At 45.6% G+C, this 72089-nt stretch overlaps 1 protein-coding gene across 2 annotated transcripts; it reads right to left on the bottom strand.

The window, feature by feature from the left end:
* Positions 1-12048: 12048 nt before the first annotated feature.
* On the bottom strand, positions 12049-47849 carry VSTM2A (V-set and transmembrane domain containing 2A). Of its 2 annotated transcripts, none has more exons than XM_066631229.1 (5): positions 47774-47849; positions 45351-45517; positions 37486-37536; positions 28423-28756; positions 12049-12137 (listed from the first exon to the last, which is right to left on the bottom strand). In XM_066631229.1, exons 1-5 carry the CDS (start codon positions 47847-47849, stop codon positions 12049-12051), a joined length of 717 nt encoding a protein of 238 aa, XP_066487326.1. The 2 variants fall into 2 exon arrangements, with proteins under 2 accessions (XP_066487326.1, XP_066487327.1); XM_066631230.1 differs by lacking the exon at positions 12049-12137 and adding an exon at positions 12184-12260.
* Between the last annotated feature and the right edge of the window lie 24240 nt (positions 47850-72089).

A 72089-nucleotide genomic window follows, 5' to 3' on the forward strand; every position in this document is an offset into this window, starting at 1 on the left:
CCGAGGAGAAGCATACTGGCTGTTGTGCTCTGTCACTGAATGGCAGGCAGCCCTTGCTGATGAGCATCTCCTCATGTGTATGCAAAGAGAACAGCTCTAGGGTTCTCTGTTCCCTAGGCTTTAGGAGCCTCTGATACTTCAGAAGATGTGTACATTGAAAAACTGTAAGTAGGGTATTCTGACACATTAACTGCTTCTACTCCTGTGTGTTTAGTGATAACTGCAAACTAGCTGGGGGGTGGAATTAACCACAGGAAAAGGGGTCTTTTGCTGATTGCTGGAATCCCACAGCCCCCTTTTCCAGCAGCCCACACTAAAGGGGAAGTAGTCTTCAATAGGTATTATATTGGCAACCTTCAGTCTCGAAAGACTATGGTATCGCGCTCTGAAAGGTGGTTCTGGCACAGTGTCTAGTGTGGCTGAAAAGGCCAATCCTGGAGTGACAATCCCTTCCACACCAGGAGCAAGTGCAGTCTGTCCCTGGTCTGTCTCCCTGGCTATGGGCCTTCCTTCTTTGCCTCTTAGCCTCAGACTGTTGGCAAAGTGTCTGTTTTCTGTTGCATGGTGCAGAGTTGTCGATCCGCTTGTCGGTTTTCACCCTAAACCCCACGCACCCCATGAGGTTAACGGACCGTGGTGAGGCAACACCTTACTGGCTGGGGACTGCCCAGCTTAAGTCAATAGGTAGGACTTGCTGCATGTTGGTCAGTTAATGTCATTTACAACCTAATCCTATGAAGTGCATTGTGTCAGATACTTCTGCTGTTGTAGAAATGGCTGTCAAAAGAGTGCACAGTGCTTGGTTGGTGGCCATTTTGGGAGCACTGCTACAAAAGGTGAGAACAACCCTGGATATTGCCAGACTTCATTACGCCCACCGGAGCACGTATGGGAGTGGCAGGGGCAGGGAGGAAAAAACTGGGCAGGAAGGGGGGAATGGATCTAGTACGAGGAATCTAGCAAGGGAATGCAGGAGGGGGTGGATCTAGCACTGATGGTGTATACTGGATCCTATACCCTCTATCAGCATCCTACCCGCCCCCTTTCTGTCCCTCAGTTTGAACCAGCTACAGAGCTGAGGCAGGTCCAAGGAGTCCCATTGCAGAGCAGGAGTCTTATGGAGTGGTGAGGGGATTTATATCTTTCCCCTCCAAAGCTTCCCCATCTACCCTCCCCCCCCCCCACTGAGTACAGCAAGTTCCTTTTTGGCATCGCTACATCAGTGGAAGAGGGGAGGATAGGATTGGGCTCTTAAATAATAAATATGGCCCATTTTACCTTATAATAATCTTGTCTCATGTCATTTGTGGGGGATGCTAGGGTGTTTATATGCGTGTATGTGCATTTTTGTTGCAGTGTTGATTAATGAAAATGGATGCACTCCTCCAAGCCAGGGGAATTTGATAGAATAGAACTGGAATAAATTTTTATTCCACCTTTTTTGAATCCTCCACATACTTCTTCAAGCCAGAGTTTGGATAGGTTCATCCATATTTTGTGTTTATAATGCTCAAAAAGGCTGCCACAAGTGATAGTTTGGATCTGCTTTCTGTTAATAGGCATGATTATAGTTATTCAATAAACCCAGAAGGTGTATGAATAGTTCAGAAGATTTATACCAATAGGCATTACCTTGCATTTTTGCAGACTGGGCGCTGTCCTCCATAGTGCATTCCAATCACCTACTTTTTGCCGTCTCCTTCCATATATTGTGCAAACGTTTCTGCTTTTTAATATATTCACTGCCTTGTGACTTACCATCCTTTTTATAGTCTCTAGAAGTATGTTCACTTGGATCTTTGCAGCGAGCATTAGAAAATCCTCTTCTTCTGTCACAGATTTCTCCATCAAGGACATGTTTGAAATATGTGCCTAATCTAAAGCAGTGAATTATGTTGGCTTATTTCATATTGAAGGAGGAACAGAACTAACATCACAGAATAAATACCAATACTTGCTAGCATATTATCGTTTTTCTTTCATTCCTATTATACATTTTATGCTTATCCTGTGTATATTTGCTGGTAGTTGACTTATGTTTGCTTGTACTTGTGTAGAAAGGCTGGCACATCTTGTGACTCATCAAGCCAAAGCCCAAAGGAGATTCAGTAAGCTTAATTTCACTGCCTGCCTGGATAAGAAAAAAAGCAGGAGAGTGTGCAATGGTGGGTCATGTTATGATGTAAGCCATTACAAAGGGTCAGTTCAGCTTAGTTGTTTCAGAGTGTTGCATTCTGTTTAACCAGTGGTTCCTAACCTATAGGAGCCTGGGGATCACTGAGACAAAAATTGGAATTGCTGTGGACCACTTGCAACCAGGACCTCCAAGAGGAGTTTATCAAGGGGTGCAAAGTTTCTTTTGGGCCCCATCTCAAAGGGGGAGGGGAGGGGTGAGACAGAGTGGGGGAGGGTGGTGACAGGGGTGGGCTGCAGTTTTAACTGTAGGAGGAGCCTTTGGAGCCCTTGTCTACTGTGCTTCCCAATGTGGAGCCTGGGCACTGACATAATGTTAGCAGCTAGATTCAGGAATACAGAACACCAAACACACTCGTAACAGCCCAGTCCTATCCAACTTTCTAGCACTGGTGCAACCATAACGCAGCCTTGAGGTAAGGGAACAATTGTATCTTGAGGATGCCTCTCTGATTGCTTCCCCACCACAGGATGCAGTGCATGCTCCATTGGCATGGCTGCACCAGCACTGGAAAATTGGATAGGCTTGGGCCCTAAGTCTCTAAAAAATAGAAAATCATTGCAGAAAATCATCATATTTAGGCTCACACTAGAATGGAAAGTGTCCTGTGTGAACCAAAACACTTCTGCAGCATCTGTAGTCCCACAGCCATGTCCATGATACACTCCATGGTAAGCAGATCCACAAGCCAAAGAGCAGGCCAATTTCTTCCCAGATTTGACACTGTGTTCAGGAGTGTCATGTATGCATTCCTTGGCCCAGCACATATAGTTTGCAGTAGCCGCCGTACACCCCACAATCCATGTGGGCAGCAAATTGAGGTGAGATTGGAAAATACAAGATCCTAGGAAATTTCCTTCGCCCCCTCCTTTGGCTCCTGTGTTCCCTTTTTTGGCTCTGGGTCCAGGTACAAATTATCCCCTGCACCCTCTCTCATGGGCCCTTCATGCAATCCCCACCCTTTCACACAAAAAATACAATTAAATTTGTAATAATTTGGAATTTATTAGATGTAGTTTTTATAGTGAAGATTTGTAGGTTGCTGCTTTTGTTGCTGGCTGTGGGCGGTTCATTCACCACACTCTCATGGGGGAGCAGGCTGGAAGTGATCAAAGGCAATCTTCCCCCCCCCCCCCCGAGACTTTACAAACCACTTCTCAGAGTCTTGTGGACCACAGGCTGGGAACCAGTGTGCTAAACATATGAATTGGCCTTATTCTGAGTCAGCCCATTGGGTCCATTCACTGGTGTAGCTCGAGGGGAGGGTGGCGCACTAAGTTTTGCAAGCGGTTCCTCCCTCTTCCCTTGAGAACCATTCACTTCCATTCCCCCCCCCCGCCCACATGGCTCCAAAGGGGAGGGGAGGAGCCGCTTACACGCTGCAGTGAGGCTAAACAGAGGCGAATGTGGGGGGGAGGTGTGACACCACAAGTGACCAAATTCACGAAAATTACAGTTTGTAAGAATAATACCATCATGTATACCATATCAATCAATGCATAATTTCATGCAGAATGCAATAAAACAAACCGCATTGAAATAGCTTTGTTCTATCAAAAGGTACAGCCAAAAACCAGTGGGGGCAGGGCAATGGTACATCACCATGCCCACCACCTGAGGTGTTGCCCTGCCTACTGCATGGAGTGATGCTCTGGTCTCCCGCACTGGGTGTCACAAACCCTAGTGATGCCGCTGCTGGGCTGCTCAGATTTGCACCAGCGATTTTGCTGGTGCAGATCTGAGTGGCCCCATTGAGGTGGCTGAAGCGCGACATGGGGTAGGGGGATAAATATCTCCTTACTCTGAAATGTACCAGAGCCAACTCCTAACCTGCTCTGGATACAGTGTGAACCATTAGGTGTTTTTTTTTTTACTGCTTTTTCCTAGCAACACGGAATGTGTTTGTAAGGAGAGATGTTGATTAGCCAAGCTTGATTGTTAGTTTGCTTAGCAGAAATCATACTTCAATCATTAGGAAATTCTCCTCCTCCCCCCATTTTTGGGGGGAGAGGTTTATAAGCAATTTTTTTTCCACCCTTTTCTGTTGCTTCAGTGACTTAACTTTAGCAACTAGGTAAATTCTTTTCTGTCTCCCCCCTTCTTTTTCCAGTTCTGCAAATGTGTTTATTGCCTGCCATTAGATGCTTCACACCTCTTTGATATCTGATGAAGGCTGAGATAAAGAGGTATTCAAGCCTCATGGAATGTGCAGCACAATCCTGTATGGCAAGATAGGCTCCAAAGTGGCTCAGCCAGAGGCAAGGCGAAACTCTTTCCCTTAACCCCTGGTAAGCCACTGCAGCCCCAATGTGTCTCCTCCAACGTGCACCACCTCCAGAAGTGGTATAAGTCTGAGGAGAGCGGAGCAGCTTGAAGCCACTCCACACTACTCAGGAATGAGGGTTGGGATCCAACGCCACCCGCTGCTGCTTCCAATTGGCTTCCAATGGGTCACTTTGAAGCAGCTCATGCCCACCGCTGCTTCCAATTGACATGAAATTGGTGCCATGCAAGCAGCCGTATGCGTGGCTTGCTCTTTCCCTGCCCTCACAGCTCCCAGTGCCATCCTCTCCCCCATCTTGCCCTGGAGCAGGCTGCTTCGGACAGGGCAGCAATGGGTGAGAGCTGGGGAGCACAGCAGGCTGGGTGCGCACTCCCTTCTCCCTCCAATTGACCTCCCAGGCACCTATTCTGCACAGCCACAAAAGGTACAGGAGTCCTATCCACTTGAATAGAAGCAACAGATGTTTTTTCTTGGTCTGGCTCCATTCAAGCTAAGAGCTAAAAAAAAAAAAAAATTGGTAGAGAGGGCCCTGCAAAATTGGAGGGAGCCCTGCAGCTCCTAAGGCTGACCCTGCCTGTCAACATGAACAAGTTGATGATGATTGGTTACCATGTAAGTTGCAGTGGCTCTTTGGGTCACAAATTGTGCTGCTTTAAATCAAGAAGCTGCTTCTTGAAGAAAATCAACTAAATGCATATTGCTTTCTCTCCAGGCAGTGATGAATAAAGTGGCACATATGCAGTGTTCAGATACAGGAAATAAAATCGAGCAAATTTCCATTAAAGAAATATTGGACCAGATGGCTTATGCAATTTGTAATGATTCATGCTAAACAATTTATGTGCTTAGTATTGTTTGGCTAAGCTAATCATGATAGATTAACCTTTGAAATGTGTACATTGATCTTATTCCTTGATCATCATGCTTTCAGCTCTGTAAACAATAGATGACATTTGCAGCCAAATGCAAATATTCCTCTACATTTGATTTAACAAAAACATTCCACTTGGGAGGGAGAATAGAAAGAAGTGGCTTTCTAATAGGTAAACTTGGGTTCATGTGATTGCAGAACTATGTAGGTTCTAAAGTTTGCATCACTTTGTCCAGAGCAACAGTAGTTTGTTGCAGCTGGGATCTGGCTTGTCTCTCAGTGGATCCCATAGAATTTTCTGTGACAAAGTGAGCGGACTGAAATCTGAGACATCGCTGAGACAGGGAAAAACTCTCCAGATCTGCTGGGGCAGAAATGCTTTATGGGTAGGCCAATCCTAACCTATGCTAGAATAGGCAGGTTAACTGGCCTGCACCATATACAGTGCAGGTTAGGAGGTGAAAGGAGCACAACTTGGAGTAAGGGAACTTATGGCTCAGCCACCTCAATGCGGCTACTCAGATCTGTACCAGCAAAATTGCTAGTGCAGATCTAAGCATTCCAGTGTAATGCTAGGCTGCTTGGGAGGTGGGTTAGGATTTGGCCCAAGTTCTGGAGGCCAATCCAACCCCCCTCCTAAGCCTGGTCCACCCACAAGCATGCCCCCCCACACAGCCTCCTGTTCCCCAAATGCCCCCACCCTCCCAGCCTCCCCTTGTTGGCCACCCTCGGCCAGTGCAAACTCACTGGGTCTGGGCAGTGCAGAGGCTGGATGTGGCCTCTGTGTGCTGGCACACGTCCTTGTGCAAGTCTCTCTTGGAGTCACAAATGTACCTTACGGCATGTTTGCAACACTCCTGGGCCAATGCAAGGGTTTGCATCCAAACATTCTTATGTATTTCTCTGTAACAAATAGGCCCCTCCTCCATACACACTTTGCTAATGATTAATGCTTCAAATTGCAAAAGCCCTATTAATTCCCACAGGTGTTCCAGCCCTTATCAGTAACAAATACTTAGCGGGAGCTATATTTTGAAGTTCCAATGGGCCAGAAACATTGTCTCACCTACAGCTCCCTTTTTAGACCCCCCCCCCCAAAATCTGGTGTGAATAGCAACAGAGGTTATGCAAGGAGCTATTCACTCCCATTTGTCTGTGTCTTAGCTCACTTAGGAGAATCTATTGTTAAGATGCATAGTTGAAGAACTCTGCTAAAGCTCTGCTGTTGTTCACACTGGTGTTTACATGTGCGTTAAAGAGCCCTTTGCCATAGTTTTGCAGTGAGAGGGGAGGCACGCAAGTGAAGATCTCTGCCAAAACCCCTTGAGATATATATATATACCCGGGCGTGGGGAGCCACCTTGTCATGGTGCCCTGGCTCAAGGGGCTTCCGAGGAAGCCGAGGGCTATGCTGACGCCAGTGTATACTGACAGCAGGGTCTCCCAAGCCAGACAGGCGTCGGTGGAGGGGGTTACCTGAACTAAGAGCTCTCCAACACCATCCTTTATGATGAGTACGAAAAAGAAATGTATACTGGAGGGCAGGAGGCCTGGTCTAGAGGGTTGAGCCTCCATTTGCCTGAAGATAACATCCGAAGGTCGCCAGTTCGAGGCCACCGGCACCGTGCGACCTTGAAGCAGCTGACAAGCTGAGCCGAGCTATTCCATCTGCTCTGAGCTTGGGAGGAAGGAGGCCAGAATGTGCGACCAGATCAAGAAAGAAACTTCTGAATGTTGTGGTTTCTTGAAAGATAGAAACCTTCTTTCAAATTGTAAAAATCCCTACGGGGATTTAAATTTGCCTGCCTATGTAAACCGCCTTGAATAAAGTCCAAGGAGAAATCTGAGGACCAAGAAAGGTAGTATAGAAATACCTGTATTATTATTATTATTATTATTATTATTACTGGCTCAGTTGTTGCCCAGGATAAAAAGGTCCATGTCCTCTGTGAGGTTACTTGTGCAGGCGTCGACAAGTGCGCTGCAGGAACCAGCTGTACTGGCAGGTGACCAAATTAAGCCCGGCCAGTATCTGCAGAATAATTCACTCTGCACAAATGCTAGGATTAGACCAAGGCTATTCCAAGGACTTTGTAGATTAACGGAAAATCTGTAAGCAAGCTGCATAGACTCTCACAGTGTAGTCCTAAAGAGCAAGACTAGGAAATATTTCTATTTCATTTCAGCCCAACACAGAGGTTCTCAAGTCTGTGCCTGCAAAATCACTGGTGCAGACTTGAAAAGCCCCATTGTGGGGCCTGAGGCTTTCCCTAGGGGAAGGGTATGAAAGTCATCTTCCCCCAAGAAGACCTATGGCAGCCTTGTTGGTGTCCCTAAGATTGGAAAGTGGGAGAGTACAAGATTGAAGGTTGGAGAGTGGGAGGCGCTAAGGCTGGCTCATCATTACACAAGGGGTAGTATTTGGTATGCTACTTCAGGCATCAGGAGGTCTTGGGCCAGACCTGCTCCAGCTAGATGTTTTTGGAAGACGGGAAACAAAACCTCTTTAAGGACTACCTGACATATACTTAGGGCTAAAGAGCTTGGGATAGTGATAAGGGGAGGACTCCTTCAAGATACCTGAGAAGTGGTGGCTAGGAAATGCCAAGTTTAGGGCTTGCTCAGTACTGCATCAGAGTGGAGTTACCCTACAGAATTTGGTTGCAGGACATAATTTTATTTAATATTTCCCTTCAAATATTTCCTTTATGGGAGGGTTGAAATGTAGCATTGATTAAAAGGAATTATCCTACAGGATAAAAAACCCTTCAGAGTTTCTTATCTCTTTCTTCCTGGGTATGGGAGCAAGAACTAGCATCAAAATTGTCAAACAGAAAAGTGATATTGAAAAGGTGTGAGGAACAACAACTAGACACTCAGTTTCGGCCACATAAAATTGGCAGTGGAGCAAACCCCTTAGGGTTGTCACCCAAAATGGAATTTTCACCTCCAGCTGTAACATTTAAAATCTTTTATGGTTCACTTCTCCCAAAACACGCTGGACACCATTACTCCAGATTTGTTTGGGTCATAGGTGTGGGTGAAGCTATTCACTAATTTTCACAATGAACACTGGGATGGGCAGAAATGCCCTAATTCTGCTAGGAATCTCACAAACTGATCAAAACTCTTTCTGTGTCATTCAATGTTCATCAAATGTTTAGCCCAAGCAGAAATATCCAAATTTACCTCAAAATATTATTTTATGTGAACAATATTTAGGCTGCAATCCTGTATGCACTTACCTCGGAGTATGTCCCATTGAAATTAATGGGACTTAAATCTGAGTGGACATGCATAGGCTTGCACTCAAAGCTTCCTTATATGAGGTCAGAAGAGCAGTCAAGCTCAGCACTCTCTTATAGAGCTGGCATTGGTTCTTTAGTGTAGAGCGGGTAGAACAGGATCTCTTCTACTATGTGGTTCCTGAGTTCTTTTCAGAGGGAGGCATGACAGGTTGAATCTGAGACATTCTATATGCAAAACATGTATTCAGCACCACTGAGGCACATCCACTCCCCAGGGAAAAAAATCCAAAATCAATCTTAGGTACATTGATTCAGAAAACCTTGGGGGCATGCATTATACCTATAAGGAATTCCATATGTGTGATGAATTGCTTGAAAACTGTGATCTCTCTCGATCTGTGTGTGTGTGTGTGTGTGTGTGGTTGCATGGACGTATTAACATTCTACTATTTGTCATAACTCAAGTCTGCAGCAGGCCTTAATCTAGTTATGACAGGCAGCACTTCAGCCTGTGCCCCACCATCTACTTCTGGCAAAGGAAAAAGATTGCAGAGAAATCATACATCAACAAAGTAGTCTCTAGGTAAAACTTGCTGGCAATTTAGAGAGGAGTAAAGTCCTCCTTCACTGAGAAATTTCGCTAGTCTCATTTTCCCCCCTTCAAAATTTCTCAGAGGATTCATCCCAGTAGAACTCCCACATTAAGCTCCACATGTTTTTTTGAACAGAAGTCAGTCACAGCTCTTGTAATGAAAGTGATCTGGTTTAACTTGTCTATCTAGACCAGCATTTTTCAACTACTGTGCCACAGCACATATGCCATGAATGGTCTGCAGGAGTTTGGGGGATGGTCATTTTTTACTAGGTATTTCAGTATTCTGTGACCTTTCCTAGAAAAAGAACACACACAAGTTTTGACTGTGCAACTTCTTTGCCTCCCTGTGTTATTTTCAAGCCTGCATGACACTCTGGGTGGCTCATAAGTGCTAAGTTTCTCATTCAAACAGGGAGAGGTGGGGCTATTTAACATACACCAACCAAAGTCAGGAAATAAGAACATAAGAAGAGCCCTGCTGGATCAGGCCATCTAGTCCGACTTCCTGTATCTCACAGAGGCCCACCAAGTGCTTCAGGGAGAAACTTTAGGGAAATGCATGAGTGGCAGCCAAGCAGACCAATCAAAAACCCAAAAGAGGCACAGTTGTGGCTTTTTGGAAGCAGTTAGTCACACTGGGAACCCAGGAAAACAAATCTTGTCAATTTAGAACCCAATCCTGCAGCTGGGAAGTGCCAATCTTCCATGTGCTACTCTGGCAATGATTGTGGCAAACATGTCATAAGACACATCGCAGCGGATGGGAGAGGAAGGTGCTGGCAGGGAGGCCAGCACCTGTTGGCATGGGGCCGTCATGCTGGGACCCAGCAGCAGTAAGTACCCCTCCAAGCAGCAGGGAGGCGTTCCAGGGCATGAGGAGGGTGGTAGGGATTCTCAGTGGGGGAGGGCAGATCCGGCGTGGTTTAGTCCCAGGTTTAGCTGCTGCTGCATCCTATCTCCACTCCTGGGCCTCTGAGCCCTACACAAGTCTCCTTGGTTCTGCACCAGCTATTGAACTGGCACAAATTCGAGTAGACCCATAGAGGCTACTGGGGCCCAACAAGGAGATCTCTGGTTGCTTCCCTGGCCATGTGGGATACAGCAGATGCCGTACTGTTCCTATACCTCAGGGTGACAGCCTGAATAGGATTGGGCTGTTAATTATACGAAGTTTGTCACTGCTGAGTAAAAACATTGTATTTTCAACATTGACATTGCTTGTTGTATCTTCTTAGGACTGGGTGAGAGATTTGTTTGTGTTAAGTATTGTGTTGGCAGAAGCAGATGGCCAATAGAAATCAGAAATAACTGAAACGGAAACACTTATCAATACAATGATTAAAATTTTAGTTATTGAATTTCAAACAGTCTTAACACTCTGTTCTAAATAATTAAGTATATTCTTAAAAAAAAGGATGGTATGTCATGGCAATTTTTGCACCCTGACAACATGCTTTGAGATGAAAAAGGTTGAAAATTGCTGGTTTAGATTCTAGACGCCGTTATCAAATTGTACTGACCCCCCTTTAGGTTCACTACGAATAATTACTTACAGAAAAATCACATTGGAAGCTCAATACATATAGGGTGAAGTAAGTAACTTCCAAGTTTCTAAGTGAATACAGTGAGATTATTTAGTAAATTTTCTTTCCTAATTCTCATAATTGAAAGAAAATCCACCCAACTAGAGTCCATTTTTCTTTTGCCCTTTTTCATGCAGCGATATGTTTATAGAATTACATTTTTCAGGTAATAAAATCATCTTATATCTAACAAAAATCATAAATTCAACAAATAATTCCAACACGACATATTCACAACTCAAATAATTCCTCCACTGGAGACCATAACAAATTTTAATGTGCATTTTTACAGAGTAAACAGAGGGTCGCATTGCCATCTGCAAGGGCTTGGACCAGTGAAAAGTGAATGCATGAATTACAAAATCTCACACATTACTGAATTACAAATTAAAATGAATGTTTTGTTGAAAAGGAAACAGATGTCAGATGGTGGCACTACATTTAGATTCAAAACTGGCTTGCATGAAGGACCATAGAATGTCTATTCTGAAGTTATATCACACATACTGTAAGCAATTTACAGAATTTAAGTAAGGTTTGCATATATAGGAGTTGCAAAATTAGAGAAAACACATCAAAATAGAGAACACATACAAATAAAAGATGTATTTATAGAAACCTTCAAGTGCTCCACAGGGGTTGGCCAGAGCCAGCAATTGCCACCGTCAAACAGGGAAAAAAGCACGGAACAATAATGGGAAAGTAAAATCAAATGAGAGTAGAATGCCCAAGAGAGGTGCCAACACTTCCTTGCATGTCTTCCTCTTGTGCAATTAGCAGCTTTGAATTCTTAAAATAGTTTCCACTTAGAAAGGAAAAAAGTAGTTTCAATCATAACTGTTTCCATTTGTTGTATGGGAGATCTTTTTATTTTATTTCTCCTGTGCTGGACAAGTTTTACATTGGGATTTTGAGGGCAGTTTGGGCTCTGCTTGCCTTCTGCTTAGAGTAGGTGCTTTTCCAAGGATGAGAGCAAATGTCCAGTTTGATACTACCAAAAATTTGCAACCAACCCCTCAACAGTCAAAGGAGTCCAACACTTCTTTGCTGACTACCAAAGAAAAGAAAATGTGGTTGTCCAGTTGAGCAATGGTCTATTAATGATACCATGCCAGTTCTCCTCAAAGAAAAGACCAGTGATACGTTCCAAAGAAAGTAACAAATGAAGAAACTACAGTATGTGTTAGCCTCTTCTCTCCTTTTAAAAATTTTCTTAATGTTTGACTTTATTTTTTGTGTGTATCCTGAAGAAGATGCTCCTTTGTGTAGAGAGTTAGAGTACATTGGGTGCAGGGTGGTGGTTGGAAGTTAGGGTCAACTTTGCTGTCCGCTCCGTAGGTTTTACAGGCGATTTGCTCTTTGCTTTAAGAAGAGAAAGTGATATTGGAAAAAGTCAGCACTTTTTAGATTAAAGCAAAGCACCCTTCACAAAGCCACAAACAAGAAGCAGGACAGAAAGTCCATGGCTTGTAGCTATCCTCGCACCTGCGGAAGAAGTTATAAGATATTCGCTCATCTTGCAGATTTCCAATGCTCCTTTATAAGGCTGATTAAACATATACATTTATATACTTAATTAGCTCGCCAGCTCAGCTCTTGTGCCCATGACTGTCTTGGCATGCACTGCAAATAACAACACATATAAAGTATTTCAGTCCCATGGAGTTTCTTTGCTTTGTGTTCTTGAATGTCTCTTTTTTCAACAATGTAATCCAATCACTACACAGCAAATGGAACACACTGAAATGCCTTCCACCTTAAAGCATTTGTTACAAAAGAATCTGTATAGTCATTTTGTAAAAACAAGGTCAGCTCTTGACAAAGAATCCCTTCTCAGTAACTTCTGTCAGAAATTAAGGAATTGCTAAGGACAACTCATGACATCTTACACTGAACATACAAGAGAGCAGTCAAGATTTGTGTCTTGCTTTGTCCTTGATAAACTCCTTCCACCACCACCCGTTCAGGAGCCCCAAGCAAGCTGCAAAAACAGGTTTGTTATACAGCCCTCATACCCACCGTGATGAGCTTGTGGGCTACACTGGATGGATGGGATATAAGGAATGCAGGTCTACACTAAAATGTCTGTCATAGAATCATAGATTTGTAAGGGGCCTAATATGTCAGTTCAGCCCCCTGCCTTAGGCAGGAGATCCTCTTAGAGCATCTCCAACAGGGGTAAACCAAGATGGCAGTGTAATGGACTAAAAGGGTATGTGTGAACGCACATATTTATTGTAGATTTGTTCTTACATTTATTACAAATTACAATGCCTTTCAATGCCATTTTTCTTCCATGTGCGCATGCACGCACACACACACACACACACACACACACACACACAGAGCCTTTGTAAAGCTGGCCCGGGGCTCAGCTGGCTCCAGCTTCTCAGTGACGAGAGTACCTGGCTCTGCATGCAGAAGTGAAAGGGAACCCAAGTATCTAAATGAGGGATGACCTCTATCCACCCAAAACCAATATTCCCTCTGAGGTGCCTGCACTGCTGTGTAGACCCCTTTGGCTGGGTGGCAGTCTGGAGGTGTTTCTGGACACATGGTGATGATGCTGTGTGGAGCTCAGCATCCTGGAGCTTTGAGCTGTGTGTCTTTGCAGCCACACAGCTTAAAGGGAACAGTGTCCAAAACCTCAAAGAGCCACTGTAGCCAGAGCAGCTAACACTGGGCCAAATGGTCTGACTCTGAATAAGGTAGATGCAAATACAGTGAGCCCACCATATCCACAAGAGTTTGGTTCCGTAAATCCACGCAGATAGTAAAAGCCCACTTATTTAAAATTGCCTAAATTTGTGTAAATTACGTAAACTGCCTAAACTTGTGTAAACTGCTTAAACTTGAGAGAGCAGTGAAATGGGGTGGGGGGTGGGGGGAGGTTTGAGGCAAGTGCTGCAGAGACAGCTGTGAAATAGCTGGACGGTATATGAAATTCTTTTCTGAATACATTTTCAATCCATGGTTGGCTAAATTTGTGGATGCAGAGCTGAAAGATATGGCAGGCCCACTGTATTTATAAAACAAAATGATGTGTACACCAGGGATCAACTTCTACTTTTGAGTTACACATCATGCAGGCCTTCAGGAGTTCAATAAATCTCTTGGTTTTTCTGCCTGCTTGGGATTGCAAAAGTAAGGTGGGGATTGTCTAGCACCTGGTTGGATAACATAAGGAGCTGGTGAGCTGAAACCGGCTGAGTTCAAAGCAGAAGTGCAATTATGCTCCATGAAATCAATGAGCTTCAAAGTGTCCTCCTCTTTGGCAGGCTGTGTTACTAGTAAACCAGGGATGCCTAAACTTTTTGGCAGGAGGGCCACATCTCTGACACTGGTTGGGGGCCGGGGAAAAAAAGAATTAATTTACATTTCAAATTTGAATAAATTTACATAAATGAATACATTAGAGATGGAACTTATGAATGAATTTTACTGAGGCAATGATGCACACGGACAATCAGGGATGTGCTTTTATCAAACATACAGACCAAGCCAGAAAAGGGGGGGGGGTAACCTGACCACACACCTCTTGCACAGAAATAAAACACATGGAGACATAAATTGTTTATTGTTGATCCTTCAACTGAGATCAGAATGCATAAGACTGTAGCCTTCTACATTATAATTTTCAAGAAATTTCAAATATATACCAGAATTCGGTCCTTTTATGCAGGGTTTTAATGTATTTTTTTTATTTTTGTGTGTGTGGTGTAGTGGTTAGACTTTACCAAGGGTGATCTGGATTTAAATTTCTGCTCAGCATGTTCACTAGGGACTCAATTCGAACTAAATCCCCTGACGCTGATGCAACTGCACCGGGGGGTGGGGGGCAGTCATAGAGGTCTCCTGAAGGTAAGGGAACTTTTGTTCTCTTACTATACAGCAAGCCTCCACTGCCCCACTGGATCTCCTTGAATCTGTGCCAACTATTTTGCTGGCACAAAGTCAGAGGAGAGTAAAGAAGAGGAAAGGGGACAGAGGGTAGGGTTAGCAGTAGAGATCCTAGCTGCTATGCCACCCAGGACCTGGACCGCAGAATGCCAGCCCCCCAGTTGAGTGCCTCGGAAGGCCTGAAACGTCACTTCTGGTTTTTGCCTTTCCAGTGGTAAAGGCCCTCTGGAGACCTCAGAAAGTCTCTGGAGGGCTGTAGAGGCCACGTGCGGCCTTCCTGGTCCTCAAAAAGGGGCTAGGAAGGCAGCAGCAGAGGAGGGGCAGTGAGGAAGGCACCGCCGCCCCTGCAGGTGTGGCACCCAGGGTACACCACTGGGGTTAGGATCTAGCATATGCTGGTGCTACTGAGATCCGCCCCTCCCTCTCCTGTTCTGCCTTTCCCACCCAGAAACTCCTCAGTTCCTCCCCCTCCCCACCCACCCCAGCCACTCTGCACTCCTGCGCTGGCTTACCTTTGCTGCCCAAGGTAATTGGCATTGACAACACACCTCTGGCACCGCCATCATTTGTGGCAGCAGACTCAAAATTGCCACCAGTGACATACTGCACACACCACCATATGACAATTTATGACAGCAGAACTGTGTTTCACTGTTTGTAAAGGGCAGCCCAGTCCTAACTAAGACTGGGCTGTAAAGGACCTTGGGCCAGTAATTCTCTTCCTGACACACAAAGTGTTTTTGAAAATAAAATCAGGAGAAGGAGCCTATATGCACACCAGGTTGAGGTTCTGGGCAGAAGAGATGGATACAAACATAATAAATGCATGAAGCTCACTCTCTTACCCTCAGCCTAATTTGTAATTTGGGGCACAAAATGTCTGCAAGGTTGTTTTAAAGATTTTTTAGGTAACACATATTTGTGTTTTTGCGCAATATAATTACAAAGAAAAAGGGGTGGGGAATCTGCAAGACTCTATACAATGCTGACCTGCCCAAAGCTGAATTTTCTAGGGCCTGGGGATCAGCACATCCCCTGGTAGCATGCGCAGAAGGGGAGCATAGCGCTAAGTTTTGCCAGCACCTCAACACTGCACGGCATGGCTCCAAAGGTGAGGGGGAGGGGCCACTTACATGGTACATTGAGGTGCCCTGCAAAATGTAGCACTGTGCCCACCTTTTGGAAACACTGCTGCGCCCCCCCTCCTTCTTACATTGCCAGCTTTATCGGGTACTGTGGCACAGAGGATGGAGTTCATTAACTCCTCTCAGACTGCCTGCAATGGGTCAGCTGTGGAACTGAACTGAAGCTACCTTTTCTTTGTTACCTGCTGCAGAATTGCAGCTACAGATTCTACCTCCACTACATTTGGTGGGAATGACCCTTTTTCCTCCAAGGAAAGACCTACCAATTTTCATTAGCTTCAGTTGCTCTGTTTGTCATTTGATAGGATTGGCTGTGATGAGCTACATTTTTGTTTATGGTGGCTGTGACACAGGGCACAATCCTAACCCCTTATGTCCGTGCTTTCCAGCACTGACAAAAGGGCAATGCAGCTCTGAGGTAAGGGAACAAACATTCCCTTACTTTGAGGAGGCCTCTGTGACTGACACCCAACTGCAGGATGCAGCACACGTCCCATTGGCACAGTGCTGGAAAGCACTGACATAAGGGGTTAGGATTGCGCCCACAGTGAATAAGATTAAATGGCCATAAGAACAAATCAGACTGAGGATCACAAGGACAAAGAAGTAGAGGAAAAATAGCACTCTTGTGTTAAGGAGACAGAAGAGCACTGAAACTATGCAAATTTGATTGCAAAGAGTGACAAGAATTAATTAAAACTTTCCCCTTTGAGTTGGCATACAACAGGAAGGATGAAACAAGTGTGGGGTAGCTTTGATTTAATTCAGCATTTTTAAATTAATATTTAAATTATGTGTTTAGTGTTTTGAACCCAAGTTCTGAATCCCGTCTGGTCTTACTATATAACTACAGTTCCACAGGTTGTCACATGTATGTCAAGGGGAAGGCAAACTCGGGGAGAACCTAACCCCTTATGCATGACTTCCTCCCGCCTGCCCGCTCCAAGTCTTCCTCCCCCCAGCCGCTGCGAGCAAGGCTTCACTCAGTGGCAACCCTAGGCATGTCTACTCAGAAGTAAGTCCCATTATAGTCAATGGGGCTTACTCCCAGGAAGGGCGGATAAGTTTGCAGGCTCAGTCAGGTGCAGCTTCCTCCTGCCTGCCTGCCTCGAGTTCTCCTTTCCTATCAGCCACTGGAAGTGAGCAAGAGGGCTTCTCTACAGACCTTCTCCCCCGCCCGCCCCCCGCAAGGCAGCTGCGGGATGTGCTCTGCCCACCAAACAAAACAGCCACCTGGCCGGGGGCATGCCCCGACCTCCTCTCACACGGGTGCAGGGCTGGCCTCAATGTAGCCCATTGCCCCCTGTCATCCAATGTGCCTGGCTGGTGAGGCGCGCACCAAAGGTGATGGAGAAGTGGCAGCAGCTTGGGGGTGAGTAGGAGGGAGCTGGTGCTGGGGGGAGGCAGCAAGCAGCTTGGGGGATGTGGCAGATTTTGTACTTTTCAGCTTTTTAAAAAAGTGGGCATGAAAGCAAAACCTGGGAGTGATGTCACTTCTGGGGCATCATCTTGAGCTCTGCAGCAGGCAGCAGGATCGTTAGCTACAGCACTGGTGGGTGGTGGGCAGCCCTGGCTGCAGGCGGGTGGGGAGCAGGAGGTGGGTTTGGGACCTGGCAGTTATGGTCTGGGACCTGGCACCCCTCCGGAGGTGGCGCAAGTCTGAGGAGACCCATAGGAGCCAGGGTTCCTTACCCGGAGATAAGGGAAAAATTTTCCCCTTACCTTTGACTGAGCCACTTTTGGTCCCTATCCTGCACTGGATACAGCACAAGCCTCTTGGCTTGCCTGTTCCAGTGCAGGGTAGTATTGCACCCTGAGATACATAATAGTACAGTCAGTGTGTACACCAGAGCAGCTGTGTTTTTCCTGGGAGCAGCAGGCCACCAATTAAGTCCAGCTGTTCAACTGCCCTTCCAGACCTGTTCTTCTCACCTGCTGGCCTACCTGGGTGAGCAGAGCCCACCTTTGGCTGAATCCCAACCCCCAGATTCTCTGCTTTCAGGGCCAGACAGACTAGACTGTGTACTGCCCACTTGGTCCTTGCTTTGCAATGAGTTCTTACAGGGGGAGGAAACTGATGTCTTTTAGGTTCACCAACTTGAAGTAACTTGCCAATGATCACACCTCTGCTACATGCATTTTCTGTGAGACCACCATCAGTGACAAATCGCCACCACCTCCAACTTTGCCAGGCACCTCCAGGCCTGTCATCAGCCAAAGGTGGAGGAGTTTGAACGTTCCCTACATGTAGAGTCTTCCAGCCATGCTGCCGCCGCCATGCCCTTCACCCAGAGCATACTGATTTTGTGTCATTGCTTGCATGAAGTGTGGTTCAGGGCCAAATCAACACTTACACTGCTGCTGACCCAAAGCTGAAGAGAATCCTGAGATCTGTTATCCGTGATTTAATCATTGGGTGTTCCTTCCCTCTGTCATTGGTGGGGAGGCAGCAATTACGATGCTTCTTCGAGGTGCTTTGACCTTCGTTGTTGAGAGATGAGCCAAAGGCTGGTTTCCATGGTAACACAGACACAGTACTCCAGCATTAAAGCTAAAGCCTTCAGACTTCTGGCTCAGGCAGGTGATGTGGCTCTGACCCTTGACATCTGGTTGGACTGGAGAATGCATGACTTCCTCGGGGAGATGGTGCACGTGATCATGGAATTTGAATTGAAGGCCAGATTGCTTGCTTGCTAACGATTTCTGATGAGGCATACTGGCATGACCATCTACGAGGTCTTTGAAGGGGTGCGCACCTCTTTCAAGATCAAAGAGAAGGTGTGGTACGTGGTGACAGACAACATGGGCAACATGGTGAAAGCGTTCGCGGCAGACTTCCCTTCCCAGGAGGACTGGCCCAACAGTGAAGCTGAGGAGAATGAAGTCTGCCTTCCCGAGGAGAAGGGGGGCACCAGCATAGAGAACACGGATCTCTGGCACATGAATTTTTCCCTCAAGCAGCAATTGAAGACGGCAGACCCAGGCAACCCTTTGAAGAGGCTTTGCGCACAGCCTCTAGCTCTGTGTTGGTGATGGCCTGAAGGCGGCCAAGATCCAGACCGCCCCGCCAAGGTGTCAAAGGTGTGTAGTCTGCTTCACACCAGCACTGTCTTCAACGACATGTTTGAGAGGAGCTTTGGGGCCAATGTGAGCATTCCGTAAGTCACCAGCATGTGCTGGAACAGCACTCTATACCACTTCAGTTCCTTTTTGGCTCTGGAGGAAGAGTGGCGGAGGACAGTGCTAGACAAAGTGAACCAGTTAAATCTGAAACATTCTCTCAGGGAGTACTTGCAGCTGAAGGAACTGCACGTGGTTCTGCAACCCTTTCCAGAGGCCACCCAGGCTGTGCAGTCTGAGAAGGGAGGTGACCAATTCCATGGTTGTGTCCTCAGTGGTTGAACTCTATTGCCACCGGTGCAGTCTGGCTCTAAAGAGAAGACTGGAAGCCTGCTTCAGTGGCATTTGGGTGATTGCTGGTTTGATGACCACACCACAGGGTCTGGGGGATAAACTGCTCAAGTTCAATGAGTATCTGTACTTAATGGCTGCCATGTTGGACCCCATCTTCCACTTTTGGTGGCTGTGCAAAATTAGCAACCAAGAGAAAGGCACCTTCTTGGTGAGAGAGAAGGTAGTCTCCGAACTCCAGCAGTTCTGCTGCCAGCTTCTTCAAAATACTCTGAAGAAGTCTCTGCAGTCTGTGATGACTAGCAAGGGAGGCCATGACACTGAGTTTCAAGATCCATGAAAAGAGAATCTGCATCACCTTTTCTTTCTCTCTGTAAGACCCAGGCGTCAATGACACTGAGAATCCAGCCACTTTCTCCAGCACCATCAGTGTTGAGGGTGAGATGCACCTCTACAGCAACCTGGTCAAGCAAAGTGCCAAGTGCCGTCCCATCTAGGTGTTAAGAGTTCTGGTAAGGTCACTTTGGGGAGCTCTGCCTGCTCAGTGCTGCCGCTCTGAGCCTGTTCCCGGTTCCTGCCAGCTCTGCCTTCGTCAAGCGGGTGTTCAGTGAAGTCAACCTGGTGATGAGGCCTCACTGCAGTAGGCTAGGAGCTGGTCTCCTGGAGAAGTTTGTTTCCTGAAGTGCAATGCAGAGAAGTTTGCCTGAGGACAAATCAGCGGTTGTGTTCTTCAATAAACAAAACTCTATTCCATTCTGGCAGTAGTATCACCCATGTCTGACTGCGTCCTGTTCATTGCAGTGTGGTAGTGGGTGACTTGATGTAGGGGGGAGCATCTCAGGTTTCTGCCCCTTTCCTCCATTGGGCTCTGCTGTGGTAGACAAAGCTGATGGCAGCCACGGCCACCATCGTTCTCCCTGCCTCCCTCCCTGACAAGCCCACTGCACTCACTGCAGTTTTTTTTCCAAACTCTTTTTCCAGAGCAACAGCTCCACAGGCTATGTGGGCCTGGTTCAACCATGTCCAGGTCTGCATGATCCAAGTGTGTAGTCACAATTGGGGCCTCGGCTGAACCCAATCCAAGGCCCCTGCTGCTCAGTCATGTCTCAATCATGTCCCCCCTCAGGCGTCTCTTTTCTAGGCTAGTGTTCTAGGCTAGTGTTCTAGGCTAGTAACAAAACAGCTAGTATTATAATGCCGTTGTACAAATCGATGGTAAGGCCACGCCTGGAGTATTGTGTCCAGTTCTGGTCGCCGCATCTCAAAAAAGACATAGTGGAAATGGAAAAGGTGCAAAAGAGAGCGACTAAGATGATTACTAGGCTGGGGCACCTTCCTTATGAGGAAAGGCTACGGCGTTTGGGCCTCTTCAGCCTAGAAAAGAGACGCCTGAGGGGGGACATGATTGAGACATACAAAATTATGCAGGGGATGGACAGAGTGGATAGGGAGATGCTCTTTACACTCTCACATAATACCAGAACCAGGGGACATCCACTAAAATTGAGTGTTGGGCGGGTTAGGACAGACAAAAGAAAATATTTCTTTACTCAGTGTGTGGTTGGTCTGTGGAACTCCTTGCCACAGGATGTGGTGCTGGCGTCTGGCCTGGATGCCTTTAAAAGGGGATTGGACAAGTTTCTGAAGGAAAAATCCATTACGGGGTACAAGCCATGATGTGTATGCGCAACCTCCTGATTTTAGAAATGGGTTATGTCAGAATGCCAGATGCAAGGGAGGGCACCAGGATGAGGTCTCTTGTTATCTGGTGTGCTCCCTGGGGGCATTTGGTGGGCCGCTGTGAGATACAGGAAGCTGGACTAGATGGGCCTATGGCCTGATCCAGTGGGGCTGTTCTTATGTTCTTATGTTAGGATCCAGTTAGGCTGTTATTGCACACCTGGATAGTGGGTACTTTGGCCCCCTCCCATCTCAGAGAACATCCCTCCTTTCTTCCAGAAACACCAGGCTGCCTGTAACTGTCAGTCACTGTGTGTCTGAGCAGCATGTTCTCTGTCTCCAGTCTCCCTTGATTCAGCCTGCCTGTGCCTGATAGGAGGGTCGCACACCTCCCCCTTACCTGTGGGCTTGCCCCGCTGTCCCCCCCACCTTGCTGAGCTGGGATCTATCCTCCCTCCCTCCCTCCCTCCCTCCCTGTAGGTTCACCCATGCCTGTGATGTGAAGGGGGTTGGGTTTCACCATGGTTGGGGATTGTACAGAAGGAACCAATTGGCGCGTTCTGCACTGCTGCCTTCACAGCATTGCTTGTGTTTACTAATGGGATGGGCAGGGACATTGGGAGTTTAAGAGGTCCAAAACACACACACACACGCACGCACGCATGAACGCACACACCTGACCACAACTCCATTTTTTTCCATGGAACCACAACTGAGTTTTTAACAGAAAAGACTTGGGACAAGTCTTTTAGAGTTGCGAAAATGCTCTGGGTGACTCAAAGTTTGTCCATTAGGACTCATTTTTGAGCTGAATCAAAGGGGACAGAGACTTGTGATTTGACTTGAGTCAAGCAGCACTGAATTTGAGCATCTCTGACTCTGGGGAACACAATGTAAGCACAGCTTCATTGTTTCAGGAGTTGCCTTAAGTCTCTGGTCTCAGTGAGAAGCTATTTATCACCTTTATTGTTATGTACAGAGATCAGCTACAAAGCTGCTGAGAGCCATCAGGCTTTTGTTTTTTACTGCTTTTTTCTAGTAACACTGAATGTGTATGTAGCAAAGATGCTGTTTAGCCATGTTTGATTTTTAGCTCACTGATTAGCAGAAATCAGCCATTAGGAAATTCTTTTTTTTTTCTTATTACCAAAAACATCTGTGCAAAAAGCATGACACTGATTGACTTCAGCAGCAACTAGGTATTAAGTAGATGAAGGCGTAGAAAAAGAGCTATCCAAGACTACAATTCTTTCTCTAGACTGCAAATATGAGAAAGAGACTGTTTTTAAGTGTCACAGTATCTTAGTAATTTTTAGTATTTTAGTAAAGTTTATAAACATTTTGTGGCCCTCAAAAATTAAAGCACCCCCTCCTCCCCAATATCATCTCCTTTGACAGAACTTAGTTTTTACTGGACACTAACAACCTGACTCTGTGCCAGCTACTGAGGGCAGAACGGGCAGGAATGAGGTCACAAACATGCCATAAAGCATGTTGCGGCTGCACGGAAGCCAGTGCTGCTGGCTGCCATCAGGCCAGCGCCATGGTAAGTTAACTGCTGGGAGGCAAGGAGGCATGGGGAGGGTGGAATGGGGGTGAGGGAGTGTTTTGGGGCAGGGGAAGGATGGCCCGGGGTGGTTCAGATCTGGAGGGAAGTAGGAACAGCAGCAAAGGCTGCCCCTGCATCCTATCCCCCCTCCCACACCTGAAAGCCCTACATGGACTACTCAAGCTATTGAGCTGGTGCAGATCCAGGTAGACCCATAGGGGCTGCCTGGGCCTGACACAGGGTAAGGGAACCAATGTTCCCTTACCTCAAGTACACATCTGGCCCTGCGGAATAAAGCAGCTAGTTCAATTCATGCCCTTTATGAATCTCTCCCAAAGTATATTTTTGGTTTGCTGCTTGTGAAGGTGGAAGAAAATATAAAAGAAAATAATGCTTAGAGTGTCTCTCATCCTTGCATTAACTGTCACTAATCTTACACTTGTCCTCCTTTAGTAATTATAATTTAATGTGGCAGACGGCTGGGTAGGAATTGTGTTAATCACATCTATCTGGTCACTTTTGGTTTTTTAATCACTGTGCTTCAACATTTTATGGCAGTGTGGATGGGTGAGTCTGCGTTGGTTTCCCTTGGCATGAGAGTTGGGGGGAGGGCGGGGGATGGCAGGATGTCCCAAGGTGGGGGGAGGGTGAGCAGCAGGCAGCCCAGTGGGCAAACTGACCTGGTATAGGGACGGGATCAGGATCAGGCACTTAAGCTGGATAACTAGCCCTCCTGCCAAGCAGCCCAGCCAACCAATTTCAGTGGTGCAGATCTGAGTAGCCCCATTGGGGCAGCTGCCACACAACACGGGGTAAGGGAAATTAATTCCCCTTAGTCTGAGTTGCATGGCAGCCAGCCCCAGTTCCAAACTGGGTACAGGGTAGGCCAGTTGACCTGCCTATTCCAGTGCAAGTTAGAATTGGGCTGTAAGAAAAAATTATTAACTGTCATGACAGGTAAAGAGATACTGTACATTGTTTTGAAGGAACAGGTTTAATGAGGATGGACCTTCCGATGAGTCAGGGTGAGTAGCTGCTTTGAGTGGTACGCTAGGGGAGGTGGCAAAACTGGGGTGCTCCACATGCCACATCTGCCTGCCACTTCACCAGGCCCACTACTTGCCCAAGCACCTGAGCATCTTCTTCTTAACTCACTTCCTAGGAGTGTAAACAAGAAGAGAGTGGGGGCAACTTATCTCCTCATCTAACACCACTGCCAAAAAATGCAGTGACAGAGTTAGGAGGTAGGGGCTATTGTAATCCTCTTCCCAACTGCTCTCCAACAATCAGGAAGAGAGTTGCCATCACCTCCCACTTCCTTTCCCCCTCCACTTCCTAAGATCCTCTCTGCCCACCCAATTTTGAAGGTGTGGCAGGTGTTGGTGAAAGTGAGGCAGAGGTGGCAGCAGTGGGAGAGCACGGGACACACAGGTCAAAACAAACAAATAGGAAGGGGGCAGAGTTAGGTGCTGCTCTGGGTTCCTCTTTAACTTGGGCTGGGCTTGAGTTTAACTGGTAATCTAGAAAACTGCAAATAAGTCTAGGTGTCTTTTTGTGAAATAAGGGGAAAATCTCCCTTATTATTAGGCATTAACTCCTCATTAATATGCATTTATCAGAGATTCCTGGGATATTGGACATGAGAAACAAGATAACAGCAGCCAATGGAAGTCGAGGTCAGTTAATACATCAAACAAATCCAAGTTCAATGCATTGTTTAAAACATATCTTTTTCCCGGGGAAATGTCACAAACTGGAAAGAATGAAAAGAACTCTTAACCTAATAGCCCTATCCTATTCTGAGCTGGCCCAGAGTGTGCAGCAGTGCTGGTGCAGTCTCTGCTGCATGCTATGGGCTGGCCAGGGACCAGTACTTACCTACTGTGCTGCTGTCTTATCCACAGTGGGTCTACTTGGTCTTTGGCTGGCATAATCTGAGTTGGCCCACGGGGGGGGGGGAATGTTGAGCCCGGGCTGGGAATATAGAATACTGGCAGTGCTGCTGATGATATCCCCCCCTTCCTACCCAGAACATGCCCCTGACCAGTTTCAATCCCTGCCCCGATCCTCCCCCAGAATGTCCCCCTCCGCTAAGCTATCTGCTCTGACATGGGTTTGTGAATTTGTTGGCATGTACCCTGGGCCACCAGCTGATTGCACTGGTGGTCCAGATCCACTAATCATGGCATCAGCTGCTGCACCAGGCCTTGTGCTGATGGAACATGATTTCTGTCAGCTCAAGGGTCAGATCAGACTGGGCCATTAATGACCTGTTGCAATGCTTCACCAGACACATGTCAGATTCCCACAGTTGAATCCAACCAATTCAGTCTAAACCACAATGCCACAAAGAAACATTGTACACAACAGTGAATCACTTTGAGACCAACCAACTTCTATCAAGTCCCTTTAAAAAAAAAACAAAAAGCACCTACATGCTCCAAAAGTATACAGGATAGAGCAACCATGGTTGAACAACCAATGTGAGCTTGAGCAAAATTCTCACCTGACTGATTTTTGATTGAAAACTGGAAGTGAGCTCCAATCAGTGATCAGAGCTATTTGCAACATCAGGGAGGCCCGCAGAGGGTGCTGCAAGCTTCCTGCACCCTGCCAGAGGCCAGCACAATTCCCTAAGTAAACAAGCCCCTTGCTCCTGATGGTGCCATGATCACTGTGGTGCCATCAGGGCACTCATCAGGGCACTCAGGAAACTCTTTTGGTTTCCCGGTAGGTCATGGCCCACCAGTTTGATCAAACATCCTTTTCAGTAAATGTGAGCAGATCAAATTATTTAGGTACACCTGTGTAAAAGAGTCCACTCTAGAGAATCACAGCCCAAACCTGAGCTCCCGTGGCACTCAACTGCAGCGGCATCGAAAATGGCTGCCGCCACATCCATCATGCCCACAGCAGCCACAGGCAGCACCTTGGGAGAAGGGAACTTTTGTCCCCTTCTCCCGGGTAAGGGAAGTAGCCCTACAATGGAAGTGAGGGAAGAGCATTTGTGTAGGGTGCCGAACCCACATGAACACTCTGGATCCGGTGGAGTGGAACTCCACCAGACCCGCCTCCCTCCCTCCCCCTGCACACCTCGTCCCCGCCCTCTCCCCTCCCCAGAACCCCTCCTCTCCACCTCCCCCAGCCCCTGCTTACCTTACTGTGGCTTGGCGGTCCATGCGACCGCCAACCGGCAGAGGCCGGACACCCACCCAGCGCTAGCTCAGCACTGGCCAGCGCTGGGCTAGCACGGGCGCTCGTCTGGCGGTAAGCCTCACACGCGTGCCTTATAGCACATTTGTGACAATGCGTGCCGGCGATAAGCTGGCGCATCAAGCCCAGGATTGGGCTCTCACCATGCTATAAATTCATATTAGTAGTTACCAGACCAACGGTGAAACATCACATTTGTAATAAAATTTTTATTTGATTTTAGAAGTGGTAGATTTTGGAACTTCAGCAATAGCACTCTTGGCTAATGTGCACTATAGTTGGAACAAATGCTTTTGCAATTTTGGGGGGTAGGTGGTTGGAGAAATACAATTAATGGTCTGTGAGCACTCAGTGTTTTAACACTGTTGAAGCTAAATGGGTGTATTCCTGATCAGTGCCCAGATTGGACACCACTGGAAGTCTTACAGAAACCACCAAGAACATTGAAAGGGAAGAGTAGGACATGTTGCAATTATTATAGTTAGGAGGGGAAAGCAAAACCAATTCTTTGAGTCTTTGATATTCATTCAACACTATGTAGCACTCCCAAGAAAAACAGTTGCCATACAACAACAACCAGGCATTTTCATTATTGGTGACCAATCCAAGCCTGAGTAACAGCTTATCTGTGGTGATATAGTCATTTCACAAAAGGGTATTACAGATTTGCCAAGAAGGAACTTACCCTAGGATGTGCGAACCTCAGAGTTGGGGTTGCGTAAGCTCATAGGTGTAACACGGACAGAGCCTGAGAGGCACTTGTCCTGGGCCTATGCCAAGGGAGGGTGTATGACTGCCTTGTGCCACTTATGGTCCTCCCAGAGGGGGGGGGGGTGCTTGCTACTATGGCTCTGCACACCCATTCTTTCTGCTCAGGGGCAGCCCTTCAAGTGGCGCCCCTTTCAAGGGCGAGCCTCCACAGGAGAAGGAACAGGGGTGCAAAGCCACAGCAGCAAGTACCCTCTCCTTGGGGAGAACCGTACACAGTGCAAGGCAGTCACTTCTGGGTTCTCCCTGGAGAACATCATGATGTCACTGTCCTCCATGCTGGGGTTTCTAGGTACACCTCTGGTTAACTTAATTGTCATGCCAAATAGAGAACAGGAACACTTTTTGTCTCAGAAAACTCTCTCCCAGATATACGTGGGAGCTCAATGCAATTGCAACACACACTAAACTGCCAAAGGACCTTGAAGAAAGTATCTTGGGGCTCAGAAATTTCTGGCTGTGTTCTAAAAGGCTAGTAGCAAGAATGTTTTGGAGTGCTTCGGAGCTTGCAATAAAACTGTAGTCAAAAAGAGAAAATAAAATGTTAAGGGAGTTTAGTGGAGAAACTTTTCTAGAGCTTGGTTGATCATAGGGATTGCAGAGGTTTCTGTTGCTTAAGATTTCACAAGGCTCATCCAGGGAACCCGAACACTTTTGTTATTTTTTTTCTGGTTTGTCGGAGTGACACTGCTGCCTAAGCCTTAGGCTAGAGGGTATAAGATTCTCTTTTTCAGGAAAGCTTTTCATCAATATAAAGGGAATCTGAAAGCTTTTAGTCAATAAGGCTTAGACGCTAGCGTGGCTCCAACAAATGCTTTGCTTCTATTTCTGTCATTGCTGAATTCTTTCCAGTTGAGTGTTGGAATGTAAGAAGCTGGTGGGGAGGCTCTTTGGAGTGAGGGAAGTAATTTTTTGAGCCTCAAGTTGGCTCCAAACATAATCTGATTTTTTCCCAACTTTTTGAGGAAGAAATCAGATCATTTCCAATCTAATTTGATGACTATGAGAATTCAGCTGACATCTAAAACAGGAAGCAAATGGAAAGTTTAAAAAAACTACCTTTTATTTTTAAAAATGAAAGGTCAAATATAACTTTCTAAACCACCTTCATGTGCAATTATTTTTGTTTTGGTTCTTGATATACCATCTCTGAAACTTCTGATTCGGACCTGAAAATGTGTTATATTGCAATGTGTTGACACCACACACTGTTAAGTGCTTGATAACCTCCTCTGAGTGATTTGCCTGTCCCAGACAGGCAAAAAACAAATGGGAGTTATCAAGGCCCTAGTGGATCACACATGGCTCATGGGGGAATGCATTTGGCTTGGTGTACAGATCTGCTTTAAACTAAGAGCAGCTTCAGGAATGAATTTACCACACCAAAGTCAGTGGAGTTTCATTTGCTTGCTTATATAGGCAGGAGCCTATAGGCTTGCCATATGTTTGCATAGTGCTTTGGCTCTAAGAAGCATTGAGCATAAATTTTAACTAGCAGCGGCATCCCTCCCCCCGTTTTTTTCTTCTGCAGTGAGTTTTATGACTAAATTAGATGAAACATCTATTGCATGACTGGGGCTGGCATGCTTGATTTTTCTAACATAAACAGCACACATGGGGGTGATTTGGATTGGGGCTATGTTGGGTGATGCTTTAATTTGCTCAGCTATGGTTGCAATCTGGATTAGACTCCTGCAGCTGCTATTTGCCCCAGAGGAGGCAAGTGGATACCAGTGGAAGCTTTTCTTTCAGGCAGCAGTCATGGTGGGATCTGAATTGGCCCATGATGGGCAGGGAGTTAAAGCGCTCTTCCCCATTGCCACAGTAGTGATCCAAATCAGAGGGTCCTCCACATGCTAGTAATATCAGACAAAACTAGCACTCAGTCACACAAGAGGCAGAATGTTGAATGTTACCCTCATTTATGTCTCAAGCTCATTTGCAGTAAAACCCTCCAAGTGCTCAAAAATGTTTCTCATACCTGATTGTGGGCTTTGTTTGGGGATTTTGGCGTCTGCTGGAGGGCTGGCGGTGGGGCGCATACGCTGACTGGCAGAGTTCTGGATGCTACTGGGAACGGCTGCTGAAATGTTCTTGCGAGGTTTATCCTGCAGCCACATTGGGGAAGCTTCAAAGGCCTGCATTCGCCGGGTGTGGCTGTTTGCACTAACTTTGAGATAGGCTTGGGCTTTATATTCCTGAAGGTCTCCATAATTGGCATCTGTCACCCTGCACTCATACAACCCTTCGTCCTTTTTCCTTACTTTGGAGATCTGCAGCTTGTGGGAGATGTCATTCCCTTGTACTTTCACTGTCTGTAAAATTTCCAGAAACAATATATCACATCAGACATTACCATTCTGACAATTTAATAATACTCAGCATTGCAATAACACTTTCTTCAGCCTTCAAAGAACTTCACATGTTTTATCTTTATCTTTGTAATTCTTGTAATAGCTCTGTAAAAATACATTGGTATTCTTATCCCCACAATGCAAATGAAGGGGGAACTAAGGCTGAGGGATGCTATTTTACCTACCGAGGTTCATGGTTAGAGTATACTCACTTTAACAAATGTGGAACAATAATGCACCTATTCTAGGGCCTGTTCCAGGCCCACAGCCTAAGGCTACAATCCTAACCACACTTTCCTGAGAGTAAGCCCCATTGAACAAAATAGGACTTACTTCAGAGTAGATCTGGTTAGGATTGTACCCTAACACAGTAAATCACATTCAGCCATTGAAAATCATTGGTTAGGAAGAGAAAAATGAACTTCTGAGCAGAAGTAGTCAAATGGTGATAACTTTTAATTTTAATAACAGGACCCCTAATGGTTCACATTCAGTTTTAACTGATCCTGAACTTCAGCAATCATTCCCATTCCTGTTTTGCATTTTGAAAATTATCTGGATGCATCTTTCAGATAATCATTTTGAATTTGCATTATATCCATCCCTGCATGTGCCTCCCCTGGGTGCAGAAAGAGCTGATTCTGGCAATGAACTGAAGCGTGAATGAAGCATGAACTTCTCAACAATTCTTAGGCAGTGTTGGGAACTTGAGTCAGTGACTCCGACTCAAGTCATGAAAATACATGATTTTTACTGACTCTGTGACTCATGAGTCACACACGTGGAAGACAGGGACCCCCTGACTCGGCACTCGTCCCCATGTGTGCTGACTCAAGTCTGCCTGTGTCTCAGGGTGCCTGCTCACTGTTTTCACCAGGTGAAAAACCTCATGGGGTAAGCATTCCAATAGCAAGCAGCAGGGAGTTGTAGCTGGGAGGCAGGAAAGGGTTAATGTAAGCAGGAGCAGGGAGGTGGTACTGGACTCTCTTTTTCCATCTCTGATATAAAGGAAGGAATGGATGATCATTGGACAAAGGACAAGCATTGTCATATTTCCATTGGCTGAGGAAGGGCAGGAGGAGGAGCAACCCTCATTGAATGAATGGCTGCAGTGGAACTACTTCTGAGTAGAGCTGCAAGGATCAGGTTGTCCTGGTAAGCCTCCCAGCTGCTGCTCATGTCCCTCCTTCCTCTTGCCCCTTCTGTCCTGGCCCTCACTCAGTCCCTCCCACCCTGTTACAGATGGAAGGGGGCAGCAGGGGAGTGAGTAAAAAGAAGTCCAAAACAGACACACACAAGCACACACCCTGGTAACAGCCTTGTTTTCCCCATGACTGGCTTTTTAAAGGGGGCGACTCAGTCCAGGGAGAGATAGTAGGTAGGGGAGCAATCACACTTTGCAGGCATGACTCTGTTGTTTCTTGGGAGGTGGACCCTCATTGAATGAGCGACTACAAAGGTACTACTGAGTAGAGCTCAGGATTGGGTTGTCTTGGTAAGTCTTGCAGCTGCTGCTTGTGACTTTTCTCCTCCCTCTTGCCACTTTTCTCCCGGCTCTCTTGCTGTCCCTCCCACCCTTGCTGCCCTCTTTACAGATGGTTGGGGAAAGCAGGGGAGTGTTCAAAGAGAGCTCTGACACATGCACACACTCCCCAGCAGGAGCCTGTTTTTTCCACTTTTAAAAGGAGGGCTTTTTAAAGGGGGGGCTTGACTTGAGTCCATTAGAGTCACTAAAGAGTGACATGGTGACTTGGAAAGTGCCTCCATTATGACTCCTTTTTGAGTTGAATCATGGGGGGTGGTGACTCAGCGACTCAACTTGAGTCAAGCCACACTCTTAGGGCTCAATCCTATCCTATTTTCCAGTGGCAATGCTGCCCCAAGATAAGGGAACAAACAACCTCCATGACCGCTCCCCCACTGCAGGAAACAGCACATACCTTGTTGGCATAGCTGCATTAGAGCTGGGAAGTTGGATAGGATTGGACCCTTAGCCACTGTCCTACAACAGCCCTCTACTCAGAAGTTTGTTGTTGGCATCCTTCAGTCTCAGAAGACTATGGTATCGTGCTCTGAATGGTGGTTCTAGAACAGAGTGTCCTCTCCAGTGCGCGAAGCCTGGGCACTTCCAGCCCTCAGGAACATGATGGGGAGTCATGGCCAACAGCCACGGGGGTCAAGGGAGCCACTGTCTGGAAAAGTTTGAGTACCACTGGTATAGATTAAATTGCAGGTTTCTTCTTGGGTAAAACAACTGAGGAAATGTCAAAGGAAGCAAAAATAAGTTTCCATAAAACAATTGCAATTTCTTGAAGACTCTGTATCTTACTTGTTGGCATCCTTCAGTCTGGGAAGACTATGGTATTGCGCTCTGAATGGTGGTTCTGGAACAGAGTGTCCTCTCCAGTGCGCGAAGCCTGGGTAAAGTAGATATGGAGGATAGACTGTTTCCCATGTAGCAAATCCCCCCTCTCCACGTCGCTGAAATGGTCCAATGGAAAGGCAGAAGCCAGTACGGTTGGTTCCAGCGGCGTCGCAGGAGTTGCCAGAACGTGACTGTGTTCAGCCATGAACTGCCTCAGGGACTCCGGCTCCAGATTTTGCCTCGAGGTTGACTCCTGAAGCCTTTTCCATAACTGGATGTAGCCACAAGGCAGTGGAGGTTTGGGATCAGAGTTTTCCTTCTCTCAGATGAGCTGCCTTCCCAGGCTGACGAGTCCCATCTACCCGGTGGCTGTTTAGTCGCCTCTTACGACAAGTACAGCCAAACTGGGGGCCTATTCTTATCCCCGGCCCCCAGGGGATTCTCAGAACTGAGATATCTCAGGGAACTCGGAAGTTAGTCTCATTTAATTCAATGGAAATTTCTCTCAGATAAGTGGATATAGGATTGAAGCTTTTGGTTCACTTCTTCTCTTAAAAGTAATTTGAAAGCTCTGTCAAACTGTTGAGCTTTGAACCACTAAAAGCCTAGTCCAGCTGATAGTATTTTTGGAAAAGGGTGCAATGTAATGTGATACAGGAGTCCTGTGACTAGTAACTCTTGCATTTGACTAATAGCAACTGTGAAGCAGTGGTGGAAAATCAGGGTGAGACAGTGGTGCTGGGGGAAGAAAGGTATAACCCTTCCCCAGTGCCATTTTTTCCATTCAGATATCTCCCTGAACTTGCTCTATATGCTGTAGGGGTGCTGGTATTGTGATTTTAATGTTTCCACTTCCATGGGCAAGCAGTAGCTTTGGGGTTGATTTTAACTGGGAAAACATTAAGGGGAAGGGGAAGCTGCCCCTTCATCAGCTTCTTGCTTCTGATCTGATTCATTATGGGCTCCCCTATCTGCTTAAAAAAATGCAGAAGATCTTGACCATGAATCTTCTATGCCTAGGGACAGTCTAAAATGGTAAAAATGAAAACACCACTTTAACTTGAAATTGGCCTTATAAAATGCAATATCCTGCTCAGTTAATGAAATCACACTGACATGTACGTTTTAAAGTGGCTGCAGAGTGCCTGTGCATCGTTCCCAGTGGTTCTGACTGTGCTTCCAAGTCCCTAACTCCCTTGGAGTTTTATAGCTTTAACTAGCTGTAGAGTCTTCTGAGCATACTCAGAAGCTGCTAAGGAAAATGCATGGAACTCTATGGAAAATGAAACAGAGCCACAGTGCACGTTTACCCATGAGTAGGTGACCATGCCTTGGTCCATTGCAAATGACAGGCCAAGAGGAATGCAACACCACTGGAATTGTCCCGATCCAATGAACACAGGCCCAAAAACACTCAAGAAGGAAATCCTTCAAATGGATAAATGTATTCATCCTTCTGGAAAACTAAACTGAGCTTCATGTTCACTTGCAAGTAAGCAAATGTTTAATGGTTCCTTGCTATGTTGGTGTGGTTTATTTTTTCCCCTCCACTTTAAAAGCTGTTTGTTTCCATAGCAATTCAAAGTTATGTTCAATTCTGTTGATTCAAGTTGCTATCTTCTCAATGTTTTAATTTGGCAATGCTTTCATTTGTTTGTGCTTGGCAGCATTAGGTCATTGTGGTTGTTCATACAAGTAGCCTGCAAATCTTAAATGGCTTCTGTAAGTTTAATTCAAGTAGTTGATTATGTAGTTGTGCTCTTCAGGTGTGTGTATGTGTGTGATGTGTTTTATGCCTTTTTTATTCCTGTGGCTCTGTCTGCTGACAGCCACAGCAGACAGAGCCACAGGCTGTCAATACATATATACCATCTATATGACAGTGATTACACTTGATGAAAAGGCTTTAAAATTGATTAAAATATTAATTTGGAATAAAAATACAAAATGCTGCTTTCAGCCTCTCCTTTTTAGGATAATACCACCATCCATGAAAAAAATAAAACCATTTTAGTATGCCTCTATCTATGCCATGAGTGAGTCATGATTTCACTTAAATCAAATGAGTCGTTATGAGTTATGACTTAAGTGAGTCGTGAATGACTGGAGGCAGGGTTAAGCAGCGAGGTGGCTACGTTTGCGGATGACATCAATTTTTTCAAATGGTGAAGACTAGAAGAGATTGTGAGGAGCTCCAGAAAGATCTCTCCAAACTGGGAGAATGGGCAGCAAAATGGTAGATACATTTCAATATAAGTAGGGGTGCAATCTGTAAAGCACGCTTGCACCTACTTGGGAGTTGAGTTGGCTGGGCCAGCTGAGGGACACGTGCTAGCCCACGGAGACTGCATCCAGGGCAGGGGGAGGGTGGTCCCAGGGGCGGGTGAGTGGGGAGCGGGAGGCAGGGCTGGGACCTGACTGTTATGCCAGATTTCAACCCCGTTCCTGAGCTGCGTGGAGCGGCTTGAAGCCGTTCCATTCTCAGATTTATGCCACCTCCTGAGGTGGTGCAAGTTTGAGGAGACCCATTTGGGCCATGGTGGCTTATCTGGGATTAAGGGGAAGAGCTTCCCCTTGCCTCTGGCTGAGCCACTTCTGGACCCAAACTTGTACTGGATACAGTGCAGGCCTCCTGGCCTGCCTGTTCCAGTTCAAGACAGGATTGCACTGCATGAATAGTAAGTTGGATCCTGTCTAACCTTGCTTGCCACTCACAAGTGGAATCCTGGTCTGAAAACTTGCTCTATGGTGCGTGGTTCCTCTCTCCAGCCCATCCACATCTCCCCCTCCTTTTCATACTTCTCTTTCTCACTGTCATCTGGCTTATTTAGTCTGTGATTGAAATGACTCCTTCCCTTTGGTATTAACAAACTCTCTGTAAATGAGGTTGCTGACTGGGTCCAGCTCATTTCAATTTTAAATGAACTAGTAAAAAACAGCATCTTTTTCAAGAGCCTGTTCCCCTCCCATCGGTTTTCTTATTAGAATTATAAAGTGTGTTATTGGGGTGACTGAAAGAGCAATGCACCTTAAAATATTCCAGAGAGGTAGATCTGCAAACAGGCTATTGGACAGCATTGCTTGTGTGTGTGTTTTGTTTCCAGGTTGGTTCTCCCCCCCCCCCACCTCTTCCCTCCCAGCAGTATTTTGTCCAAAAAGAATTTGATCAAAACTCCATAGGGTGCCCAGGGCGCTCCTGCCTCTCCAGGCACTGCAAGGAGGGCTTTGCCTTGAGGTGTGAAAATCCCAATCCCTTGGGACCTTCCTCCAGCTTCCTCTCTCTTTGGGTAGCTTGGCCGGCAGTCCTTGCCATTGTGGAGCCGGAGCACTTCAGCTGCACACCAGCTGCCAAGGACTCGTTCCCCAAGCCATTTGCAGAACACCTCCCTCCTCCTAACCAGGCCTCTGGGCTGCTGCTGCTTCTCCACACTCAGCATAGGAGACTTTCCTTAGATTGGGGGGGGGGGATCTAAGGGTGTTTGGCAAGAAAAGGTACATTGTAGGCATGCAAAGGTGGGTGCCCTGTGAAATATGCAAAACCAAAGCAGGTCCTCAACAAAAGTTATAAATGCTCACAGAAAACTAAAATGGGTGAATGGGAATTACAGTCAGAAGAGAGGCTATTTAGTTCAGGGTTTCACTGAGCATACAGAAAACACAACAGTAAGGATAAATCACTTTTGCAGTGAATTTTAAGAGACCAGAGGACACAAGGGAATAAGTGCCCAATCTGGAACTGTCAGCACTGGCCTTCCACCAGGACTGAGTGTTGCAAATATGCCGTAAGACATGCCTGCGGCACTCAGCGTTATGTCAGCACTGATGCCAGCTCTGTGCCAGTCTGAACTGAGTGCCAGGAGCAAAGGAAGAGGGTGAATGCCCCCTTCCCCCAAGGGGGCACTAGCAGCTGCTCAAAGCCTGTAGGATGCTGCGGCAGCCATTTTGGTTCCACTGCTCCTCTGGGCAATGTGCAGCTCAGGATTGGGCTACTAGGCTGCAATCCTATGCACACTTTCCTGGGAGTAAACCCAACTTAACACAGTGGTGCTTACTTCTGAGTAGACCTGCATAGGATGCAGTACAATTCTGTGTGACTGATTGATCAAATTGTTTAGTGATGGGGGGAGATGCATATGTTGATCTTATGCAAGGAATGGTCTCTGAAGTGCAAGGCAATGGTTCATCCATGGGCTCTTTCTTGCAGCCTGCTGTTTTTCTGGATTTTTTGTCAATGAAATTCCTGGCTGGTTACTGACAAGACACAGTTTTCTAAGCCTGACTTGCAGTTGTGGCTCACTATGGTTTAGATAAGCTGAGATGATGATATTCTGATATCACTGATTCAGCCTGAGGCAGTTCATGGCTGAACACAGTCATGTTCTGGCAACTCCTGTGACGCCGCTGGAACCAACCGTACTGGCTTCTGCCTTTCCATTGGACCATTTCAGCGATGTGGAGAGGGGGGATTTGCTGCATGGGAAACAGTCTATCCTCCATATCTACTTTACCCAGGCTTCGTGCACTGGAGAGGACACTCTGTTCCAGAACCACCATTCAGAGCGCGATACCATAGTCTTCCCAGACTGAAGGATGCCAACAAGTAAGATACAGAGTCTTCAAGAAATTGCAGTTGTTTTATGGAAACTTATTTTTGCTTCCTTTGACATTTCCTCAGTTGTTTTACCCAAGACGAAACCTGCAATTTAATCTATACCAGTGGTACTCAAACTTTTCCAGCCAGTGGCTCCTTTGACCCCCGTGGCTGTTGGCCATGACTCCCCATCATGTTCCTGAGGGCTGGAAGTGACATCATTAAACAGGAAGTGGCCAGAAATATTAACTATATTAACTATAATATAATATTATATTTATTATAATATAATATTAAATATATATTAACTATATTAATATTATATTCATATCATTAATTAAATGCAGATCTTAAAAATATATTATTAATACACAGCAATATACATGCTTTATAAGTGATCAGCTGCTGATCACTGTTGGAGACAGGATGCTGGAGTAGGTAGATTTTGTCTGGTCCAGGAGGACTCATTTTTTAAAACTTTGTAAGCATACCAATAGAATTGTTTTATCAAATGAACTTTGTGAACAACCAGTCTGACCAACATTACACACACACACCCCTGTGGACCCCAATCCAACTAGTCATTTCTCCCATTCTCCTTGGATAGGATTGAACCCTTTATTAATTTAATGAAATTAAATTTTTCCAGCAGCTGGTGGGGAAGACAAAAATAGACCATGAAAATATATCAGAGCTGATAAGGGTTTGGTTAGGAAGCTGATTTGTCTCCTATACTAGCAGATGCACAGCTTAAGCCTATGCATCTCATTAGAGTCAATGGGGCTTACTCCCAGGAAAGTGTGGATAGGATTGGGCTGGCAATCACTTCATCAATGGCTGATAATTATTCCCTTCAAATAGCAAGATTCATCACTTTGAAAATACAGCCTTTCCTCTTCAGTCAAACAACAAGATTAATAAATCACTGTAAAAACAGTACCCTTTTTCTGCTCCTGGCCAAGTAAAGTGTGTGCTTCTCTCCCCCCCCCCCCTTTGCCAACTGCATGGAAACAACTTTAAGACCCCTGGTGACTGGTAAAATAGGAAGCGTTTTATTTGGGGAGGGGGGGGAAAGTGGGAAGGTTTGGGGATTGAAAGGGGGAGTGGAAGAGGGAGGGGGTTGAAAAGAGAGATTTCACTTTGATGAGAAGAGGTCCCAGGCTGGGAACTAGGAACCAACCAGACAAGGATCAGTGAGGGTTAAGGACTGCAAGCCGAGCATGCCTGGAAGAGGGCGGGCGGCAGCAGCCACTCTCCCAGCTGAGCAACTCCTGTTTCTTCTGCTTTTAAAAAAAGTGAAGAAGACAGGCTTCGTATTCTGCCCAGGGGTGTGACTGTTTCGCTGGGAGAGGACATCCCGCGCCTCCCCTTTGAGTTCCTGGCGCCGCCCTAAAGAGCCGCGCCTCACAGTTTGAATAACACCGATCTATACAATTCACTTTAGGAAAAAGACAAGGCAAGCTACTGAGATGGATGTGGTGAACCCAGAAGGTGGCAATCAGGACAGACCAGCTCTTTCAAGAAAAAGCAAATTTCATTCCATTTATCTCAACTTCATCTAATAATTTATCTCAAAATTATAAAAAAGGCACATAAATTAATACCATGTATTATTACATTATTAATTTAATGTAATTAGTCCATTGCCTATTGGGGTGCTTGTTAATTAAAGAGAGTAAAGCAAACGAAAAACATTTTAAAAAGCAGCCATCATCTACATTTTGTCACACTTACGCTTATCTTTGTTCCATCGTTGTCCAAATCTCTCTCTGGTAAGAGCTCCACCTGTTAGGGAATGGATAACTGTTTTTGCATACCAAAGGTAAGGTGCCTTCAGTATGAAGGATAAATCATTTCTTTCCTTTCTTTTTCAATTTCTTCCTTTCAGCTTCTTCATTCCCTCTTGTCCTCTGTCACTCCCCTATTTTTTCCCTGTATTCAGGATGTCAGCAAGTGTAACTCCCAGGTGTGATTAAAGATTTGTTCAATATGTGTCCAGAGTGGAGAAGTGTACTAAGGGCCAAACTACATGTTACAATAAATATGTGTGCTGGCCCATTCAGTGTTTGCTTTGGTTTTGCTTTTGGTGTCACTGTGTGAGGGCATGTGTTTCGGAATGAAACCACAGATGGAGTAGAGGGCTTTAATATTTTGCTCCTGCTGTGGTTCCAATTCTGATTGTCCATTCCTGAAAATGCTATTTTTGACAAAAGGCTTCAATGGAAACCTTTGTACAAAGGTAAATAGTGTAGGAGAAAGATCAGTGTAGGAGAGAGGTGGGAACAAAGTATTAGACCTAATCATCTCTCACCTAATCATTGCCTAATAATCTCTCACCGTGGTTTAATTCTGAATTGTGCATCATAGTGCATGCATGCGCACACATGTATAATTTGACTCTAAGGGCGCAATCCTAACTGGGAGTTAGGCCAGCGCACATCCCTTGTGCCAACCCAGGAGGGTCGCAAACGTGCCGTAAACCACTTTTTCACCTCCTCATGTGCTGGTTAGGTCGGTGCAGGGACATGTGCCGGCCCACAGAGGCTGCATCCAGCCTCCGTACCGATGCTGTAAGTAAGGCTGTGCCAAGCAAGCTTGGCCAACACAGGGGTCTGGGGAGGGCGGGGAGGAGGTGGGAGGGAGGCGTTCTGGGGTGGGGGAGGGCAGGCAGAGGGTGTTCTGGGGGGGGGTGGACATGGAACGAGAGGCAGGGCTGGGACCTGGCAGTTATGCCAGATCCCAACCCCATCACCCAAGCAGCGCAGAGCAGCTCCAAGCCACTCTGTCCTCCTCGGACCTGTGCCACCTCCTGAGGTGGCACAGCTCCAAGGAGACCCACTGGGGCTGTGGCAGCTTACCCGGGGGTAAAGGGAAGAGTTTTCCCTTGCCTCTGGCTGAGCTGATTCTGGCCCCAATCTTGAGCTGGATACAGTGCAGGCCTCCTGGCCTGCCTGTTCCAGTGCAAGATAGGATTGTGCTGCATGAGGGAATTAATTATGGAAGTTAAGTAAAAGCTCTTGAATTGATTTTAGGTTGCTTCGGTCAACAGAAATAATGCCCTACAATGACTGAAGGCTTTCTCAATCAAAGCATTTTACTGGGGTTCCTGTGCATCTGTTGAGCAAGATGTGTCTGTCCTGTATCTTACAGTTGCTTTGGCATATTTGTCACCAGTGATGGCTTCTAGCTTAAGTTACTAGATTAAGAAAACATCAGACAAATGTAGGGGCTGTTGATCTCTCAGTGGTATTACCTATGACAGCTAAGTGAAACCTACATGTATCCGCAATATACTTCTGGAAACCTATATGTATCTGCAATATACTTCCATATATCAGATGGAAATAAACAACAAGGAATGTTTTCCTTTCATGTCATACTGAATCAGACCATCTGTCCATTTAGATATGTATTATCAGCCTATTGCCTATATATTTCCCAATACACATGTAAGCCAAGTTGCTTGGAATATGAATTAGGCCACATTTATTAAATAAAACTAATCATAAATCCAAAACCAGAGCAGTGGGTCCTGTCTCCCAACTCCACCCCCCCTATTGCAGGCATCTAATCTAGAGGAGACAGTAAATATGCACCTTACAGGCATTCCCACTCAATACACCAAACTATAAGCTGCCAGTTGACAACACAAGCTTTTCAGTGCCAACCCTGAGGTGTTCAGGAAGTTGAACTGCACTGTCTCCTCCAAGCCGGAAAGCATTTGAGGTCAGCATTGCAGTCCAAGTCCATAGGATTACCAGCCAGCCTCCCTGAACTAGACAGCAGCTAAGGATTGGTATTGATTGTTCCCTCTGAACCTGTGTACCTCAGTGTGCACAGCAAAATCCCTATCCCCACTCCCTGACTAGCACCATACCTGCCGGGTGTGACCAACCTGGCTAAAGAACCAAGAAACTGTCTGGGGTAAGCAAAAATATTGGCCACCGACCCAATAAGGAAAATGGCAAAAAAATTCAGTTGCAAAAGACAACCACCTAATCTCAGAACGCTGAGGGCAGATGGGCAAGGGCAAAAACTCTGAGGCACACTGAGGGAACAAGGGAGTGCACAGCAAACAACCAACAAGACCCCCCTTCTTCCCAGCAAAAGCATCCAATAGGTTGCAAGCATTAGCCAGGCCTTGCCTCGCATGATAGAGCGGAAAGGCAAGAACATCTCATCCCCAAATGGGTGGCATTGGGTGGCAGACTGACAGCTCCTCACCAGTTTTCAGGCTTGTTAATTTCCTGGAGGCATCTGATTTGCCACCATTGGACCCAGGCTCATCCGTCTGATCCAGTTCTGTTGCTGAAGTTCATAATTAACTGATTAGAGCAGACATTTTCAACCATGTGCTGTGGCACACTGGTGTGCCGCAAGTGGTCCACAGGTGTGCCACAGGAATTTGGGGAAGGTAATTTATTAGTAGGATCAATGGGGGTGTGTGTGACCCCCCCCCCACTGGCAGCACGTGCCTTGTCAATTGTGAAAAACTTGATGGTGTGCCTTGTCAATTTTAGTTCCTTGTCAGTGTGCTGTGAGATGAAAAAGGCTGAAAAATCATTGGGTTAGAGTACAGGTTTGCACAGCTGGTAATATAGTAAGAGCCTGAACCTATGATCCACTGGCGCTGCAGTCACAGCGCCAGCACTGGGTGTCATAATAGTGCTATAAGGTTCTTTTTGGCACCCACTGAATAAGCAGAGCCAGTAGGAAGGCCTGAGTCATAGGTTCAACATCCTACCTACCGGGAGGGTGGAACAGGGAGGATTGGGCCTGGGAAGAGGAAAGGACAGCAGAGCAGGCCTCCACCACTCCAAACCCCCATCCTGGGCCTGTCAGAGTTACATGGGGCTATTTGATTCTGTGCCAGCTAAATAGTTGGATAGGATTGGTCTGCTCCATAGTGCAAACACAATCTCATCTCCCTAAGTTCTACTACAGCTCCAATGCAAAATGGAAGCATACTGGTTGGTTGGCAACCTTCAGTCTCGAAAGACTATGATATAAGCCTACAGCACCGGGTATTCCCAGGCAGTCTCCCATCCAAGTACTAACCAGGCCTGACCCTGCTTAGCTTCTGAGATCAGACAATGCAAAATATGATTTTATAAACACATAGAATATGCTTTCAGTCTCAGGGCATTCTATACCCAAATTTTCAATTTCAAGCATAACTCAGACAGAGATAAACAAATGTCCTCAAAGGATGAATTTTAAGATTGAGGAAAATTACAAGACCACAGAAGCTTAGAGCTCTGTGAAGAAGGGAACTCTGCAATCCTTGAGTTTCTCTGACCAAGAACAGACCAACAATACACCCCAAGTAAACTATGCCCTATGCAAAATGCATTACATACATTCAGTTAGCTTCCCCTATCTATGTTGAAAAAAACATTTTCATCATACAGTGATGCCAAAGCTATTCCTCCTCATGCTTCAGTGTTAAATGCAAAATCAATGTTTTTGCTATGACAGCTAGTAGAAGCAAAGAATAGAGCACGAAATGTATTATTTTAAATGCTGCAATGCAATGGCTGCTTTTCTCCTTCTGAATATTAGAAGCCTGTGTTAAATGCAAATCAGATGCTGACTTATAATAACACTGAATCAAAATTTCATAATTCAATTCATTACTTCAACAAGAAATCTGTCCTTGAGCAGGTGGAAAAATTAAACATCAGGAAATAAGTTTGTATGCCAAACTTCAATTCCGAAAGACAAATGGGCATTTCTGAAGCCAGGTTGGTGTAGAGATTCAGGAGTCAGACTTAGACCTGGAAGATCAGGTTCAAACCCTTGCTCAGCCATGAAGTTTCCTTGAGCTCATATATATAAATTCAAAATGCATTTTTCCTTCAGATTTCAGGTTTTCCGTTACTTCAGTTCTAAGTGAGAGGAAAAGGGCTTCCCCATTTCCAAAGTCTTCCTTGACCAAACCAGCCCTCTAGATTCTACAGAATGCTCTCACAGTAGGAAATAGACCCTAAGGCGAGAACAGCAACAAAACAGAAAAGAAAATGTCCTATTTTCATTTTTTATACAGGCAAAAATTTTACAGGAAACAAGGAGAAAGATCCCACCGCATTCCCAATCCACCACACAGAATTTCTCTCATCATGTAAGGCCATTATCATGTAAGGCACACTGGTGGGGACTAATGCCCCAATCCTATCCATGCTGTACACTGGCGGATCCTGAGGTCTGCCAAGGCACTGCACAGTCTGCCATCACAGCAGCTTCTCCATCACTCTGCTGAGTGCTGCCGCTTGTTCCAAAAGCCAGAAAACTATGTGCCCACAGTGGCACTGCACAGATTGGCCATCTTGGTTGTGGTGGCACTGAGGGCAGGGATTGGGCCAGGATGGGAGTAGATTGAAGGTGGATCTCAGTAGCAGCAACATGCACCACATCTGGAACCTCTGTTCCAGGCCTGAAATGCCCCCTGTAGGTGAACAGATCAGTAAAAGAGCTGGCATAGATCTGAATAGGCCCATAGGGGACCATCAAGCACATCAACACGCTTCCAGAGAGGAAAATAAATTTTTTTCTTCACTTGCCTCTACCTGCTGACCTGGTCCCCAGCCAGCTTACAGGATGCTGTAGCCATGGCATCAGCATTCCTGCACTGTGCAGGCCCGCCCAGGACACTGGTGTAGCTGGCCTGTCTAGCACCAGGGGCCGTGACTCAAGATGCACCTTGTGCCTGACCTGGAAGTAATTGTGGCGATGTGATACTGTCACCACCAATTACTTCTGGGCACATTTGGAGGGGATACTATTTTTGCTTTATTCCTCTTGGAAAAAAAGTCAACTCTCAGAGTGGCGTGCAACCATTCTGAGTGGCCAGAGGGTGGGGGGTGCAAGAGAAGGTACTGTGGCAGCGAGGAAACCTCCTCGCCACCTCAGTACCTTCTCCTGCACCCCCCTCTTTGTGATGCTGCAGGCCCACAAGGGGGTGAGGCATCGCCGACACCCCCTCAGGTGTAGTACCCAGGGCCCTGTACCCCCAGCCCCCTTTAGCTATGATAATGCCCCAGGATAGGTTTGGGTCATAAGTCTATCTCATGTTTGATATTTTAATTGACTATGTAAGCAACTCACTGGGAAGGTGGAAGGAGGTGTATTTGTGTGTACAAACAAATGGATTTAGGAGACACAGAATCCATTCTGGATACAGTCAAATACAATTTTATAAGGGCAACAAACAGACTGATCCAAAAGATATATATATATATTAGCCCAGTCATGTCATTGTACATTTTTTTTTTTTTTTGGTACAACTTGAGAGGTCAGAATGGGAAGTGTTCATTTTCTAAAGTAACTCCCTAGAAGGGACTGGGTGATGGTGCATGGTAGTGGTGCCATTGCCAGGAACTAGGGTCCAGCTCAGGGTCTCAGCTTACTCATAGTCCAATCTCTAATCTAGATAGGTTTTCAGACATTCAGAGGATGTCCTGGACATTAATCTGGTTACTCTGTATTAATGCCACAGCAACCTGGATGGGTCTGGTTATCAGTAATTGTTGACCAGAAAATAGACCAAAAAGGTAAGTGGCACATGGTAAGCTGGCAAAAGCTTTACTTTTTGTGCCGTTCCACTTGTGCCTAGGAGTAGCTGGCATTCTCTCTCTGTACTACAAGAAGAGTTGATGTCTCCAGATAAAATATATAGTACCAATAAAATAGGCCTACAAAATGAAGGGTCAGAAAAGTTTTTCCCAAACTTTATGGTGGTTTGATATGAATTTGGAGTGCTGATTCCAAAAATGGCATCCATTTTGCCCTATCACATCTAGTTTTGGAGATATAGTATAGCCTCGTTAGTAAATGGTTCAAGCAGCTTCCTCATGAGGAAGCCATGGTGTAGGCGTCCTTATGAGGAAGCTGCTTGAACCATTCACTAAAGTGGCTATGCCATGTCTCCAAAACTAGACGTGATAGGGCAAAACAGATGCCATTTTTGGAATTGGCACTCCAAATATACCCAGGAATTGGTGTAACGTTTAAGGAAGCAAAATGTGCGTTGGTCTGTGTAATCAATTACCTCTATTTTAAACATTGACTAAGAACCTCCTCTGATTGGGAGTACTGCTCACGCTGCAGCTCCACTGCTGACTCCAAGTGTCATAAAAGTTGCTGTAAGGCACTCTAGCACTGATGGTGAGCTTGTTGCACTGATGGAGAGGCCAGCACCAGTCAGCACTTGGTCTCAGCACCAGGAAGACACGTTGCTGGAGAGGCTGGCGGTAAGTGTTCCCCCTGGCTGGCAGTGAGGCTTTTCGGGGCAGGGGAGGGTGGGGAGGAGGCTAGGGGAGGGCAGAATTGGGCAGAGGGAGGGTGGACTGAGGGAAGGGTCAGGCCTGAGAAAGGAACAGGGATGGTGGCAGAGTCTGTTGCCAAATTGTATGCCCCCTCCCATACCTGAAAGCCTGATATGGGCCTCTTTGATTCTGTGCTCATTAAATAGTGGGTACAAATCCAAGAAGACCCATTATCACCAATAGAGCTCAACACAGGGTAAAGGAACAAATTTTCTCTCCAGTGGCTGCTCTGGTCCTGCGGAATACAACAGCGGCCATTTTGGCACCACTGGACCTTGCAGCGCCAAAGCACCATAGGATTGGACTGCCTTTGGTAAATCCAGCTGCAAATGTGTGATACAGCAACTCAAGTAGGATGCAACTTCCACATAAGCAATGGATATTCTGAGCACAACTTGCTATGGAAATTTTGATTAAAATCAGGGATTCATGCTTAGAAACTCCCATACTCAGCCTGCCACCTATGGGCTAATAGGCACTCTTTTTTGTTACGATTAGCCAGTCTGTTGGGTTATTTGAATGGAAACTGTTAGGCATTAATTGAAGCTAAATTTGAACTGATCACCAAAAAGTCTAGGGTACTATACTGAATTGTTTTTGCTGTGATAAAACTGAATTCTTCAGCAGTCTGTGCATAATATTTGAGGGAAGAACATTAGAATTCTAATTTTAGAACATTAGAAATAATGTAGCAGACTTCTCTGCCCTGTGTGTGTGTGTGTGTGTGTGTGTGTGTGAGAGAGAGAGAGAGAGATACTGTGGCCTGGTGCATTGATAAGACTAGTCCTATTCCATGTGTTGATTAATCTGTAGTGATGCAGGGGAAATTAGATTTCCTGAAGGGAAAGAAGTGCAGCAAGCAGCCTTCTAATGGAAGGATAAAATGAGTCCTTGTTGTCAAGAGACAAGCCTGCACACCTAGGGCTACAAATTCAATTGAATTCATTGCTAAGAGGACATCTGTCCTACATTTTGTGACTGATTAAAAACCATTCCTTGAGATAACACATACACAACTCGTGTATTTATATTTATCAGGTTCAAATCTCTGCAAAAACAAAACACAAACAAATAAAACCCTAGGATACCTTAAGGCTCCATCCTCAACCACCACTGAGTGGTTGTTTCTTGGTGGGTTTCGACTGCTGACAATGAGGAAATAAACCTTTGGGAGAAATCCACAATTTTCCGTGAAGCCCATTCCCCCCCCCACCCCGGTCTTTGCTATGGAAAATAGATGGCTTGCAGAGAATTTCAAGGGCAGAAAATTGGTACCTGAGTGCCCGTCACCTCCGCTCCAGGTTCTTGGTCCTCAGCTACCCGCAGAAACCACCACTGGATTTCCAGATACACTGAGGCAGAGCCACTCTGGAATGCACAAGACATCTCCACATTCTGCCCCTCAGTAGCTGAGACATTACGAGGGAATTCAGTAAATTTGGCTGCAAAAAAGAAAAATATATCTTATTGGGATTCCTCCTTCAATATTCCCCACCTTTCAATATTCCCTTTCCTTTCCATCCCTTCATTTATCCCCCTTCAACTGCAATCCCATACACACATACTTGGATGTACATTGAGTCAAGTGGGTCTTGCAAGTAAACATGCCTGGCTTCTTGATTCTGTGGGACTTAATCCAAATAAGTAATATTTACAAAAGCACATATTATTGCAGTCTCATATTTTACCCACTAAACCATTCCCCATTCCTGTTTTCTATAATTCTATGCTCATGTCTTTTTTTATCCCCATGGTTTAAATTAATTCCTGTACTCTTTCCTCCCCTTCTTCTTCATTCCGACTTCCTTATCCTTCTCATACTTTCATATATTGTCTAGTAAGTCATTACCCCTCTCCAGTGTGCCTAATAGAAAGGCTAAATACTCCACCAATATCTCCCTTGGGTTTGTAAAGTTTAAATTAATGAAATCCAATGTTCTGTGGAATGCATTCTTTCAGTACTCTCACTTAGGGATTAGGGGTAAAGCTATTTGGAAAATCAGAAGATTGTATTTAATAGGTAAGGTTGTAGCCTGTAACTGATTAAAAACATGTCACCAACTGGAATAGATCTTTTGAATGTTGAATTGTCTAAAAGAGCAGGTTACACTCATTGCTTGTCATGACAGACATTCCATGCTGACTCCTGTGGTTACTAATTCTATACTATCTTTCTTTTTTTACTTGTAGTGACAAGCCAAGAAAAGACTAGATCATGTTTTAATCTAGAAGATTCAGAAGATGGAAATAATTCACCCTCTGAGCACTTCAGTCACTTTAGTATGGCTGTCCCTTCCAACCACACACAATACAGGAAATACCTCTTAACAGCATATTTTGGGGTGCCAGAATAGATCTTAGTATAAGTCATCATTGCCATAATCTTCTTGATGCATTTTCTAGCCATATAAGGAGCTTAAAATATGTGAAACAGTCAATCAATCACATAAGACATTCAGCAATGACAGGCAAATCACTATTACTATTATTCCTCTCATAATTTTTCCTCTCATAATTTCCTTCCATAATTATTCCTCTCATAATTTTTCAGATTAACTGGAACGGTCTGGGTAACAGCCAAGAGTTCACCAGTTTATCCACTTCCTTCTGCTCTGTGCTGTTACAGGTTGACTGGGGGCATACAGAAAAGCCTTTAGAGATAGTATTTCATTCACATGGGTTGGGTCATACCCTGGGACTCATAGTGATGCCATTTGAGAAATTTCCAGACCAGATCTTCACTGTTTTAAAGTTCTCAAATTATGAGCAGGCAGAATTGAAAAGCCTTTTCATACATGTTTATGTGTTATATATTTTGAATATATATTCAACACCCGAACACATGCACACACAATCACACTTTGTGACATCTATTTGCTACATCAAGTAGGGAAGGAGATAATATTTCTGCATTCTCAGTCAATCTTTCCACTATCACCGACCCCTGCAGCCTTGTACTGAGTAAGAACCAATAAACAAACGAAGGAGACTGAACAACGTTTCAATGGTTGCTGGTGCAACATTCAGCTGGCAGCCCCAATACGATCTCTCCATGGTGCTGAAATGATCACTGCAGTCCTCAAATCCTCAAACAACTGGATAGATTCTGCAGAGCAGAGACTACTTGGAATGCAAGAAGCGCCTTTGACCGAGTGGTTGTCGGGCGAGGGGTTGTCGAAATCTAGAATCACCAAACTAAAGCCAAGGTTTAAGAAGATGGGCAACAGAATTATAGAAAGGTAGGGGAGCAGGAGGTTCTGCTCAAGATCGTACTGTTTAAAGGAGACGAGCAATTGCCCTTTCATAGTCTTTATAATCATATGCATTTTGGCATAAGGGCTAGGTGATACAATATGGTATGCTATACCCAATTTCTCTCTCTCTCTCTCTCTCTCTCTCTCTCTCTCATGCATAAACACCTTTTACAAAATTCATTGCACATGCACTAGCGACACAGCAGGCTACTTATCTCCATGTTTTCAAACCAAGTGCAGGAGGGTCATTTCATTTTCACTTCGGGTGAACTTCTCGGGTTTTTTTTGCTTTTGTTTAGTGGGGGCGAGAACAAGATTGAGACAAAGAGACATGACATTTCAGTTCTACACCTCCCTGCCCCACACCTTGTTACAGCCTTGTTCCTTCTGCCACAGACCTCACCTACAATTTTGACCAAAAAGACAACAAAACAACACCCTTACCTTGAGAAGAAAGCCCTTGTTGAATATACAACACTGACAAGACTAGGAATCCAATATAAGCCCAAAAGGTCCCCATCGTTCCAGGCAGAGGGGGGGGAATCACATCAGGGTAATGCCAAGAAAACACACGATCCTTCAAGGAACCTGAAGGCAACAAATTTCACCAGCCTTTCGGGTGCTAGAGCCCCGGCTGTATGACTGCCAGCATTCTCCTGGCAAGGATGGAGGGGGCACGATCGGCTTCCGATGGGGGGGGGGGAGACAGACTGTGGGTGCGCCGATGCCTGAGGTCCGGATCCTACTCTCCCAGTGGTTGGAAAGCGGGTTCTTCACAGGCTCCTTTTTCTGCCGCTACCTGGCAATTCCGTCAACTCCTGCTGCTTAGGACTGCGTGATGAGCGCCCTCCCTGAGCCAGCTTGGGAAAAGTGGGGAGGGAGAGAGGAGCTCGCAGCATTCAACTTTCTTCCCATTTCCTCTCTCCCTCGAATGGCTGCGATGACGCCTTTCACGCTGGCTCTTCCGCGGCGCCCCCCGCCGCCCGCTGTCCATGGTGCTGAAAAGCACACGAGGGGGGAAGCAGGGGAGATGATTGTGGTGGAGCGCCGCTTTCACGGCGCTGAGGGGAATCTTCCTCCTGCCACCCCGAGTGAGAGGTCAGTGCAGTGATTGCATTGACGGTGGTCTCTCTTTTGCTTCTCCTCCCTCCCACCCATCTACACGGACACAAGTGAAAAGCATTCAAATGAACACGCTGCTTTCCTTTTTCCTATTTAGTACTGTGTATTCCACTTTGCAAAACTCGTAACTATCAAAGGGTTGGCAAGTATACACTATTCACTGAGTGAGACAGGGGTTTCCTCTTATGCCCTCCCCTTCACATGCTATCTTTTAATTCCTGATTAATGAATCCAGAATCACCCCCACATGGTTCTGCATTCGTAATTACTTACTAATGCAGACTGGAATCTGCCACCCTACACAGATGCCAAAGCTTAATTTTAACATTGGAGTCAGCAGATTTCAACCACAGAAACTGTTTTCTACCCTGTTCTTATGAATTAAGAACAGAAAGTATGCCTGTATGTTCTTAGTGTCTTCCTTCACCACTGAACAACTTCAGCCACCAGCAATGAATTCAAGACTTTTCCAGGCAATCTTGAGTACTCACATCCTTTCTTGTATTTCGGCTCCAGAGGGGTTTCAGTATTTGACTGCAGCAGCAAAAGCAATGTGTCCTAGTAGTCCTTAAGACTAACACATCTTTTCAGCATAAGTTTTGATGAACTACAGCCTGCTTAGAAACTCCCACTTAACAGTTGCACTAAGAGTGGGGGGAGGGCGTTTGGACTATTATTTAATTATGATGATTGTGAATAAATGTGTGTACAAGTCTAACTAGTGTGTTTCATGTGATTTTTCTTATTTGCTTTTTTTTTCTAGCATGGTTTAGGAAAAAATAATTCTTCAACAATTTAGGATGCAATCCTAACCCACTTTCCAGCACCAACATAAGGACAATGCAGCTCCAAGGAAAGGAAACAAACATTCCCTTACTTTGAGGAGGCCTCCGTGAGTGCCCCCCAACTGCAGGATAAAGGACACATCCCATTGGCACAGCTATGCCAGTGCTGGAAAGTTGGTTAGGATTTGGGCCTTAGAGAATAATAATTGTGAATGTGATTTCTTGATTTATTTCACATGCTAATGAAGCTGGGAATGGAAGAAACCCATAAGAGCAAGTCTAGGTGCAAGATTAATTACATCCTTAATTAGTCCATTTTCTCTAAACCCTAGTCCCTTTTCTATAATATAGGAATAATTATACTTACCTGCTTTGCAGGGTTGATGTAAAGATCATTGAAAATCTCTAGTAAAGATGTATTATTATTATGAACGTACAAATGTATGATTATTAAACTGTTAGTTGAATTATACAGATACTTCTGGTGTAGGCTAACTTTTTTTTACCTCTGTTCTTAGATTGTGGTTGCTCAATATCAATTGGATTAAAGTAATTATTCAGAAACAGGGTGTATATGTAATGTAGGCATGTGAAAGCAGATCAAGAATCCTGTCTCAGAGGAGAAATGAGTATGCCCAAAGAAGCATGTCAAGTAGGAAGTTGTGACACTCTGGGGCAGGTGGGGGAATGGGAGAGGGGCTGGATATGGAAGATTACAGTCCTGCCTGCCACTGGAGTGCTGCCATCTTCCTGGCTCAATAGGCAAGACAGGCAAATAGATTCTTTGGCTAGAGGGCAAAACCATTCTGGGTCATGGTTGCCACAGGCTGCCATACCTTGGACTTGATTTGCAACACGCAAGAATGGTCATTATCAGTCTACCTAATCCCTTCTACCCCTTCTACTCATGTAAATTTCCAAAGAAGTGTAGAATTATTATTGCCAGAGTAGCAACATTAAAGTTGCTGTCATGTTTTATTCCACAGTTGTTGGCATCCTTCAGTCTCAGAAGACTATGGTGTCGCGCTCTGAATGGTGGTTCTGGAACAGAGTGTCCTCTCCAGTGCGCGAAGCCTGGGTAAAGTAGGTATGGAAGATAGGCTGTTACCCATGCAGCAAATCCCCCCTCTCCACGTCACTGGAATGGTCCAATGGAAAGGCAGAGGCCAATATGGTTGGTTCCAGCAGCGTCGCAGGAGTTGCCAGAACGTGACTGTGTTCAGCCATGAATTGCCTCAGGGACTCCGGCTCCGGATTTTGCCTCGAGGTTGACTCCTGAAGCCTTTTCCATAACTGGATGTAGCCACAAGGCAGTGGAGGTTTGGGGTCGGAGTTTTCCTTCTCTCAGATGAGCTGCCTTCCCAGGCTGACGAGTCCCATCGACCCATTGGCTGTTTAGTCGCCTCTTACGACAAGTACAGCCAAACTGAGGGCCTATTCTTATCCCCAGCCCCCAGGGGAAAATTTATCCACAGTGGTAAATTCTATTTGCCATGTCTCTACCATCATAAATGTGCTGCCTGTGCTTTCTTACACTCCATCCATCAGAACTAATTACACAAAAAGGGGAACAGACAACAAATTATTTCTGTGTTTACTATTCCAAGTTCAGTAAATTTCCTTTGATGGTGGATTTTTGCTTATACAACCATAAAGCTATACATATTTTTAATTCTATTTCATACTGAATTAACAATTTCAAGATTGCAAAGCAAGGCAGATGTTTCCATTGCATAATTTGTGGCCTATGAACATGAATTACTTATTGGTAGCACATTGCTTTAATTGTTACTTACAGCTAATCTCAGATTGTACATTCCCATCCTGACTTACTTTTCTTTCTTTCTTTCTTTCTTTCTTTCTTTCTTTCTTTCTTTCTTTCTTTCTTTCTTTCTTTCTTTCTTTCTTTCTTTCTTTCTTTCTTTCTTTCTTTCTTTCTTTCTTTCTTTCTTTCGGCTCTCTTAGGTGGCATTTTGTAAGTAATCCCAGCACATCACAGCAATATCTTGTACTTACCTGACAGTTAGGGACCAAAGCATGGATGAAAGTCAAAAATGGATAAATGTTGAAGCATAGCCTTATTAGCTTGCAAATTTATTTTGGCCAGCGAAAAACATTAAAAACTAACATATGCAAATGAGTGCAAAACCTGAAGAAATAGACAGTGGTGGACCTAGAGGGGGGCAAATGGGGCAAATGCCCTGAGCACTGACCCTTTTGGGGTGCCTCTCTGGCAGTGATTCAGCACCAGACTGGGCCGCCCCCTCTCCCCTCCTCCTTTATAGGAGGAGAAAAGAGGGTGCCCTAGAGTGTCAGAGCGCAGGGAGTTGCAACTCCCAGTATGCTGCCTCTCTAGGGCATCCTCTCACCTCCTCCGGAGCAGGGGAAAGGGGCGCCCTAGAGCATCAGTGCATTGGGAGTTGCAACTCCTGTGCACTTATGCAGTAGGGCGCCACCTTCAGTAGGGGGGAGGGACGCAGTTCGGCAACAATGTACCAGGATCAGCACTGCTCTGAGGGCTGCCCCCCTGCCCTTCAAGGGGAGAAGAGGAAGGCAGCGCTCAGAGTAGCAGGGAATCACGCTGAGAGTGACTGTGCTCCTGCAGCCACTCTCGCCATGGTCCCCAGCCATGTCTGAGGGTCACTCCCACTCTCCTCCCCTTTAACGCAAAGGGAGGGGGAGGAGGGAGTGGACCTTAGGGCAGCGGGAAGCAGTGCGCACCTCCTCCAATTTCAGAGAAGACACGCGTCACTTCTCCGTTCCAAGGAGCCTTCCACACCGATTCTGAGGGGCACACCAATTCTGCTTTGGGGCTGCGCAGAAGTGGCACCCAAGAGGTGAGCATTGCCCGCCTCCTAGAAGTGACAGTTGCCCATCCTGGGAGACACTCCCCCAAAGCACTCTGAGAGAGCCTTTCATGCCCCTCAAAAACAGCACGGATGGCTCCTTGGATCCAGGGCTGCCTCCTTCCTTCCCCCTTTTTTTCAAAGGGAGAATGGAGGAGGAAGCAATTATGGTGGCAATGACGTTACTGCAATTACTTTCAGGTCAGGGGCAGGAGAGCGCAAATGCAGAGGTGGTCATCAGAAACCCCAAGTCTGCCTCTGGAAACAGAAATAAAAGAAAAATAAAATAGGAATGTTGGTGAATGTTGTTGAAGGTTGGAAAAGTACTTGGGAAAAGTCTGAAATGTGGTTATATTTGAAAACAGCTGAAAATTGCAAAGCGATGAAAGGTAAGTGGATGACAATCAAGGTATTCTGCAGGTGGGACTAGACACAAAGGGAATTTCTACAGGAAGAGACGATACCCAAAGCAGTTACACAATTGTGTCAGGAGAGACCCTTTTAAATGGGGGCAAAGACAAGTCTGTAAGGCAGCCCAGTCCAATTGTGTCTATTATTCTGGCAACCTCAACCCCTGCACAGTAATCCTTATCTGTACCCCTAGCACAGGGGTGCCCAAACCCCGGCCCTAGGGCCACTTGCAGCCCTCGAAGACTCCCAATGAGGAGGGAGGAAGGGAGCACCCAGTCTCCAATGAGCCTCTGGCCCTCCAGAGACTTGCTGGAGCCCTCACTGGCCCGACGCAATTGCTTTCAGCATGAGGGCAACTGTTCGACCTGTCACGTGAGTTGTGGGATGAGGGCTCCCTCCACTGCTCGCTGTTTCACGTCTATGATGCAGTAGCGGCAGCAAAGGAAAGGCCAGCCTTGCTCTGTGCAAGGCATTTTATAGGCTTTGAGCTATTGCAAGGCCTTCATTCATTCATATAAGTTCATATTTAATATATTCATTTATGTAAACTTATGTAAATTTATTCAAATTTTAAATGCAAATTAATTCTTCCCCCCCGGCCCCCGACACAGTGTCAGAGATGATGTGGCCCTCCTGCCAAAAACTTTGGACACCCCTGCCCTAGCACATAGTCCACTGGAATTACTGCTGTAGTCTTTTTTCTCCCTTTCTGTCCACTCCCTTCCCCTGTTCGGGCAAAAACAAAGAAATAACTTTGTAGCGGAGGAGTGATATCATATGTAATTATCTTATTGCTGTGAACATCAGATTGTTCATATAAATGCTGCTCTCTCCCCTGCACCAGATTTGACAATATTTTGCTGCTTGTTTGGGACATTTATCTGCATCAGCAAACATGTAGTTTTGCCCTGGTGTGAGAAATCACAGCTTTTTGTAGCAGAAATTCCACCTGGGAAATCATACTGCAAAGCATAGTATACTGATACATAGACCCTGATATTCAGTTCTGAAGTTATTCAACCTTCAAAAGGAATTCTAGATATAGCTTGCAAAGAAAGAAGAGTGTTACTTAAGTATTTCAGAATGCAGTAATGATCTTCTTGGTCTGCGAGCCTTTACTATATGTTTCCATGAACCTGAAAGTCACTATAGTGACTTTATACCACTCTTAACAGAACAATTGGGTATACATTTACTTTGCTGAAAACCCACTTTGAATTCATGGATCATTTCCCAGCTGCAGAAATCTATCAGGCAACATGAAGTGAGTCATTGGGTAGCAGATATCTCTCCTACTAATTTTTCCAGGTCAAAGTATTAATCAGAAATCATGAGCTGCAGAATGTCACATGGTTTTCTATAGCAAAACTATATTTTTACTTTTAAATATGGGAAAAAATTTGAGGTTTTACTTCTATCATTATATTCCTATGCTCTTCCAACTAGTTAGGTAGTTACATATCCACTGATCAAAATAAAGTGTTATCTTTCATTCCCAGCAGTGCAAAATTACTGCACTTGTTTGTTTTCACCCTTGAAACATGAACTTTATATAGACATCTAAAACCAGTTTACAAGTTCTACTTGTGGTGTGTACACTAGGATATTTTTAAGTGTTAATGCAAAAAACCCCTCTGTGAACACATGTGTATACTAGTGGTTCTGAAACGGGTGGGTCATTACCAATTAGAAAAGGTATTGAGAACAAAACAGCTAATATTATAATGCCGTTGTACAAATCGATGGTAAGGCCACACCTGGAGTATTACATCCAGTTCTGATCACCACGTCTCAAAAAGGACATAGTGGAAATGGAAAAGGTGCAAAAGAGAGCAACTAAGGGTGCAATCCTAACCCCTTATGTCAGTGCTTTCCAGCACTGACATAAGGGCAATGCAGCTCTGAGGAAAGGGAACAAGCATTCCCCTACTTTGAGGAGGCCTCCGTGAGTGCCACCCAACTGCAGGATGCAGCACATGTCCCATTGGCACTGCTATGCCAGTACTGGATAGCACTGACATAAGGGGTTAGGATTGCGCACCAGAATGATTACTAGGCTGGGGCACCTTCCTTATGAGGAAAGGCTAAGGTGTTTGGGCCTCTTCAGCCTAGGAGGAGGGACATGATTGAGACATACAAAATTATGCATGGGAAGGATAAAGTGGATAGAGAGATGCTCTTTACACTCTCACACAACACCAGAACCAGGGGACATCCACTAAAATTGAGTGTTGGGAGAGTTAGAACAGACAAAAGAAAATATTTCTTTACTCAGCATGTGGTTGGTCTGTGGAACTCCTTGCCACAGGATGTGGTGACAGCATCTGGCCTGGATGCCTGTAAAAGGGGATTGGACAAGTTTCTGGAGGAAAAATCCATTACAGGTTACAAGCCATGATGTGTATGTGCAACCTCCTGATTTTAGAAATGAACTATGTCAGATGCAAGGGAGGGCACCAGGATGCAGATCTCTTGTTATCTGGTGTGCTCCCTGGGGGCATTTGGTGGGCTTCTGTGAGTTACAGGAAGCTGGACTAGATGGGCCTATGGCCTGATCCAGTGGGGCTGTTCTTATGTTCTTATGTTTACTAGCTTGAGAACCACTGCCCCTTTCTCTTTAATGGGTGGAGGCAGATGGAAAGCAGTGACATGATCCCCAGGATCATGCCGCTGTGGCGGAAGGGGGTTGTTTGTAACTTAATAATAATAATAATAATAATAATAATAATAATAATAATAATAATAATAAAACTTTATTTTTATCCCGCCCTTCTCCCGAATGGAACCCAGGTAACTTAACTTACCTGCTGCTGGGGATTGGGGGGTGGGGAGCCCCGTGGAGCCCTCTGCAGGGATCTCTGTGTCTTATAGAAAGTAAAAAAAAGATCATGACTCACTTCTGGGATGCAATCACAAAACCGGAAGTGGATTGTGATTTTTTTTTAACTTTCTAGAAGCTGAGAGGGAGCCTGGCAGAGCCCCCAAGACCCCGGCAGCAGGTAAGTTAAAAAGAACGCTGCTGTACCTTTCCCCCGCAGCAATGTGATCCTGGGCATTGCTGCTTTCCCCCTTGCCCCCTGGTTCTTAAACTTCCAGAGAGTTTGTGAATAGTTTGTGAATGCTGTATATAGGGAGCATAATGGACCCAGGCAGAGTCAGTTCAGAGTAACTGCTAGCTTTTATATTTTGTAAGGGTCATTCACGAGATGTTACAGAATTTGCAGACTTCAGTGTATGCTCTCCAGGGCATATTTATCCATATTTTTCCCCCCTACAAAATGTTACATATTCAAATATTCCTGTATATGTCTTTTCAGGTTCAAAGGAAAGCACATACAAAGTCAAATATCAACTCTAAAGCTTCAGTGTTATCAGAGCAAGTTCTCATCAACATTTCAAGTTAGTGAATCATCTGAGACATACTAGGTTTGGACAGAATGCTCACCAGTAATCAGGACCATCCAAGACCTCCTGATGCCTGAGGCAGCAAGTGAAATTCTGGCCTCCCTTAACAGCCTTTGGATGTGTCAGCCTTCCCTTCTCCCCCTCTCCAAAGTTCTAGCTTAGCACTCTCATTACTTCCACATTTCCTTTTCTATTCTCCTCCCTTCAATCCAGAGAGTGGAAGGAGAAAGAGGAGCAGTGGAGGCAAGTAGGTGGACAGAGATAGGTGCCCCGCACAATCTACTGTCTGAGGTGACCACTTCAGGTGGCCTCATGAATGGGCAGGCCCTGCCAGTAATACATTTCTCAGTCTGAACATCAGAGACAACTTTCAAGGTCCACTCCAAATCCTGCTCTATTTGTTCAAAATGTGGAAGTGGAGCCTTCATATTGTTTTTCCTCTATTTCTTTAATTTTAGCTACCATATGGTCTATTACAAGCATTCTAGATGCCAGAAGCTGAGATATTTGTCTGCATGGCTACTAATATAAATCACTTAAAAATTCATATCTTTGTGACAATAACAGATTTGCCTCCTTATGTACTGATAAGAATTCTCACTTCACCAGGAAAATATTTGAAATTTTTAAAGATACATGCAGTACAAATTTAACTAGTGACATCTTCCATGAAATCCAAAGGAAGATTATATTTAGGCCAGAGACACTGACAATTAACAGCCCAACCCTATTCAGATGCCATGCTGATTTTACACAGACACTGGCACAATGTTTGTCATATCCTTAGCCCAGCCAAGCAATGATACACCATTACAGCCCATAATGCTTGTGCTGCCCTCCCAAGTAATTCTGGTGCAGGCAATGCTGACAGCATCCATGGAAACTCTGGCAAACCCATCAACCATGGAGCATCATCGTGACATTGATGCCTAATCAGCATGCTGTTGTGCACTATTTGTGTTACTCCCATGCATCATCAATACGATGACCAGGGAGCCAATCACTACATCCATCAAACGCCAATGCCGGTGGCCAGAGAAATTGGCCAAGGCCAATGAGTGGTAACCCTGGAGGGGGGGTACCCCCCGCCAGTGACTGGGAAAGAGCAGCACAGCAACACGCACCTCTGCCAACCATGGGGAGCTATCCCAAGGACACCACACATGAATGCACATGCTCACACAACATGACAAAAGGATGCTATACCACCTCCATCTCCTATGGGAGCTACAGAGGCATCAGCAATAAAGGGGCAAAAGCAAAGACCTGCTGGGAACCACTGCTCCCCTGGAGGGGGGGTGAGATCATAGCAGCTTGGAACATTACCTTTCCTTCCCCTGGGAGAGGGGCTGCATAGGACCACGACCCAACCCCCTGTGGCAATGGTGCAGTCCTGAAAAATAAAAGGAGTTTTGATTAGTGTCAGCAGCAGTAGCAATTGTTGGAGTCCCTGGCATTCACCAAAAGGGGGCAGACACTCCTAGCTTTTAGCTGGTTGCAAAAGGAAGGTATGGTTAGGCAGTACAGTTGATAGAGACGACACCTTTGCTAATCCTGGAGGACTGAAATGGGGAAGGGGAAGAGACATGAGAGGAAAATACAGCATTGATCTATTGCAGTATGAGATTACCACCCCCCCCTTGCTTTGCTGTGTAGTGTTTGCTTCCCCTGTTGGGGTAGTGAGGTAGAGGTTCCAGTTTGGCGTAGTTTGGGTAGTGAGGTAGAGGTTCCAGTTGCCAAATGTACTCTGTACCCTATGCTTTTCGTAGGGAAGAGGGTGGGGCCAGGGGTGCCAGAAGGACAAATTTCTGCTGTTTTTCCCCTTAGGGGTTACCCCTACCCACACCAGCTTTGTCATTGGTATAGAATTTTTATGGCATTGGGGACATGCCTGAAGGGGAGTTAGGATATGGTGTATGTTGACTCCTTGGCCCCCCTGTTACGCCAAATCTCCTCCCTGTTTTGGCCTCTCTGTTGGCAGAGTTGTGCTGGCGTTCAAGTTGTTATTTTGATATCCAAACTAACTCAACACAGCAGTTACAGCAGTTACACCAGCAAACTCTGATTTGTACTGACATTGCCCTGGCATATGTGGCGATACGCTGGTTAAGAGCCTTCCAACAAAGATGAGTGAACAAAGATGAACATTGAGAAGACATTGTGCGCACATGCACACACACACACCCAACCTGTACTTTCAGACCAAAAAATATTTGCATGTGGACATCTGGAGCAGATTTCATTTTAACAGCAGCTTATCTCCTGCTTTTCTCCTTAACTCCTAGCTTATCTCCTGCAGTAACTCTTCTAAGGGTGCAATCCTAACCCCTTATGTCAGTGCTTTCCAGCACTGACTTAAGGGCACTGCAGCTCTGAGGCAAGGGAACAAACATTTCCTTACTTTGAGGAGGCCTCTGTGAGTGACACCCAACTGCAGGATGCAGCACATGTCCCATTGGCACTACTATGCCAGTGCTGGAAAGCACTAAGGGGTTAGGATTGTGCCCTAATTCTCCAGTGTGCAGGCTATTTTAATATTTAGAAAAGCAACCCTGGCTGCTCAATGACTTCTAGATTTGGGCTTTTTCACCGAGTGTTTGCTAGATCTCTTTATATGCTTTATGTTTTAATTGATTTCATGATGTACTGTAAGCTGCTCCAGGAGTCCTTATGGGTTAAAGTGCAGGGTAATAACTCACCCTATAAAAACAACTAATTCACCACTGGTAGAAAGTAAAGGTATACACATGGGAACACCACGAGTGCTGAGTTTTAAGCCTGCCCACTGCATCTCAGTGTCAGAAGCAAGAAGCTCTCAACTGTGTCTTACATTACACCTGTTTATCTTGTCGAATAGACTTCAATGGGAGCCACGTAACGGATGAAAAAATAGGGGGAACTAGAAAATAACAAAGTAATATTGTCCTATTAGCATAATATGTACAAGTAATGCTATCTAAAGGTAATCCCTCAGGGCACAATCCAGAAGGTGCCCTGGGCCCTTCACCTGCCCATCATTGTTGCAAAAATGCCATAAAACGCTTTTGAATCAGGCCCCATTGTGCTGGCAGATGAGTAAGTCTGCACCAGCCTGGAAAGGGTTTGGGGGGCATGGGGAGGAGGCGTTTCAGGGCAGTGGAGGGCGGACGATGGGCAGGCATGTAGGGAGCAGGAGGCGGGGCCAGGATCCAGCTCTTATGCCGGAACTAGCCCCATTCCTAGGCAGCTTGGGCCAGCCCTGGGTTGTTTGGCTTTGCACCACCAATTTAGATGGTGCAGATTCGAGTAGCCCTATTGGTGCTGCTGCAGTGTTACCCAGGGTAAGGGGAAGAGGCTGGCCTGCAGTCAGCCCCAAACCGGCGCTGGATACAGCGCAGGCCCACTGGACTGCCTGTTCCAGCGCAAGTTAGGATTGCGCTATCAGTTACAGACTTACAGGCATCCCAAGCTATATCTGCGCTTTCACATAGGTGTGGTCTGCCTGGTCTTGAGTTTTCATGCCTCCATAATAACACAGTTTTGACTGAAGTTGGTTCCAATTTCCAGACAAATAGCCAGAATGTGGCCTGTTCTTAATTTGGAGACTACCTGTATTGCTTCAATCTTGACCATCATTAAGACGTCATGAACAGATCTGGGCAGCCCAGTCTTGTGTTTCCTGGTGCCTGCTCGAGTGGTGGTGCCAAATTGGCTACCACTGTATTCAGCAGGTTCCAGAAACAGCTGGAGGTCTCCTTGGGGGAAAGGGACTTTGGAGGAAGGGGACCTGGGGGAAGTCCCAAGCCCCACAATGGGGCTTCCCAAGTCTGTGCCTGCTAATTTTGCCGGTGCAGACTTAGAGACTCCGTCTCAGGCCTTCCGGCCTAAAACAAAGTTCAGAATATGGCAGAGCTCTGCCAATCCCCCCGCCACCTCAATTCCCCACCCTGGTGCCTGACTGGCACGGGCCCAGTGCAGGCACTCCCTACTCTGAGGGTGCCATAAATGTGCTTTACAGCACATTTACGACACCCAGCACCGGCGTTGGGCTGGTTTGGGATTGGACCCTAAGACACTTAAAGTTGCAGAAGAAACTGGATGTGTGTGTATGTACTGTACAAACAATTATACACATTGGGTAACCTGTGACTACAGTTCAGGTAATATTGGCAAGAGTAGCAAAAAGTTGTCCCTTTTCTTTTTCTTGCTTCTGTCCAAAGTCAAGGTAATTTGTATTTTAAGGGCTACTGCTGATAACTGGCTGTTAAAAACAATAGATGATAGAGTGGTTGCTTTAGGCTACAGACCCCTGGAGCTGCTGAATGTTAACAGCCATCTGTCAGATACTTCTGAAGATGACAATACATCAATTTACTGTCTTCTCAGATCCTGTTGTCCTGATACTTCCTGTAGATTGTGCAGATATTTAGTGTACTGTGCTGATTCTTTAAGATTCTGACTGAGTTTGTTGAGGCTGTAGTTATTTTGCCCAGCTGATGGAAGGTTGTAAGAACATAAGAACATAAGAACAGCCCCACTGGATCAGGCCATAGGCCCATCTAGTCCAGCTTCCTGTATCTCACAGCGGCCCACCAAATGCCCCAGGGAACACACCAGATAACAAGAGACCTCATCCTGGTGCCCTCCCTTGCATCTGGCATTCTGACATAACCCATTTCTAAAATCAGGAGGTTGCGCATACACATCATGGCTTGTACCCCGTAATGGATTTTTCCTCCAGAAACTTGTCCAATCCCCTTTTAAAGGCGTCCAGGCTAGACGCCATCACCACATCCTGCGGCAAGGAGTACCACAGACCAACCACACACTGAGTAAAGAAATATTTTCTTTTGTCTGTCCTAACTCTCCCAACACTCAATTTTAGTGGATGTCCCCTGGTTCTGGTGTTATGTGAGAATGTAAAGAGCATCTCCCTATCCACTCTGCCCATCCCCTGCATAATTTTGTATGTCTCAATCATGTCCCCCCTCAGGTGTCTCTTTTCTAGGCTGAAGAGGCCCAAACGCCATAGCCTTTCCTCATAAGGAAGGTGCCCCAGCCCCGTAATCATCTTAGTTGCTCTCTTTTGCACCTTTTCCATTTCCACTATGTCTTTTTTGAGATGCGGCGACCAGAACTGGACACAATACTCCAGGTGTGGCCTTACCAGAAGTGATTGTGAGGAGCTCCAGAAGGATCTCTCCAGACTGGCAGAATGGGCAGCAAAATGGCAGATGCGCTTCAATGTCAGTAAGTGCAAAGTCATGCACATTGGGGCAAAAAATCAAAACTTTAGATATAGGCTGATGGGTTCTGAGCTGTCTGCGACAGATCAGGAGAGAGATCTTGGGGTGGTGGTGGACAGGTCGATGAAAGTGTCGACCCAATGTGCGGCGGCAGTGAAGAAGGTTGTGATTGATGAAGAAAGGAATGTTGGTCAACTGATTTGGTTTGGGACATAAAAGAGAAGGGAATGAAGGAGGAAGGAACTTCACTGTTAGCTAGGAGGATGATCTTGCTTTTGCTTTGAACTTGCAGATGAAAATGTGCTTCTTTTGTATTTTAAACTGCCTTTCTGTGAAATTGGAATGCGGGGGGCAGATTTATTATTGGTGTAATAAAGCAGGGGATATTTTATAACCCTTGTTGGTTGTATTTATTTATTTATTTATTTATTGGATTTGTATTCCACCTTTCTCCCCGAAGGGCACCCAAGGCGGCTAACAATCAAGTTAAAATGCAAGGCAACAGATAAACATTAAAAATACAAAACACTTAAAAGCAATTAAAACAAGATAAAATACATGGCAGCGGATTAAAAGCGCACAGTAAAAGACATAATTTATAAATTTATAAAAACAGCCCTTATAGTGCCTCGAAGGCTTTCCTGAATAAAAAAGTCTTCAGGCCTCACCAGAACGTTAATAATGAGGAAGCTGCTCTCAATTCAAAGGGGAGGGAATTCCATAGTGCAGGTGCCACCACTGATAAGGCCCTGTTTCTGGCCGCCATTCCCTTCACCACTCTCAATGACGGCACAACCAACAGGGCCCCTTCTGATGACCTTAGAGAATGGACCAGATTATACGGAAGAAGGCGGTCTCTCAAATACGCTGGTCCCAAGCTGTTTAGGGCTTTAAAGGTCATAACCAGCACCTTGAATTCAGCCCGGAAATGAATGGGCAGCCAGTGCAGCTGCCAGAGTAGAGGCGTGACAGAGTCAAACTGCCGACTCCCAGCAACTACCTGAGCCGCCGCATTTTGCACTAGTTGTAGCTTCTGGACCATCTTCAGAGGCAGCCCCACATAGAGCGCGTTACAATAATCTAATCTTGATGTCACTATGGCATGGACCACCGTAGCCAGATCTGCCCAAGACAAGTACGGCCGCAGCTGGCGCACCAGCTGAAGCTGGGCAAAGGCACCCCTGGCCACAGCTGAGATCTGGACATCCAGGAGGAGCTGCAAGTCCAGGAGAACCCCCAAGCTGCGAACCTGCTCTTTCAGGGGGAGTGCAACCCCATTCAGAGCAGGGCGATAGTCCAGCACCCGCATCGTGGATTTCTGCATCAGGAGGACCTCTTTCTTGTCCGGATTTAATCTCAGCTTGTTTGCCCTCATCCAGATACCAACTGCCTCCAGGCAACACTCCAGGACAGACAGCCACCCTGGACTCAGGTGGAAAGGAGAGATAGAGCTGAGTGTCATCAGCATACTGATGGCACCCAACTCCAAATCCCCGGATGACCTCTCCCAGCGGTTTCATGTAGATGTTAAACAACATGGGGGACAATATAGAACCCTGTGGCACCCCACACCTCAAGGGCCAGGGTGCCGAACAGGAGTCCCCCAATACCACCATCTGTGACCTGTCGGCCAAGAAGGACCGGAACCACTGCAAAACAGTGCCTCTGATCCCCACCTCAGCCAACCGTCCCAGAGGGACACCATGGTCAATGGTGTTGAAAGCCACTGAGAAGTCCAAAAGGACTAGCAAGGATGCACTCCCTCCATCCAGCCCTTGGCGTAGGTCATCCACCAAGGCCGTCTCCATGCCGAAGCCAGGCCTGAAGCCAGATTGAAAGGGATCCAGATAATCCGCTTCATCCAGGATCCTCTGGAGCTGAGACACCACCACCCGCTCGATCACTTTTCACTTGTATGAAGGAACTGAGCACTCTCCACCCCATCCGGCCCTTCTCTCCTTTCTTTTTGAAAAAGAGCTTAAAGTCAGTAACCCAGCAGATGCATCTAGGACTGTCAACTTAGCAAGTAGTATTTCTAAAAAATAGTTTCAGGAAGTATCCTCTGAGGAAAGTTAAAAATAGAAAAGGTATGAGAAAAGGTATGAGGACTAGACACACCAATATGCCTGAGAAAACCCACAGAGTCCTTTTTCAGAAAAAAGTTGGGAGAGGTACAACGTCTTTAGGTCCACAATTCCTCTGTTTCCAGTTACACATACCCAGCTCCTTTGCTACCTGTGGATTTTCACATGCATACCTTTCCTCTCATGTTTATATGAACCCTTTTTATATGAACCAAGCTCATCTTGGAACTCTGTCCTTGGGGCGCTCCACCTGTGTCCATCTCTGCTTAGGTTCTGTAGGCAGCCTTTATAGTTCATCAGGCCTACATTACTGAGTACACAAATAAATTGGAATGTTATTGAAACCAGTCTGATGTTGCTCGTGAATGCTTTAACAGTTTTGAAATTGTTTTAACATTGTTGTGATCCATCTACAGTGCCTTTTGGAGAAGTGGCCATTAGTTCTGTGCGGGCAGACAGTTGGACTCCTGTACCAGCATGTGGTCCCTACAAGTGGCCTCAACCATCTTGGGCCTTATGCTATTAAATATAGGAATATTTTAACTAATTAAATTTACCCAGGTTCTTCTTGTCAGAAGTTCTTTGCTACTGTGGAAGTTACCAGCCATTTCCTCTTCAACTGGTTGCTCAGGGGCTTCGTAAATCGGCCAGAAGGTTTGCACATGTTTTCTGCCTTCATGTCTCATCTTGTGAGAGAACCCAACCTCCCTCAAGAGCACGCAAGCCTATCCAGCCACAAGCATGAGATGAATGTGTGCTGCCACCATTCCTAGCCAGAATATCATCCATCAACAACTTGTTTTTTTTTCTAACTACAACTAATTTTCCCCAGTAACTTGAATGAAATAATCAAGTCATTAGACTGAGATGAGATATGACTAATTAAATTCCCTCAACCAGAAAACCTCAATATAAGTAGCTTTTTTTAAAGCTAAAGTAAAAGTTAAATGTAAATGTATTTTGCATTAACTGAGGTAAACCATTTTAAGCTGCCAGACATCCCCTGGCACCAAAGTGCTGATCTTTGACCCTGCTAGCCCTGTTTACCTGCATCCTGTCTGAATTCCCTTCATTCATACCCAAGTTGCCCACTGATACATTAAAAGCAAACACCCCAAGTTACACATTTATCCCCAAGCATTCTGCTTACATGTAAGCAACTTCTCAATAGCCTTAAATAGCAAAGGGTCACTCGTTTGAGTGCCCAAACATGGGGTCACTCTTTGGGTTGTCCAAACATGCTGCTCGCAGAAACTGCTGCTCATAGACCAGACACCCAGACAGGTAGCTGTCTCTTGCGCTCTGAACTCTTTCTTTTCCCTCACCCCCCCTTTTCCCTTCTCTCCCCATCTTTAGCTAGCAGCTGGGGTTGGCAGAGCAGGGATCCCTGAAATCCTTCCCTTCCATTCCCTTCTTTCTGATTTCTTTGGATGTACCAAATACACTTGCACGACACTGCACTCACCACTATAGGACACTCTGGTTAGGGCATTACAATAGTCCTTTATTGTTTCTTTTGGATATCTATTTTATGTCCCTTTTTAGTAAAGCTGTAATTATTTGTTGGAATATTTCTCTCTTCTTTAAGTAAAAGGACTTTCTGCAGAACACTGATTTGCTCCAGTCTTAAGATCCCCGTATTCCAATAGAGCAGTGTACTAATTCCCCTAAACAACTAAACCAGGCTCTTTTGGTTGCAGAAGTTGAATTCTGTGTTCAACAGCAAGTACTATCTACTCATGAGTAAGGGAAGGACACAGGAAGTGAGCACTGTTTTGGTTCCTGATAAGAAATGTTAGGAAGAAATACCCTTCAGATATGTCCTGAACTGACAGGAGAATAAGGCAAAAGACAAAGAGCATCTCAGTTAACTTTCCCTCTGTGTGAAACCACAGAGAATCATCATGGGAACCAAAGAATAACAGAATCACTGCAGCCACCCCCAAGTCCATCCCTCTCACATCCTGGCAGTGATACTAGGTTGTTGATCTTTGAGTATTTGCCTCTGTCAAATTCTGCTCAGATCTCAGTTTCAGAGAATCGTGCATTTCTTTTCCCACCCTGCTGGCTCTCCAGGCTATCCACAGTATATCATGTCCACAGACACAATCTTCATCCACATCAGGCATGTCCAACAAGTACACTAGATACCCAGTGAACATTGTGTGTTCCTCACTGAAGTCACTGGGGAGGCTCAGTCGAAAGGAGGCAGAGGAGGTGGTAGATGCAGCCAGGCTTTTCACACATGATGAAAGGAGACAAGGAGAAACGGAGATAGCACAGTAGGGAAACCTAAAAGTTACTGGAGGAAGTGATGGGGTGCTGCAGTGGGGCTTTTGGGAACCGCCAAAAAGGATCTTGGCTGAATGTGGGTGTGTGACCTTGGGGGTATGAGTGTAAATAGAATCCTAGATGCAGGGAGGTGGCAGCAAATATCTTTTGGTCTTGTGTGTGCTCCCTGAGGCATCTGGTGGGCCACTGTGACATACAGGAAGCTGGACTAAATGGACCCTGAGCCTGATCCAGCAGGGCTCTTCTTATGTTCTTATGTGGCCCGTGGGTCACGTGTTGGATCACACTACCCTAAGGTGTCACAATGCACATTTTGGGAACCCCTGCTATATACTGCACTATGTTGCTCCTTCAAACTGCCTTGCCTGCTTTCTAAAAACTTCATGAAAAAAAATAAATCTTTATCTGATGTTCAGAAAAATTCTCCAAGGATGCCTCTATACACATTTCTTCAATCAATTTTTTTTTCTGTATCCTCTTCACTTTTTATGTTTTTTCCCCTCTTTCCTATATAGCATTCTCCTTTCAAAGTTCATTTCAATTGACATTTGTCAATATATTATTCTGGAAGATATTGTAACTGGCAAGGGAACACAAAAGTACAGCCAGTGATCTGGAAATGGGCACAAATGTATAAATCTGAAACTAAATAAACCTCAGCCTGACATGAACTGAAAAAAGTAGAGCTCACTCTCTTAAACATAGCCATGACTTTTTCCTGCACTATTGTTTGCAGGCAATTTTCTCTGGGGATGCCAGAGAAAACATCCCCTGTGGACATAATCAGCATTTTAATGTAAAGTTACCCCACTGAAACAGTTCAAGCTGTACTGGTGTAAAACAGACAGGGAGCACAAATGAGCTGCCTTCAAAATGTACACTCAACTATACTCTCTTACCATCTGAGCTTGGCTGTTTACCTAACAAACAATGTTATAAAATGTAGTAGCTCTGCTCTTACTTGGCATGCAAACTATCCAGGCACATTTATTCTTATGTCTTTGGAGCATAATTGTTGCTATTCAGGATAAATCAAGCACTGCTTGCAGGCGCTCAAGTAATGGCTTCCTGATAGAAGCCTCAATACTTTCCAAATCTCAAGGAGGACAAGCCACACAAATCTCAGGTGTCCTTCACATGCAGGTTTTCCAGTCACTGATCTGAACCAACCAGTGATTATTGTAACCAGCAATGGAGGATAAGCCTTCATTTTAGTTTTCTTGGCAGAAATCATGCTTACTGCTTCTAACCTGTAAAACCCTACATAGCAGGAGCTATCAGTCTGAGATACAATTGAATTGCATATGTAAATAAACTATGTCAGATACAACACATTTTCCAACATCTCAAGTGCAATGCATTTCAGTGTGGGCTGTTTGCACATTCCACAACCACTCAAGACCTGGTTAATGCACAGATACAGTGGCAGCCTTCCCGTTGAGAAACAAGGCAGTGCCTGTGGGCGCAATCCAGAGGAGGGAGGCAGGAGGGAGGCATTCCTAGGGGGGAGGAGGGGGAGCAGTGGGTGGGGAGTGGGAGGCGGGGCTGGGATACAGCAGTTATGCCAGATCCCAACACTCATTCCTGGGGAGATCAGAGCGGCTTCAAGCCACTCCGCTCTCCTCAGACTTGCACCACCTTAGGAGGTGGCACAAGTCCGAGGAGACCCATGGGGCCAGCATGCTTTACCCGAAGGTAAGGGGAAAAGGTAAGGGAAGCAGCTGAGCTGCTTTGGGCCCCTATCCTGTGCTGGATACAGCGCAAGCCTCTTGGCTGGTCTATTCCAGCACAGGGTAAGATTGCACCCATAGTGGTGAAAGTAGCAAATGGCTATGGGCCCCACATTTTCCTTTTGTTGTTTTATTAAAAGTAAATACAAAAAATTAAAAAGTAAAGATATTACAAGCTGTGTGGCAAGTGTGGAGATCTCGAACTACATTTCTTTGTTCTACTACAAAATCATACAAAAAATTAGCTTTCAAATCTTAAAACAGTCTACACTTATTTAAAAAGTACCTTTTCAACACAAAAAGAAAAATGAGAAACACATAAAAGTTAAATCCCTATCTACTCATCAAATCCATAGATTATTTGACCCATTTTCTCCTCAACGTGCAGGAAGTTCATGAATGGTTTCCAACTGTCCATAAAATTTTTTACTGACATCTTTAAGAAGAATTGTAAGTTTATCCATTCTGCCAAATCCAATACTTATAGCCACCATTCTTCCAGTACAGGTATTTCTGGAACTTTCCAGTATTTGGCATACAATATTCTTACAGCAGTTGTCATATATAAAAACATAGTTTCATAGTCTTTCTGAATTGAATCATCCAGTATTCTCAACAAAAAAGCTTCCGGTTTCATTTGTAAATTTACCTTAAATATCAACTACATTTGCTGGTGTAACAAAGTCCAATATTTTTTCGCTTTTGTACAGGCCCACCATATAAGACAGAACATTCCTTCTTGTCTTTTACACTTCCAACATCTGTTCAGTACATTTTCATACATTCTTGCCAATTTACCTGGAGTCAAATACCATCTATACATCATTTTATAAAAGTTTTCTTTAAGGTTTACATTCAATGTAAATTTTAATCTGAGCTGCCCAGAGCTGCGGGTCCCAGCGGCTCCACAGAGGGCTCCCACCGGATCCAATGCCTCCCACGCTACCACAGGAGGCTCCTCAGGAGAAGGGGACATGCGTCCCCTTCCCCCGAGTAATGGAAGAAGCCCCACAATGGGGCTACTCACTTTAGCGGTGACTGTTTAGTCGCTGCTAAAGTGAAAGCGCTCGTGTAGGGCAAGCAGCCCTGACCAAGTGCCCTGGATCCTGTGGAGCTTGGCTCTGCGGATCTGCCTCTCCCCGCCCTGATACGCCTCCCCCATGCCCCCGGCCACGCCTCCCCCCTTCCCGGAAAGCCTCCCCCAGGCCCATCTCCTGTTCCACAGCCCGGCGGTCACAGAGACCACCAAGCTATGGAACTTGGGTGCCCGCCGTGCGCTGGCTCAGCACCAGCTAGAGCTGAGCCAGCTCCAGTGGGAGCCCAGCAGTAAGCCCCACAAACGTGCCTTGCGGCACGTTCGCTACTCTGGTCCATTCCACAGAGGTGCGGCGCAGACCACAGGATTGGGCTCTCAATCCACAATCTCTTCCATTGCTTCACTGATATCTCATGACCAACATTTCTCGCCCATTGTATCATATACTTCTTAACCTGTTCCTCTTCTGTCTCATAATAACTTATGCATTTTGGTAATGGCTGGTTGCCAACCCTTTTCACTTGCATATCCCTTGGCAGCCCATTTCCATAAATTGTACCCTTCATATTAGCAAAATGTTTGTAATTAATAATACAAGCCTTCATCTCCTCCATATATTATTAACAGTATTTATATACCTCTTTTCAACTAAAAGTTCACAAAGCGGTTTACAGAGAAAAATCAAATAACTAAATGGCTCCCTGTCCCAAAAGGGCTCACAATCTAAAAAGATGCAAATGAATACCAGCAGACAGCCACTAGAACAGACACTGCTGGGGTGAGATGGGCCAGTTACTCTCCCCCTGCTGAAAAAAGGAGCACCCACTTGAAAAAGTGCCTCTTACTCAGTTAGCAGGGGTAAACTCAGTTAGCAGGGGTAAATTCTCAATTCTCACTTTGCCTGATCTCTGGGTCAATCAGAGGGCAGAGCCTTTCAACTCTGAACACTTTCCTTTCTCAGCTGAGCTGTTGCTCAGCTCAGGCAGGCACCTCCTTAGTTGCTATCGTGGATTGAGAACTGGTTGGAGGCCAGGAAGCAGAGAGTGGGTGTCAATGGGCAATTTTCACAATGGAGAGAGGTGAAAAGCGGTGTGCCCCAAGGATCTGTCCTGGGACCGGTGCTTTTCAACCTCTTCATAAATGACCTTGGAGACAGGGTTGAGCAGTGAAGTGGCTAAGTTTGCAGACGACACCAAACTTTTCCGAGTGGTAAAGACCAGAAGTGATTGTGAGGAGCTCCAGAAGGATCTCTCCAGACTGGCAGAATGGGCAGCAAAATGGCAGATGCGCTTCAATGTCAGTAAGTGTAAAGTCATGCACATTGGGGCAAAAAATCAAAACTTTAGATATAGACTGATGGGTTCTGAGCTGTCTGTGACAGATCAGGAGAGAGATCTTGGGGTGGTGGTGGAAAGGTCGATGAAAGTGTCGACCCAATGTGCGGCGGCAGTGAAGAAGGCCAATTCTATGCTTGGGATCATTAGAAAGGGTATTGAGAACAAAACGGTTAGTATTATAATGCCGTTGTACAAATTGATGGTAAGGCCACACCTGGAGTATTGTGTCCAGTTCTGGTCGCCGCATCTCAAAAAAGACATAGTGGAAATGGAAAAGGTGCAAAAGAGAGCGACTAAGATGATTACGGGGCTGGGGCACCTTCCTAATGAGGAAAGGCTAAGGCGTTTGGGCCTCTTCAGCCTAGAAAAGAGACGCTTGAGGGGGGACATGATTGAGACATACAAAATTATGCAGGGGATGGACAGAGTGGATAGGGAGATGCTCTTTACACTCTCACATAATACCAGAACCAGGGGACATCCACTAAAGTTGAGTGTTGGGCGGGTTAGGACAGACAAAAGAAAATATTTCTTTACTCAGCGCGTGGTCGGTCTGTGGAACTCCTTGCCACAGGATGTGGTGCTGGCGTCTAGCCTAGACGCCTTTAAAAGGGGATTGGACGAGTTTCTGGAGGAAAAATCCATTATGGGGTACAAGCCATGATGTGTATGCGCAACCTCCTGATTTTAGGAATGGGTTAAGTCAGAATGCCAGATGTAGGGGAGGGCACCAGGATGAGGTCTCTTGTTATCTGGTGTGCTCCCTGGGGCATTTGGTGGGCCGCTGTGAGATACAGGAAGCTGGACTAGATGGGCCTATGGCCTGATCCAGTGGGGCTGTTCTTATGTTCTTATGCTATAGTAACTTTCCAGGGACATTCCAGCCAAAGTTCACCTTTTATTCTCCTTCCTTCTGCTGCAGCCTGGTTCTGCTTGGCAAATGCTTGCAAAGCAGGTCTGTTTTTGGAAACACCAGGATGGGACCATCCTTCCCAGGCTACAATTCAGTGCACCATTACTGAATAACACCCATGGAAAGTAGTGGGTCTGCTTCTGAGTAAAAAGGGTTGCAAATATCTCACCTCTCTGTTGTGAATTAAATTGCACACTCTCAGTTATGTGTTATAGGTTGTATGTTATAAGTAGAGCTTCTGGCTTAACACACCAGACACCTTGAAGGTGTCTTTGATTCATGGTTCTCCTCATGTCCACCTTAAAGGTGGATTTGATTCATGGATCTCCTGCAGTGGTTGCCAACCCTTTTCACTTGCATATCCCTTGGCAGCCCATTTCCATAAATTGTACCCTTCATATTAGCAAAATGTTTGTAATTAATAATACAAGCCTTCATCTCCTCCATATATTATTAACAGTATTTATATACCGCTTTTCAACTAAAAGTTCACAAAGTGGTTTACAGAGAAAAATCAAATAACTAAATGGCTCCCTGTCCCAAAAGGGCTCACAATCTAAAAAGATGCAAATGAATACCAGCAGACAGCCACTAGAACAGACACTGCTGGGGTGAGGTGGGCCAGTTACTCTCCCCCTGCTGAAAAAAGGAGCACCCACTTGAAAAAGTGCTTCTTACCCAATTAGCAGGGGTTGAAAGCCCAGACTTCATGTATTCATCACATATTTTCTCTTTTCATCTGTTTGAAGAACAGAAGACTCTGCCTTTGCACTGTTTTGCACCAGAAGTGTCCTGAGAAATTCTGGGTGATTGATCACTTTTCATATTATGTTTCAGCTTTTTTACTGTGCTGGTTTTCAATCACTGGTTCATAGATGAATTGATGACCAAAAACTAGCTATTGGTGGGGCTTTCACAGCCAACTAGCTACTCCCTTCCTGCCTTGCAAGGCATTCTGGAGCATGGCCTGCCTTTTTCTGCCATTATGCCATTCTTTTTCAAGTACCCCTAAAGGTCCTATTGGGTGTCCCTGGGAGTATGTGAATACCAGGTGTGGGAACCACTGTTTTACTGGTATGTAGTTTACAGTGCTTAAGTGCAGTGCTTCCCCTGGGGGCTGGGGGATAAGAATAGGCCCTCAGTTTGGCTGTACTTGTCGTAAGAGGTGACTAAACAGCCAATGGGTAGATGGGACTTGTCAGCCTGGGAAGGCAGCTCATCTGAGAGAAGGAAAACTCTCATCCCAAACCTCCACTGTTGTGTGGCTACATCCAGTTATGGAAAAGGCTTCAGGAGTCAACCTCGAGGCAAAATACGGAGCCGGAGTCCCTGAGGCAGTTCACGGCTGAACGCAGTCACGTTCTGGCAACTCCTGTGACGCCGCTGGAACCAACCGTATTGGCTTCTGCCTTTCCATTGGACCATTTCAGTGACGTGGCGAGGGGGGATTTGCTGCATGGGAAACAGTCTATCCTCCATATCTACTTTACCCAGGCTTTGCGCACTGGAGAGAACACTCTGTTCCAGAACACTATTCAGAGCGCGATACCATAGTCTTCCGAGACTGAAGGATG

Source organism: Tiliqua scincoides, chromosome 5, assembly GCF_035046505.1.
Source record: "Tiliqua scincoides isolate rTilSci1 chromosome 5, rTilSci1.hap2, whole genome shotgun sequence".
In the NCBI taxonomy this organism is placed as follows: Eukaryota; Metazoa; Chordata; class Lepidosauria; order Squamata; family Scincidae; genus Tiliqua; species Tiliqua scincoides.

Excerpts from the sequence above, each read along its gene's own strand:
- VSTM2A (XM_066631229.1), bottom strand. The coding sequence starts at position 47,849 with ATGGGGACCTTTTGGGCTTATATTGGATTCCTAGTCTTGTCAGTGTTG. Across the intron at positions 28,757-37,485 it reads ACGATGGAACAAAGATAAGC|ACAGTGAAAGTACAAGGGAA; the intron begins GTAAGTGTGACA and ends GAAATTTTACAG. Across the intron at positions 12,138-28,422 it reads CAAACAAAGCCCACAATCAG|CAAAGAGCAAATCGCCTGTA; the intron begins GTATGAGAAACA and ends CTCTTCTTAAAG.